At 35.7% G+C, this 72089-nt stretch overlaps 1 protein-coding gene across 1 annotated transcript; it reads right to left on the reverse strand.

Moving 5' to 3' along the window:
* Positions 1 to 47514: 47514 nt before the first annotated feature.
* Positions 47515 to 49788, reverse strand: LOC149240813 (MADS-box protein GGM13-like). The gene is made up of 7 exons (XM_089367369.1): positions 49543 to 49788; positions 49195 to 49264; positions 48995 to 49053; positions 48658 to 48757; positions 48521 to 48562; positions 48379 to 48420; positions 47515 to 47764 (listed from the first exon to the last, which is right to left on the reverse strand). The coding sequence occupies exons 1-7, from the start codon at positions 49722 to 49724 to the stop codon at positions 47615 to 47617; spliced, it is 645 nt and encodes a 214-aa protein (XP_089223495.1). The 5' UTR covers positions 49725 to 49788; the 3' UTR covers positions 47515 to 47614.
* Between the last annotated feature and the right edge of the window lie 22301 nt (positions 49789 to 72089).

The raw sequence follows: 72089 nt of genomic DNA on the forward strand, positions 1-72089 counted from the left end.
GGTCAACCATGGTTAGTTATGGTCAATCATGGTCAACCATGGTTGAACGTCGCATTGTGACAAAGATTGTCTCGATATGAAAATCAACCATGGTACAACATCTCATTGTGACAAAGAATGTCTCGATATGAAAATTAATCATGGTCAAGCATGGTCCAATGTCGCATTGTGACAAGGATTGTCTTAGTATAGAAATCAACCATGATCAACCATGTTTATTTTAGGGTTTATAATATTTATTTTAAGGTTTATATACCTAGGTTTTATAATTTTTATCCCTTGGGTTTATACTATCAATCCCTTCGGTTTATTAATCTAAGGGTTCACATTCCTAGGGTTTAATATTATTCACTTAGCTTTATAGTCCCTTGGGTTTTTAGTATTATTCCATAGAGTTTATTATTCCTATTGGACACCTAATCCTCTATGGGATGGTATGGAATGTGAACAACCATCAGAGTCCAAGAGACCACTTCGGATATGAATCTAAGGGTCACACCAATGTACTATATATATGTATAATTGTGAATAATAGAAGCAACTCAATGTTTATCATTGATATTCTATGTCTATCATGTATGTGTTCGACACGGTATTAGAGCATAAGTCCTTTTTAGACTTGTAACTTCTATATTGTGCCAATTTTCTACTCCCATTTAGAGTCTCCTTCCTGGAGATGTGGAATGCATGAGGGTGCCAGAGGTTTTCTTCCTGGAGGAGATGTGGTATGGTGAGAGTCAAACAGAGCTGCATTAAATCTATCCTACATGAATGGTATGCCAATATTTAATGACTGTGTCTGTGTTATGAATATGTTGGACAGTTGGAGTGTAAGTATATATAAACTGTATTTATATACGATGTTCTGACTCCGATATTACATTGAATGGTGGTGACTGTTATCCACCCTATTGTCTCCTCCCATACTCTGTCCATATGTTGGTTAATACCACAGTTAATAACGCTCCCACTATAAACGTTGTTTGTTTGACTCCTTGCATGAATTATGTTGCCTTATATGAAAGTATCATGATATACTACCATATGAGAGGTGTCATCCGGTTGTATCACATTAATCTTCTCATAAAACAATATATCACTCTGGCTATGTTGACCTGTACTGCCTACACCCACCAATCTTGTCTATTATATAACACAAAGCTATCACAGATAACATCGAACAGTTACGACCAGTCATACCGCCTCCCTTACTGCTATCTGTGCCATTCTCCACTTGTCCATTTCTGCCATTATTAGTCAAGATTCTAACCCGCTTTAGACATTTTATAGCCTGCTTAGACCTATCTCCTATTTTTCTACGTGCACATATAACACCTAGTTGGGAAGTTGATTGTGTTGTTAGGGTCATTCATATTCTTCACTTACTGTGACGATTTGTGCTCCAAAGCCATTGCTGACTGTAACACTGGTACGATGACTCCATACTCCACGCACTAGTATTTAGTTTTTTCTCTTCCCTTATTACTGTTGATTGCAGCGGAACCAAACACTGCCATACCATATCATACAACACTGTGGATCTGCAATACCATACAATGCTCCTCCTCCTCCCCACTGCATTGGCTCCACTATACACCGTCGCTCCATACGCCATCGGTCCTCCACACGGCTTGCACCTCCATACAATAGAGTTGCGTTGCATTTTTTCTTTTAATACTTCATCCCTCCATTAAATATGTATGTTTGAATGTTGTTGCAAGTGTCTCATCAATGATGTAGGCAGCTAGTTACAACACATACTTCATTTTAAAAGTATTTTTAGTTTCCATATGCAACTATACAATGAGTTGCTTTAACAATTTCACTGTTTTAATTTCAGAAAGTGGAGTCCATCACTATAGACCCCACTGAATTTTCATACACATTGGCTCATTGTAGACATCTTAGCACCAACGCTCTCTCCATATCACGATGTCTATGCTCACTACCTCCCCCAAGTACTTCCCCTATACACAATCTGTTCGCTAAATTGTCGATAATATAAACCTCGTAGCCATCCTCAAGGAGTTGCAAGGTGGTGTGACTTCTTATAAAACCACCATCTCCAGTCACCAGAACGCAATTGATATTCATTACTAGCATAGAGCTTTGGCGCACTAACTAATGATAAAGCCTAGAGGTAAGCCTGTTTTGTATGGCGATAGGCCTGAAATTTTCACTTTGTAAAGTTTTTCCTTTTGTGGGAGAAGTGAATAGAGAATGAGTATGAAGAAATTTGTGGTTGAAGTGGTGATTTCCCATAGCCTTATGGCCAAGGTCCTATAAGTGGTGTCAAACCCATGCAAAATAGAAGGACCTCAATCTTGTTTGGAACGAGAGGTTGATTTTTAATATAACAAGTTCTATGACTATCCAAGAAATCTGAGCTTATTCTATTTAATGGATTGAGATATCTTGGGAAAGAAAGCATGAGTTACCTGTCATTTGTGGAGTTAAACATGGCTCTATGTGTGGGATGAACTTCTAAGTATATTACTGAACTTGTGACTAATTTCTGGGTTGAGTTAATTGTTGTACTACTTCTGTTCATGGGTTGTAAAAGAACTTGAGAAGGGGACAAGATACCAAGGCTTAGTTGGGTACTATCTTTCTACAACTGTTTGAGTTCGAGACTATAATCTTAGTGCCCTTCTCTAACTAGCTACTTAGAATTTAAGTGTTGAGATATACAAGTATTATTATACTCCTTTCAAATCTGTTGTAGCATGTTTTTCATTCAAATGTTTCCTTGCATTGAAGACAAATGTATGTCGTTCGAAGAGTCCAAACCATGAATAAAAGGATATTTCATTGAGAACAAGCTTTGGTCATTTGGAATTTTTTATGTCTGTTTGTAGTAGGTATTGAGATTTTGAGTGCACTATGATTTACAAATTTGTGTTAGGATTTTATGTTCCTTGGCCTTGAAAGGAGGAGATATATTTCAAACATTAGTTGATATCTTGAAGCTGACATTCTTTGCTGAGTCTGATTCTTGAGATTGAAAAATGGCCAGACTAGATGAGTTGTTAGAATTATTAAGAACTCTAATGTTGTCTACTATTGAAGACACAATAAGATTCAAAAAAGCTTCTCTTGCTGACATTAGAACATGTTTACAAGATGCACAAGAAAAGATTGATTTTTTGCAGCTTGAGACAAAGCTACAACAAGAAGAATTACAGTAGTGGAGTCATCATTCTGAACCTATTTCTGTTTAGAACATTGAAATAAACTCCCATAAGCAGCAAGTTGATTCAGATCTAGTACCCACTGAAGTGGTAGAATTGCATGCAAAAGCCGAAATTCAACCTGCACTTCTCAAGTCGATCATCAGACCTTGGGAAGTTCTTGTCCATAACAGGCATAGAACAAGTCTTGGATATGATAAGGAGGTTTCCTTTCACATTCCAAATTACTCAAAGCCCATCTAGTTTCAAAGTGTTGGATTCCTTCATGATAGTTCACCTTCACCTGTTCCAAATTTTGCTCCTCCACATTCGCAGCCAAAAGTTGTTAAATACCAACATTATGACCGAGTTGGCCATATGAAAAATCACTGTTTTTATCTTCATCCATGTGAGCATTGACATAAAACCACTCATTATTCAAATAGATGCTTAAAAAACAAGCCTCCTGCAAGAACAAAGATTCATCTTGGATGGATCGCTTCTTGGCAATGGGCTTCAACAACCAAGAAGATATTTCAGTCATATGTCAGAACTTGTTCTAGAGTATTGAACAATCTTGTAGTTGAGTTTTCCCCATCATCTCACCTTGTAGTTGACAGGGGGGAAGTGATGGTCACATACAAGCTTCAAAGCCACATCAAGTGAGCTTGAGCCACAACCTGCCATACCAGATTCAAAGTTGTAACCAGGGACAAAGATGCCCATGAACATGCCTTCGTTTGATCATAAGCCTCAAACCATCTATGCAGGGTTGAGACATCTCTTCAAAGAATTGGGGACACTTACTCTTGCAGAAGGCTTCAACTTCTTTCCAGTTTTGGAAGAGTCCAAGAATTGCATTAAGCATTCCAGAGTTTGTGGTCATCCTTAAACCATCACAGGTTGAGACCTCCCTTTTCAAGTTGAGGTTCTCCCTTTTATGTGGGGTAAGACCTCTCTTTCGAGGTCGAAGGTTTCCCTCTTCAAAACATGAGGAGAAATTCCTTTAGCAGAAGACCTCAGCTTCATGCCAGATTTGGAAGAGTTTCAGGAATTGCACTAAGAATTTCAGTGTTGGTGGTCATCCTTAAACCACCCCCTTATACCAATATTTTAGAGAGCACATTCAGCCTAGTGCTGCCATGCATGTTTTTGCACATTTTGTATTACAAATCTCTTCTTGAACTCATACATAACCCTTTGGATTAAGGGGGGGAATGTTGGACACCTAATCCTTTATGGGTTGGTGTGGAATGTGAAAAATCATTAGAGTCCAAAAGACCACTTGGGATATGAATCCAAGGGTCACACCAATGTACTATATATATGTATCATTGTGAATAATAGAAACAACTCAATGTTTGTCATTCATATTCTGCATCTGCCATGTAGGTGTTTAACAATTCCCTTGGGATTATAATATCAATCATGGTCAATCATGATCAACCATATTTTATAGAATCAATCGTGGTCAACCATGGTCCAACGTCACATTGTGACAAAGATTATCTCAATATGAAAATCAATCATTGTCTCAACCATGGTCCAACATCGCATTATGACAAACATTGTCTCAATATGATAATCATGGTAAACCATGGTCAATCATGGTCAACCTTGGTCAACCATGTTCAACCATGTTTTACAAAATCAAACATGGTCAAACATGGTCAAATTTCGTATTGTGACAAAGATTGTCTTAATATGAAAATCAACCATGGTTAAACATGGTCAACCATAGCCCAACGTCGCATTGTGACAACGATTGTTTCAATATGAAAATAAACCATGGTAAACCATGGTCAACCATGGTAAACCATGGTCATCCATGGTAAACCATGGTCAACCATGGTAAACCATGGTCATCCATGGTAAACCATGGTCAACCATGCTTATTTTAGTGTTTATAATATTTATCATAGGGTTTATATACCTTGGGTTTATAATATTAGTCCCTTGGGTTTAATATTATTCCCTTGGGTTCATAATCCCTTGGGGTTTTAGTATTAATCCTTTGGGTCTATTATTCCCTTGGGTTTATTATTCCCATGGGTTTATAATATCAATAATGGTCAGCCATGGTCAATCATATTCAACCATGGTCAACCACGGTCAAATGTCACATTGTGACAATGATTTAATAATATCAATCATATTCAACCATGGTCAACCACGGTATGAAAATCAATCATGGTCAACCATGGTCCAACATCACATTGTGATAAGGATTGTCTCAATATGGAAATAAAGCATGGTCAACCATGTTTATTTTAGGGTTTATAATATTTATCTTAGGGTTTATATACCTTGGGTTTATAATTTTTATCCCTTAGGTTTATTATTCCCTTGGGTTTATAATATCAATCCCTTGGGTTTATTAATCTAAGGGTTCATATTCATAGGTTTTAATATTATTCCCTTACATTTATAATCCCTTGGGTTTTTAGTATTAACCTCTATGGTTTATTATTCTCTTGGGTTTATAATATCAATCATGGTCATCCATGTTTTATAAATTCAACCATGATCAACCATGGTTCTACGTTGCATTATGATGACTATTGTCTCAATATGAGAATAAACCATGGTCAACCATGGTCTAATGTTCCATTGTGACAAAGATTCTCTCAATTTTAAATTCAATCATGGTAAAGCATGCTTAACTAAGGTCCAACGTCACATTGTGACAAGGATTGTCTCAATATGAAAATCAACCATGGTTAACCATGTTTACTTTACTGTTTATAATATTTACCTTAGGGTTTATATACCTTGGGTTTATAATATTAGTCCCTTGGGTTTAATATTATTCAACCATGGTAAACCATGTTTTATAAAATCAACCATGGTCAACCATTGTTAATCATGGTCAATCATGGTCTAACATGACATTGTGACAAATATTGTTTAAATATGAAAATAAATCATTATTTCAACCACAGTCTAACGTCGCATTATGACAAATATTGTCTCAATATGATAATCATGGTCAACTATGGTCAACCATGGTGAATCATCATCAACCTTGATCAACCTTGTTTTATAAAATCAAACATGGTCTTCCATGGTTAATCATGGTCAACCATGTTCTAACATATCATCGTGACAAAGATTGTCTTGATATGAAAATAAGCCATCGTTAAGCATGGTCAACCATGGTCCAACATCGCATTGTGACAGGATTGTCTCAATATGAAAATCAACCATGGTCAACCATGGTTATTTTAGTGTTTATAATATTTATCTTAAGGACCAAGGTTTATATACCTTGGGTTTATAATATTAGTCCCTTGGGTTTAATATTATTCCCTTGGGTTTATAATATCAATCCCTTGGGTTTATTAATCTAAGGGTTCAACCATGATCGAGCATGGTCCAACATTGCATTGTAACAAAGATTGTCTCATTATGAAAATCAATCATGGTTAATGTAATATCCCTAAAACCTCAATATATCATTTACAATTTATAAAATATTATTGTTCTAACTAGATTTGCATTCATTTAATTTATTGGAAGAATGTTACGGTTAAATCAAGAAGCAATTAGGGTGAATAGTTCTCGGTAATGGCCTTTTTCACCGAGGTCTATGCTCTAAAAATTTACCGAGTGAGGATGGTATGTATATATATATATATATTTGAAGGTTAAGCTATTTCCTAAGTTTGAGATAAAGGCTCTGCTGTAGCCAGGGACATCTTTCTCACTTCACATGCTTCAATATTCCATTTTAAAGTTCCTTCCAAGATATTTCTTTGTTTTAAGGTTAAAATATTTTCTAAGTTTGAGATAAAGGCTATGCTATAGTTAGAGACATCTTGCTCCCTTCATTTTCTTCTAGATTCCACTTCAAAGTTCTGTCCAAGTATAGTTGATTGTGTAAAGATATTCATGTCTTGGTTTGAGAGAGTTCCACGATTGATGTATCCATTGAGTATGAATGTTCTAGAACAAGGATGATGGTGACTACATCTCGTTCAAGCCTTTAAAATATTGACCTGCAATTCACTGATTTCATAGATATTACACTCAAGAGATAAGTACTTTTATCATTATCCTTGAAAGTAGAGTTTGCATATGAATATTTTTATATTTAAAGAAGAGAAAGTAGCCATTGCCTTGAAGAAAGGTGTATATAAATATTATTTACATAGTTTATGCACATTTAAAGATAAGTAAACATGCCTTTCAAGGGTATTTCTTATAGAAGATAAGTAACCATGCCATTCTTGAAAGAAAATTGTATGGTAAAAGATAAAGAAATCATATTAATTTATTAAAAGAAAATTTTATGGTAAAATATAAAGAAATCATATTACTTTATTGAAAGAAAAAAATTGCATGGTAAAAGATAAGTTAGGGATGTTGTTTTCTTGGAAAGAAAACACATGTGAAACCTTAACACAAAAAGATTAAAGAAATCATGTTATTTTTCATGAAAATAATGTATGTAAACTTTTCTTATGAAAAGAGAAATAAAGTAAGTTACTTCATTAAAGAAAAGATTACTCGGAAATTATGAGAGAAAATTAGATTATTAATTTTCTTAGAGATAATAGCATGATTCCTATAAACTCTTAATAGGAATATGTGCACAATAATAATATCGATTATATTGGAATTCTTGAAATAAATTTCTATGTTAATTCTTGAAAATAAAATGTTAATTGCACGCCTCATTGTATTAGATTTCAAAGTGAAATGTCTTTGTATACATTATCAGATTCTTGGAAAAGAGAAAAGTTAATTAGATTAATTTTCTTGGAAGGGTTTTCATGAATATGTATGTATATATTACCCATGTCGATTATTTAAAGACTGCAAGGATTTGACTGTAGAAAGACTTGCATAGGGTTTTTGTGCATGAATTGATGAACAATAAATATTGTTTTCTTAAATGATGCATATGAATCATGTTCATGCAAGAATAAGAAAACATGTTTGTTTCTTGAAAAGATTATGTGCATTGAAGTAAGGGTCATTGTATTAGAAAAAACACATGTTGCATGCACAAAAGGGTATTCATTGTGATATAGAAAATATGTTTTTGTGTGTAGATAGATAATGTTATTATGCTAATTTTTTTGAAAAGAATAACCTCTTGAAAAGATTGCCTGGCTAGGTGAATTGTGTTAATTTCTTGATTTAGGTGCATAAAAGCTTAAGTTAACCTTGTTATTTTGCTTGGGTTTTATGCATAAAACATGGTTATATATGGTAATTTCTTGAAAGGGAAGCTTGAGAAAATTGCATATAGGAAGATAGAGAAATGAGATTATATTAACTTCCTTTTGAAAAATAAGTATGCATTTGTTTCCATGAAAATAATATCTAATGGTGGTAGAATTCTAGAGAAAGGGAATATGCATTGTGTACATTAAGGAAGGGATATTATGATAAGGTCTTGCACGCACAAAGAATAGTCATTCTATTATAGATATGTTCTTTGCATGGATAAAAGAACTATTGAGCTATATTTCTTTAGAAAAATTATATGCAATTACTTTTATGCTATCATAACTATTATCTTAGTTTCTTTTGGAATAAGATGTATATGCATGCAAGATTTATGTTATCTTTTGTTGGAAATAATATACATTCACATGCGGGAAATGACAACATGTTGTGTTAGATTTCTTTACGTATTTGCATGCACCAAAAGTAATAGCTGAAGAACTAGTTATTTTGATAAAGTTTATGCAATTTACATGTAACAAGATTATAACTAATGTGTTAGTTTCCTTTAAAGGAATGTTTGGAGAGTTGTAGTGATTTGTCTTGCAAGAATGTGTACTTATGCGAGGGGAATATTAGTTAATGTGGTATTTGTTTATATACATGTATTGATGGTTATATGCTTATAACTAGAGTGTATATGTAGTGTTGCTAAAGGAAGAATGTCACAACATTTTGCTTGCATTTCATGAATGCACATGAATAGATGGTGAAGCATCACTAGCATAGATTTATGAATTGGTTGATTAATACAGTATGTAATCATGATATCAATGTATGTTGAAGACAACAATCGCAGGAAAGGATGGTGACATGTGAAAATGATAGATTATGTTTAACATGCTGGCAGGTGAATAATTAATGGTCCATGCAGATGAGTGTGAGCTACAAGATGGTCCATTGAAGGAACAATCAGGCCACAAAGATGAGAAGATTGAAGTTTTGTGAGTAAATGATATCATGATGATTATAATATATTTTAGTTAGATATTTTGTATTTAAATGATATTTCCTTATAAATTTTTATGATAATGGTTAAGGGATGGACTCCCTTATAAGCCATTGAGTGAGGGGTGAACACCCTCACGAGAATTTAATACTAAATTAAACGTTTTCTAGTTTTCACCCTATGGGGTTTCCAGGGTATATCAATGTCTAATGATGTGATTGCTCATTGTGTCAGTTTGATGATGTTGATTCCTTACATGTGACATTTATAATATCAAGTATGTGGTTAACTAATCTGGTTAAAGGAATCATGAAATGGATTGCAAGGTTACATCAGAAAGTTAATGTTAATATGCTACAACAGTGGCTGTAATGGTTATGTAATTTGCTATTCCTTTACCAAAGTTACTCTATATAATGATGACAATTATATCTAATGGTTAATGAGGAATCTGGAATGGTAATTTGGATAGTTACTCATGGGTAAATTGTGTAAATTTTTTTCTAACTCCATGCATTTTCATGTGATATTACTAGGGGATGTTACAACCAACCATGGTCAACCATGTTTTTTTAAGGATTTATAAAATTTATCTTAAGATTTAATTAAGTAATAATGAATGAAATACATATAAATTATTTAATTAGTTAGCAATATTTATATTAATATTTAATTAAAAATATTTATATTAATAAAACATTAATAATAATTGGGGTGGCGGGATGGAGGTGTGGGGGGGGGGGGGGGGTTCTAATTAATCTTGAAGGAATAACTGAAGATAGGTATGCCTAGGGTTTGGGTAAAAAGGCAAATAACCAAGCATGAGCCTATGGATTGTATCTTGGTCTTACCTTAGCCCAACAAAAAGGAATCAAGGAAATGAATATCCTGGGGGATTCCCTCTTGGTCATAAAACACTTGAACTACAAATCCACAACCCAGAATGAAAAAACTGAATCAGATTCTCAAGAGAGCCCTTGGCATGCTTCCTCTCTTTGGGAATCTAAAAAATTTTCACGTCCTAAGAGGCTTAAACAAGGATGCTAATTACATCTACTCATGTAAAAACTCAATTAATTAATATAAACAAATATTAAAAGCCATTCTTTTTGGTTGAACGATTGGATTAACTATATAACTTGCTCCCAATTCAGTTGCTCCTTCGATGAAGACCATAACTTATATTATTTATTATTTCTAAGTATTGCCAGTGCAATTACTGATTACAACACATTGATATTTCCACTTTTATTTCTCTTCTCATTAATTTAAATTTTCATTTTCTTTATTTCAAATTTTAATTAATTATTGTTAAAATATTACAATAATTCCATAAAAATAAAAATGGGTACACTTAGAAAATCATTTCTTTTTGAAAGAATAAACATATTTACATAGTTAGATATCGTAACCGTTTCTAAAAGATAAAATATACTAAATTTTCTCCAATTTATAACAAAGTTATTTCTGATGTCTTCAAAGTAGGGGAATAGTCTTTATTGTTTATAAATAAATGTCAGGCCAGGAGGTAACTCCACAATGTGAAATTGTGTTTTTGCATTATGATTTCTCATACATGGAGGGAGATACTTTTTGGATTCACCTCCCAATGTCTCTTCGTATTCCTAATCTCCATATTTTCTATTTACATTATTTACATGAATTTTCTAATCCCAAAGATTAGGTGTCAACATTTCACCCCTTAATCTAAATGGATGTTGGTGAGTCCAAGCATCATTCTGAACCTTTCAAACTTTTCTCTTCCAAGCGCTTTGGTGAAGATGTCTGAAATATTCTCATTTGTGGAACAATGGCGTAGATGGATTGTCTTAGCCTCAACACGATGTCGAATCAGATGGTGTTTTGTATTTATGTGTTTCATTTGATCATGGAACTTTGGGTTCTTGGCCAAATTTATTGCAGAAGTGTTGTCAATCATGAGAGGAGTTGAATGCATTTGTTTCTCCTACAAATCTTCCAAAACCCAAGCCACACAATTTCCTTTGTTGCTTCAGTTGCTGCCACATATTTTGCCTCAGTTGTGGAATCTGCTGGAACTGTTTTTTTGCGTGATCTCCACAAGGCACTCCTGATCCAAGACTCATAGCATAACCTGAAGTAGATACCCCATTTTCTTTTTCTCCATCGAAGTATGAATCATAATATCCAATCAAGTTGAAGTCGCCGACCTATGTATACTTGACTCCAAAGTATTGAGTTCCGTTTAAGTACTTTAGAACTCTTTTTGCAGTAGACCAACATCCCTCACAAGGCTTTTGCATAAACTTGGAGAGGGTTCCAACAAAAAATGAAATGTCTAGTTTGGTAGTAGTTAGGTAGTTGAGACTTCCTACAAGTGGCATATACTTTGTTGCATCCTCAAATTATTTTCCTTCAATGGATGTGAACTTCAAGTTTTGTTCCATTGGAGTAGTCAAAAGACTACACTCAACCATGCCAAACCTTTTCAATAGATCTCCAATATACTTCTTCTGAGAGAGGAATATAAACTTCAGATGTTGTGTTACTTCAATACCAAGACAGTAGTGAACTAGCCCAAGTTAGTCATTTCAAAACCTTTCCTCAATTCCTTATTTATGGATGCAATGTAGCTCTCATTGTTCCATGTCATCAAAAGATAATCTACATACACCACAAGATATACAACTGTTTTACCAACTTTCTTGACAAAAAAAGTTGCATCATCAAGATCATAATGTTTGAAGTTGAGTTTCCAAAGATTCCCCATTAACTTCTCGTCCCAGGATCGCGGTGCATGCTTGAGGCCATACAAGGATTTTACAAGAATGCATAGTTTATGTTGTTAACCCTTCATAACAAATCCTTCTGGATGGGACATAAAAATGTTCTCTTTCAGATATCCATTCAAGAAAGAAGTTCTTACATCCATTTGATGGACTTTCCAACCATTCTGAGATGCCAAGGCAAAGAGTTCTAGGATGGTAGCCCATTTTGTCGTGGAGGAAAAGTCTCCTCATAATCGACACCTTCCTTATGCAAAAAACCTTTTTCCACAAGCTTGGCTTTGTGTTTGTCAAGTGAGCCATAAGCTTTATACTTTTTCTTGTAGACCCACTTGCAACCAATTGGTTTGGTTCCCAATGGAGGATCAACCAACTTCCAAGTGCCATTATTTATCAAGGAATCATACTCTTTCTACATTGCTTCTTTCCATTCATCATGAGAAGAGGTTTCTTTGAAGCAAGTTGGTTCAAAATCTGTAGATAAATTTAGTTCACAATCATAAGAAACATCCATATCAATAGGTGAATCAAAATCATCTACATCACCTCCATTTTGCCTGGTTTAATTTCTTGTTCTTGTCTTTCAAACCTCATAAGGATGAACACTTTCATGTCTCTTTGTCATACATTTTGGAGGACCTTTATGAGATGGCCCAGGTTTCTCAGTTGACTGAGTTGAGAGTGAATCAAGATTGAGTTTCCCAATTTTGTCTATCACATCACTCAAATTTTCATTAGTGGCTAGAGCTTCATGTGGGGGAGAGAGTTCTTTAGAAGAATATTCCACATATTGATCTAGTATAGGAACCCCCCCTACAAGATGTGGAGTCTGGTTATCAAATTCTTGAAACGACTTTTCATGTCTGAATCTATCCAAGCGATCAATATTTCACTCAACAACATTGTTAGCCTTGGAAGATTCAAGAAAGATCACATATCTAGATACAACGAAATTATTATTAACTTCATCATAGAGATGGTATGCTTTGGATGTATTTGAATACCCCAAGAAGATACACTTACGACTCCTTGCACCAAGTTTTTTTCTTTGATCCTTTAGCATCAAGGCATAATAGGTGGAACCAAAGGCCTTGAGATGCTTTACCAAAGGAATGTGGCCATACCACATTCCATAAGGAGTCTTGTTTCTAATAGAGTTAGATGGACACCTATTCTTTACATACACAACACATAGAATTGCATCAGCCCAAAATATCAATTTTACATTCTTGAAAAACATCATGAACGTACCATATTTAAGGTTGTATTGTTCATTATTTCAGATACTCCATTTTGTTGGGGATTATAAGGCACTGTTGCTTGATGTTTGATCCCATGCCGACGAAGATAGTTTTCAAATTCATTTGAAGTGTATTATTTTCCATTATTAGTGTGAATAAAGACAATATAAGATTGTGCATCATTTTCAATCCATGCATGAAAGTTCTTGAATGTTTGAAAAGCAACAAATTTGTTCTTCAATAAATAAACCCAACACATTTTGGTGTAGTCATCAAGAAATGTCATCATATATTTATTTCCATTTGCAGAAGGAATAGGCATTGGGCCACATAAATCCGAATGAATGAGCTCAAGTTTTCTATGTGCTCTAGAATGTGAATCATGAAAATACTATTTGCTATGCTTTCCTAGAATACAAGCATCATGTTGCTTAAGTTTCCTATGAATTGTAGGCAAACCAATAACACCACTTTTCTTCAACATAAGAAGGCTTTCATAATTCAAGTATCCAAATTTAGCATGACGTACAAGACTTGATGGAAATGTACCTCCATCATAATGAGAATTGTATGAGAAGTTTTGTGCATGAGCAGAGGTACCTTGCAACTTCAAAAGTCTTTCTTCTTCTATCCTCGTCATGACAAGTGAGCGATCTGATGCTTTTCTGACCTCAACCTCACCATCAAACATATGAATGGAGTGTCCTTTTTGGTGGATGTGGACCAAGGACAACAAGTTTCTCCTTAACACTAGGAGGTATAGAACATCACGTAGAAGAAAGTCTGGAAGACTAGGAAATTTGAGCCTGATGGTGCCAAGCCTTGATGGCTTAAGTTTTGATTTGTCTGCAAAGTATACTTCTCCATCAACATTTTCAGTAAATTATTCAAAAAAATATCTTCTAAAGGTCATGTGGCAAGTTTCTCCTAAATCAAGAAACTAATCATTTTTCCAAGAAGCAAGTGAAGCATTAAACAAGTCTTTAGTTACTCCAATATTACAATGTACCACAACATAATGAGTGAATTTAGGTGCTTTACTTTTCTCTTTGTCATGGGTTTTACCTTTGGATTCATTTTTTTCCTGCTCAATTCTGTCCCAAGGTGATTTACATGTGGATGCATCATGTCTATCTCTATTGCAATGTATGCAATGAAGATCATACTTTTCTCCTTGGAAATGTTTGCCCCCTACCTCTAAATTTCTTCTTCCTCTTCCTCTTTGGCCACCTCTTCCTATAGAAGAATCTTGTGCATGATTATTCTCTTTATGTGCAAGACACACAACTTCTTCAGAAGATTGAGAAGTTGTCTTCTTCCGAAAAGCCTTCTCTCTATCAAAAACTTCTTCTCAAGGGAGTCAAAATTAATCTCCTTGAGGTTTCCACTTGCTTGCAATGACTCAAGATAATTTGAATAAGTGGTGCTAGAAAATTATATATTACAAAGAAATGGAACACATAAAATATTTAGAAATATAAACATAGAAAACACATAAAACAAGAGAGACACAAATATACGTGGTTCACCCAATTTGGGCTACATCCACAGAGAAATAGCTAGTCCTTCCTTTATATTATCCAACAAAATGAAGAGATACAACCTACAACAAATCCATTGTAATTTCCTCTTCACTCTCACACAATCTCCTCTCTCTTTTGTTGCTCAGAATACACATCTACATAGCCACAATACAATTCCCTCATATATAGTGAGGGGTTGCCTTCTAGGGAAAAAAACCCTAAATTAAACATAACTTATACCATCTGATCATATGCCTAATGAATGACTCAGATTGACTACGAAATTACAATATTTTACAAGGAAAATTTACATCTATTTTTTTCTTCGGGGGCCCTACCCACAAACCCCTACTGGGGGGGCCCATAAAAATCTGTGTTGCCTCCCCCTGGACCCCCTTGGTAGTGAAAAAATGGGTGGCATTTCCTCCCCATTAAGAACTAGGGTCCAATGTGGCGATGCGTCTAGATAAAGAAGATATTCAAGCTCCACACTCAACAAGTGGGATATGGTGCCTTAACATAAGATATAAGAGGAATGTCTATTTTAACACCAGTGTTTTTGATATCATGCATAATAGATATTACTTCTGATGCTAAAGCAAGAGGGTCATCATTTTTGAATTCAAGTATGAACAACTTAATCATCAACTAGACAACTTAAAGTTCAAAGTGTGAGTCATAGAGTTCCTTCAACTTCTATAAGGATTCAAAAGCATTTGAAAATGGTGAAATATGGTGACTCACCTCTTCATTTACATATGGTGCAATCAAGGAATAGGCCTTGTTGTTATTGTTTTCAAAAATGACGATCTCCTTATTTGAGGTGGGCTTTGCAGGTTCATTATCTCCTTCTCATACAAAAACTCCTTTCCATAACTCATTCAAAATGAGAACGTGTTTTGTCTTCCATGACCATTATGGATAATTCTCTTTCCCAGAGAGGACTACTCCAACAATTGATATTAGTGAATGCATCTTAAAAATGTACGTAGCTGCCAATATATAAAAAAAATTACACTTCTAGTGGTAAAAAAATGTAGTTTTGGTGTAAAATTGCAATCTAATATATATGGGACACATATATTATTTGGGGTAGTTGTTATATGGGAGAGAGAGTATGTGGGGGAGGGTGTATATGGGGGAGGGATTATATGAGGGAGGCATATTATGACTTATGGTGTGCGGGCTTATGGTAAAAATACATATAACAAACACATATAACAAATGCAACACTATAACAACATTTGGAGAAGTATGTAATATATGGTATGGGACCGATGGTAATAGTGCACGTAATATAATTAGTGGGAGGCGGATTATGATACCACTAGTGGTATTGTAGTGGCATGAACCATAGTGGTATTGTAGTGAAACTAGAGTGGCTTGAATCATAGTTGTATGGAAACATAATATGGGTGGTATGGCTCCAAGTGATATTACACAGGAAACCGAGGTGTGAGGATTGAGGAGTTGATGCATTTGCAGTGAAGTATGGAACTGCGTAGGATTTGGTGGGATTGGGAGTGTGCAATGTAACTGGGCATGAGTTATATCATATAAAATGTCTGTATCAAAATAGGAATTAATCTAGACTGCAGATCGACGACAGAGTATGGGCAATGTAAATCGCAGCATGAAGTAGCGCAACGTGTAGTGGAACCGTAGAATTATGACTGGGGAGAGGCCGAGGGGCTGAGTAACTGAAAACAATCATGATGACGGTGGTAAGAGGCCCAACGTAAATCAAACACCAAATGGCAATTGTATAACACTGAGTCAGGTTCGAGAGAGTGGCAACGGAGTAGAGCTGAATATGCAGGTGAGAGCGATATATCACTATATGAGGTGTACAGGTTGAGGGAGAGTGCAGTAGCACCAGACTCCAGGCCAAGAATAAAACTGTAGGCGGCCAGGTTCTAGATCTAATATTTTGCGGCTAGATCTAGATCTAATCTTATCTTCTGCTTTATTTCTCTGCAGCTGGGTTCCACAGGAAAGTAAAATATGGCTCCCAGCTTCACGAAAATAGCTGCTGGCTCATCCACTTCTGGAGGGCAAGCTCCTTCCCATATCGTCAGTGAAGCCCCAACTTCCACTGTCCAGGTGGTCCAAGCGTCACTCGATGAGGCTTTGAAGATTTCCGAAAGTGCCCTAATCTATCGGTTCAATGGTTTTTGGCCGCGGATAACAGCTCTCCACAACTGGATCTCGGAGGTATGGAAACCTATCATTTCTGATGAAATTAATATCTACTCCTATGCTAGGGGTTTCTTTATAGTAGATTTTGAAAATCCTAAAAGCAGACAATGTATTCTAGATTTCGGCCCTTAGATTTGGGAAAAAGCAAGCCTATTCATGAAGCCATGGAACCCATCATTCGATCCCTCTACAGCAGTCATAACCTCAGCGCCAATTTGGGTGAGATTGCCAAGCCTACCTTTGCATCTCTGGAATATCTCCTCACTAAAAGCCATTGGAAACGAAATTGGGAAATTTTACTGCAGGTGCCCAGAAACAGAGGAATATGCTAGAACCACCTATGCATGCATCAGTGTGGAAATGGATTTCAGTGCCGGATTCCCAGCTAAAATAAACCTAACAAGTAAAGACTATGTGTGGAACTAGAAACTCAATTACGAAAGTGTCCTCTTCAGATGTCGATCCTGCTTTGAGACAGGGCATCTAGCCAAAAATTGCCCAAAATCCTCCCAGAAAAATTCTGCTAGAAACAACCACCACAGATCTACATGGTGGGAAGGAGCACAAAAAGAACACTACACTGTCATCAAATAAGAATACTCTAGAGAAAACTTTGAATCACAAGAAATCGGGCAGGAAAGAAACAACTCTCAAGACAGGCAGGGAGAAAGCCCCGCCCAACAAATCAACAGTTATGAGGATTCGACTGCACAAAATAAATCTTCATTTAACAGCAAAGCAGATCTCCTAGACCAAACTTCTTCTCTGACTATCTTCAAAAGGATGAATACAATAGATCGCGAAGCTAAGACACTAATGTCCTAAGAACCAGAAGAGATGAAGGGGATGCAAGATAAAGGATGTTGGAAGACCGTAGAGAAAAAAAAGAAAGCTATAGCATCAATCTCGCCAAGAAAGACAAGGAGCCAGATAATTAAAGACTAAGAAAATTATAGGTCCGATAGACCAATTTGGTCTCAGTGGACGTTAACCATCATCATCATCATCATCATCATAAACTATATCAAATAGAAAACCTCATCCTTCACAAAAAAATTCTCACAGTTGATATTCACCACATCCTTGACGAATATGAATGCACAAAATTTTGCGGAGAATATGGCAGGGAATATAGGAACATAATATGGTAGAGAATTGATAGGAGTTACAACACATAAAATAATTTGGGAGCTGGCTCTGATACCATGTCAGGCCATGAGGTAACTCCATAATGCGAAATTGTGTTTTTGCATTAAGATTACTCATGAATATATACATGGAGGGAGAGACTCTTGGGTTTCACCTCCCAGTGTCTCTTTGTATTCCTAATCTCCTTATTTTCTATTTACATTACTTACATGAATTTACCAATCCCAAAGATTAGGTGTCAACAATAAAGTTACTCTTACGCCAATAAAATTATCTCTGGATTTGAAGAATATTGGCATGGGAGGAGTCTTGGACACAGAGGGCCATTGTGATGGTTTGGTTTTGTTTGAAGTTTCCGTGTATAAATGTTTGTAACTAATTTTTGTTGAATTAATGAAAAATTTCTGCAATACTGCGAAACTTTCTGCAATACTACCTGACCTTAAGATTTTTTTTTTTATATCCATTACACATTTACTTTCTCATATATAATGAAAATCGAGGCTTGATTTGTAATGGGAGTTTTGTATTGCCTTTTTAAATTACCAAATCATTGTTTGGGTGTGTGCTTATTATGCTTAATATGTTAGAATATATATATATATATATATATATATATATATATATATATATATATATATACAAAAAATGGTAATTGTATTATTAATTTTGCATTTGGTTGCAGCAAGTACAAGGGGAGTACAACTTCCAAATCCATAGAGACCAATAGACCATCATACTGACTCCAAATTGGACACCATCTATCAACTTATAAATTTATAAAACATAATTGGATAAAGAGAGGATGCCATGCCACACCTATGGAAATAGTGGCCAGACATTACAAGACTATACTATATTGTTTGTTACAAAATATAGACACAAAAATAAAACTTCACAAAATTGAAGCCTGACAGAAAACTTGAAAGTCAATCTGAGTCTGAAGCTGACTTGTTGAGGTCAATATCTAGTTTGACAGAGACGTCCATAGCCTGGTCTGAGAGTTTTTTCCTGTTGAGCTTAAGGTGAGAAAGAATTCCTTAGAGATCATCCACTTCATCTTCCATCCTAACCAACTATTGCTTGAGAGCTAAAGTGCGCTCTTTTTGTTCTAGCTAGGAATGGTGCATCTTCGATAATTTCACTTGTAGATCATATAATTCATGTTGGAGTGCTTTGATTTCAAATATGCAATTAGGAAGCTGGTGGAAACTTATAGTAGCATCAAATTCCATGCTAGTATCCATATGAAAAATGGAGAACTGGAATGGGAAAGAGCAGGCCCTGAAGACCCAAAGGGAAAAAGCTTGGTAGTTAACCGACCAATAAACAACCCTAACCCTTCCCTTGAGCGTAGTTATGGAGAGATATTGAACCAAATACTCTCACAAGGAGACCACAAATGTAGGAAGCAGAGGGAATGATTGGGTGAATATACCAAAGCCCAGACTCACCTTTCCACACAAAGACTAAGAAGTTTCTAAATTTGACTGGGTATACACATAGTTACCTATGAGCTTAATTTCATGAAGAAGCCTCTTGATTAAGGAGCCAGAGTCATTAGAAGATCCCTACGAACTGGAAAGACCTTTTCGCTAGATGATCCACAAATAGAAGTGGCAAACTTTGGTATCCCTTGTTTCCAGATAAAGAGCCAAGATCACTCCCCAAGGTCTAGCACCGAGGAGACCAAAGGAAGCCTTTCTAGACACCACAACTAAATGCGCACAACAAACTTTGTCCTAATTTCTCAACGTAAACTGGAGCACAAAAATTCCAAATTGCTTGATAATTTCTGAACAAGTGTGAGGGCCATTTTATCATCAATCTCCCTGACCTACCACATGATTTCTTTCATGTCAACATTAATTTCGCTCGAATTCTCTTAATCTGAAATCGTTTGAGATTGGGTTTGCTAGAGATTCCAAGGATTTGGACTTGGACTAATAGTAGGGAAAGCATGCAAATAAAGATAAACCTCCCTTGCATGGCAGAAAAAAACCAAAATCAGCCATGTCAAGGACAAGGATTTTAATTGTCTCAATGATGATGAAAAGACAGGAGGTACGAAAGAGAATTCTCAAAAAACCTATGAGTGCAACCATGGGAAGTGTGGAATGGTAGCGAAGGAAAAGGGGGATATGAGAGAAAGAGGAGGGGAGAGTTATGAGAAAATAAATAATGGCGGGGGGTGGGGGGGGGGTGGTTAAAGGAGAGGGATTGGGAGGGAACTTCCCAAAGAGGAGTGGGATGGGATAGGAGTAATACTTTCATTTCCAGAAAGATCAAAGAGTCAAACTTAGCATAAAAAATGAAATTAATAGGAATTTAGGGAATAGGGTTGAGGTTAAGGGTAGCATTTATGTCGAGCATGGCTTCTTTTGAAAAACATGCCTTATTTTCTTGCAAATCTTCTTTTGTGTTATTGCCTCTAAGAATGTGAAAGAAATCCTTAGAGAGAAAGGAGTTAGCTAGAATTTTAATTCGGGATAAGATCTGGGAGAGGGAGTTGACCTTTGGGTTGCTAGGTATAGTGAGATACATGATAGTTATCAATGAGTCCCCCAAGATGATGATGTCATTAATACATTTGTCTTTGGAAATACTGAGGCCTTGATAAAGTCCGTATAATTTATCCTGGTTGTTAGTTTTTCTTCCCAAGCCCCAAGCATATATGACTTCAACTATTCCATTGGGATTGTATAAAATCTCTCCCCCTCCTACCACCCTTGAGTTTTTGTTAGAAGCACCATCAAAGTGAAGAATCCATTTTGGATGACATTTTTTCGGTTATTTCAATTTCTCCAAAGGCATGCGTAGTTTCCATCTTGAGTGAGGATCTTTCGGGGGTAGTTCAAAGTGAGGATGAAGTGAGAATTCCCCCATCCACTACTTTTATTTTTCATCTAGACCCTAGTCTAGAGAAATATGATTCAACACATAAAAGAAAGTGAGGGAATTTAGAGCAAAGGACTTTTCTTAAAAGGGGGTCGAGTTGAATATAGTAGAGTTTAGGGAGAGCCAAAATTTCCATTTTCGAAGAGTGATCCAAAGGGATTTGAAATGGAATTTGGATTGAAGGGAGCCAAAATAATGCTTGTGCTTGGTAGAGAAAAAAATATAATGATCGTTCGACTAGAAAAGTCTAGGGAAGAGGGCCTAGGGTTATTGACCAAAATGACTTGATGTAAGGATAATCCAGAAAAAGGTGATGGATGGATTCTTCATGATTTTCACAAAGAGGGAATCTTGAAGGGACAAAGGCCTTTTTTCTTGAGTTTTTCTAAGGTCAAGATATTTTTGTTTGAGAAGCAACCAACATTGTATATTGACTTCGGGGAGAGAATTCAGAGACCATACCTTGTTCCAGATAGAGGATTTAGGAGGCACTTGTCAGCGGAAAAGTAAATCTGCATAACCTTGGGTAACAGTGTAGGAAGAGTTCTTTTATCCCAACTTGTCCAACTGGTGTTAATTGGTGGGGGATTTACTAGCTAGGTTTTGAACTAGATCCTCTTTCAAATTGATCAATTAGTTAGGGAGTTTACAAAAGTTCCATCCTTTCCATAGACCATCCTCCTGCCAAGATGAAATTTGCACTAGCGAAGTGATCCCCCAATTACTTTGAAAGTCAATTAAAGGGAGGAGAGTCAGAACTCATGCTAGTGGGGGAGAGTGAAGGATATAGTCTTCCCATACTTTATTTTTTTCTCCATTCCAACAAATCCATCAAAGGTGAGAGTTGATCAAGGAAGATGCAACATAAATAAGCTTCCATATGGGAGAACAATGTCGAGGATGACAAACAACATCTAAATCTTGGAGGTATTTTCATTTTAAGATTTGAACCCACCAAGAATTTGGATGGGTATTTATTTTCCAATCCAATTTATCACCAAAAACCATATTCATTAACTTCGTATCTCTAATACCTAGTCCACCATGAATTTTCAGAGCTCTCATGGTTTCCCATTTGATAAGGTGGATTTTTAGAGGATTTTTCTCCTTCCCATAGGATTTCCTCAGAAGAGTTCCAAACTTGAATATTATACCCTTTGGAGACAATAGAGAGGAGAATTGAAATAAGGGTATGGCAGTCAAAACCGCTTTGGAGAGGATTGTTCTTCCCGCTAGGTTGAGCCAATGGGTTCCCCAGTTTTCCAGCCTTTTTTTGATCTTATCCAAGATTCCATGTCATGACCTTGATGTGGGTTTATTTAAAAAATATGTAATATCATATATTTAAATCCCTCCCATTCCATTACTGTTTTGAAGTTTATAACCTCTTTGATTTTCTTTATCTGGGCAATGGAGATATTCCAAGAGAAAATTTAGGATTCTGCTTCATTGATTGCACCTCCTGAGGCAACAAGAAAATTGTCCAAGACTTTTTTACATCTTTTAGCAATTATCAAAGAGGCTCCTTTGAGAAGGATTGTATCATCATCAAACTTCCTGTGGTTTATGATTTTAACATCTTCAGAAAAATGAATACAAGGAAGACACTCCGATCACCTTTCAAATTTTAGTTTTATACTCAAGGAATCAACCATTATGATATACAGGAAATGGGAGAGAGAAAACCATTGTCGAAGCCCTCTGGATGATTCGAAGAAATGAGAGGCTTTTCCATTGACTAAGGCGGTGATCCATGGGGAGCTAATGCAGTGAGCTATCCACTAAATTAATTTCTCATGAAAAATCATTTTCTTCATGACTAGAAACATAAATATGTGCCTTACCCTGTCAAATGCATTCACTATGTATAGATTTATGATCATGCCTTGATCTTCCCTTTTCAAACTTGAGTCAATTTCTTCCTGAATCATAATCACATTGTCAAATGTTTCTCTAATTGGGATGAATCCACCTTGATTTTCACTGATAATATTGGGAAGGAACTTATTACGTCTAAGGGTCAGAATTTTCGCAATAATCTTATAGATGTTGCATAGAGATATAGGTCAGAATCTGGAAAAGGAAGAAGGGTTGTTTTATTTTGGGATGAGAGAAAGAAAAGAGGAGTTGATCCCTCCCCCCATACAAATATTCTTGAGCGAATAACCTATCATTCTTATCACGTCTTTATGAATGATGTCCCAAAAATGTTGGAAAAGAGAGAAAGGAATCCATTAGGCCTAGGAGCCTTGTTTGGCTGGAAAGAGAAGACGACCTAATTAATTTTTTCACTTGAGGGGGGCTCAATTAGTCTATCATTCATTTCCTTAGATATTAGTTCAGGGACATGCTCTGACATATACCAATCATCCTCATCTGACTGATGATCTGTAGCATGATATAGATCACTTAAATGAGTTGATTCTACCTCTTGCATGAGTAGTCCTCAATTTTTTTCCTCTGATAGTGAATTTTTTCTATATTTTTCTTTTTTTCTCCATTCTTAGCTTGATTGTAGAATAAATTCGTATTTATGTTCCCCACTTTAAGCCATAAAATATGAGATTTCAATCTCCATTTTGTTCGTCCTTACGAAGGAGCGAGTGGTATGATTGGAGGGTACTAAATTCTTGGTGCAAAAGTTCCTTAGTTACCTTACCTGGTTTCAATTGAGTTTAAATTTTCTCAATTCTTCCCTCTAGAGAGCTAAGAGAAGATCGACTCATTATTTTCTCCTTCTTCAACCACTGCTTTATATCTTGTTTCAGACTTTTGATTTTCTCTTCCCATATATTAATGGGACTTTTATCTACCCATTGATTCCAAGAGGAAGAAATAACCTCATGGAAACCCACATTATGGAGCTAAAGGGAAGAGAACCTAAAGGGGATAGGGCCATAATTTTGCGAGGTGCTCATTTTAGCATGATAGGTCTGTGATCCAATCCATTCCAAGGAAGACTCGATGATTAAAATCCAATATTTAGAGATAAGATGCTATCAGTAATCAAGAATCTATCCAAATGAGCTGCTACGTGTCCAGGGTATATCCTTCTATTGTTCCATGTGTATTTTAGCTTCAGGTCTTGTTTTCAACCAGGTTTAGAGCACTAATCAAGTCTTCCATAGCTTCTTGATGTGAGCCTCTTACCACAGATCCACCCATTTTTTCATTTTGATGGAGCACTACATTAAAGTCCCCCTAATGATGCAATTTATTCCAAAAGCTGTGTCTTTGAGATCCATTAAAGATCTCTAATAGTCCTACTTTTCTCTAAAGAGCATAGGCATATATAATTTAATGATGGTGCATACCTGATTAAAGGCCAAAATGTTAAACATGGTTTCTATCCAATGCTGCAAATTCTTACTGTCTAGAAGATGTAGTTGGTCCGGATCCCATAATGTACTCATATCTCCTCATGCACCTCAAGAGCTGATATCAAGGTGATGACTTTGGATCCATATCTTGCTATGTTTTGAGAAAAATTCCTTTTCATCCACTTTAGTTTCTTGGAAAAGGGCTATTGCAGTTTCTTCCTTCAGAAGGAAGGACCTTGCTTCCATTATTCTTTTATTTGATCCCAATCCCTTGTAATTCAAGGAGAGAATATTCATGATTTACTTTTGGATTGGGGTGCCCCCTTCATGGGACTCGCTGTTGCACCCTTCTTTCCTTCTTTTTTCACTAGATTAACTGACTGCCGATGGATAATGCTTTTGAAACCCATCTCCTTGTCCTTTTCTACTTGGCTTGTGCATATTTCCTTGTTGGTTTTTTTGCTTCTATGTCATGTCCTTCACTCCATATCTTTGACTTTTTGAGCCTCAAATTTTTCATCCACAAAGATAGGAGCTCTAGAAGGACCCGTGGCTTATTTTGGAGAGAGATAGTTTTCCTCATCTTCCTTTAAAAGGCCTATTGAGTTGTTCTAGGAAGAGTGAAGGGCCCAATTTTCTTTCACTACGTGGATGGGTGGGGGAGTTTTCACTATAATTGGCTTAATTTTACTTGATGTGCCTTCCTCAACATTTAAATCTACCAGTGCTTTGAACTTGTTCTAATTTCCTGTGCTTCCACACGACTAACTGGTACCTTCCTTGTCTTGGATGGGTTTGTTGTTGTTTGAGATGGATTTCTGGGAGGGTTTCCCCTATAGAGGAGGTTATCTCTTATTGGGGCCTTTTATTCTTTTGGATTGTTGCCATTGGTCTCCCTATTCACCTTGATTTTATTGAGTGGGTGTAGATTTGGAGCAGTTTATGGTGAAATGGCCATATTCACGGCAAGCACGAGATTTGAAAGACATTTGATCATAATCTACTTCTTGAATGCGAGTCCAGTTATCTATGCACAAGTTTATTCCTGTTGGGAGACCTTTTCCTAGGTGTACTTCAACACATATTCTAGCACAAGAAAATAATCCTTCTTTTAGCTTAGCGTAGTTAATATATTTCCTAAGAGAAATCCCAATGAGTTTGAAGGCAACATCGTTCCAGTGGTGCAATGGCAGTCAAGGAAGCTTAACCCTAAATAGAACTGTCATTGGGATATCATAGTTTGGGTTAAAGTTAGGGTTCCATCTATCCAAATATATCCCTTGAAGCCCCATAAAGTAATACCCACTCCTGAAGATTAGATCCATGTCTTCTTTGTGTTCAAAGAAAAAGGTGACGAAATTATTTCTGACAAAGGAGGAAACCAATTCCCCTTTCATTTTTGGTTTCCATTTGTTCTCGACCCATGTTCTAACTGATATTAGAGAGCCAAAGACCAAAGAATTGGCTAATCAACCTTCGATTGGCAAGCTGAAGGGCCCTTGACTAAGCTTGAGGAGAAGAAATGAACACTTTAGGGATATCATCAAATGTTTTAGCAAATTTAGAGCTTGGCACCTTCTGAAATTTGGGGCCATTGGAAACCAAGATATTGAAGTAACTGACCTCCTGTGCGAGATGGTCCTGGGCCGGACTAGCCATAATAAGCTGCCTGGCCAAGAGAAAAAACTAAAGGATTGATCACATGAGACTTACCAATGGAGTTTCGCGAGAGAGCAAAGTTGGTAATTTTGAGAGACCCCACATTACACCATCATGGATCATTGGACAAGATGAGGGTTTTTGCAAGAGTCAATCCATAAGATCCAAGCGAAGAGACCCGAGCTTACTGAAATGTAGAAGAAAACCCTGAACCCTAAATCCATACTTGATTCAATGAATTAAAGGAAATAATGTAAAATCAAAGTCTTTTAAAATAAGGATAATTTAAAAAAAAATTAAAGTGGCATAATTTTTTTGTTATGCTCTTAACCTGCAAATCAATACCCAAGCGAAGAAAAGATACCGAGAACACAAAATATGCGAAGAAAGTATACCCAGAACACAGAATAGCAATGATTTTATTATTCAGAGAGAAATGTTCACAGGCCTCTTCGAGGGGGCAACCTCCAATAGAGCAGAGCTCGATTACAAAACAAGACACAATGCTCCTCGCAGGGAGTCTCTATCCTTTATATATGACTCATACATGCAATACCACGAGCCAATATCGTGGGTTTTATTAATACCATCTATCTAATACTACCGCCTATTTACCATCTATCTAATACTTCCACCCATTTGCAACTAACTGTGGTCCCGTTATTAATTGCGGGTTAACCACTTACAAATATTAATATGGGCTTTATTGACTCTTGACTATGACGTGATCCCAAGACATAAATAAGGGGGTTAGGGTGGGACCCTAACATGCCCTCCCCTTAAGACTAGCCTTGTCCTCAAGGCTGAAGCTGCGGAAACTGCTGAAGAATAGTGGCTGGTTCCCAAGTTGCATCTTCCGGAGAGGTGTCTTTCCATTTGACGAGGACCTCCTTAATCATGCGGCCGCGCAGGTGCTTGTCTCTTGTGTCTAGAACCTGTTCAGGTTGAAGCCAGATTGACCCTTCTTCGTCCAATTTAGGTAGACTGGTTTGAACTCGGCAATTGTTCCCAATCACTTTCTTGAGGCACGATACATGGAAAACTGGGTGGATTTTTGCTGTAGGTGGCAAAGCCAACTTGTAAGCCACTTCTCCAATGCGCTGAAGTACTTGGTATGGTCCATAGAATTTTGGGGAGAGCTTTTGACAACCCTTGTCTTTGAGTGATGTTTGCTTATATGGTTGCAGCCTCAAAAAGACCTGATCCCCTTCTTGAAATTGGCGCTCCGAGCGATGTTGGTCAGCCTGTTGCTTCATACGGTTCTGAGCTTGATGAAGATTCTCGCGCAGATGGGCAAGCATGGTTGCGCGGTGTTGTAGGAGTTGATCCATGGCTTGTACTTTGGAGCACCCCGAGAGATAAGAAGTAGGGGAAGGCGGAAGTTGTCCATAGACTGCTTCATAGGGAGTCATTTTGGTGGTGGCATGATAGTTGGTGTTATACCACCACTCCGCCAGAGGTAACCACTGTACCCAAAGGTGTTGCTTTTCTGAAGTGAAACACCTAAGGTAGGTTTCTAGACATTTGTTGACAGCTTCGGTTTGACCATCTGTTTGCGGATGATATGAAGTACTGAGTTTGAGTTGAGTGCCTTGTATTCTGAAGAGCTCCTGCCAAAAATTACTGGTGAAGATTGGGTCACGGTCGGATACAATAGAAGTGGGCATGCCATGCAATTTGAAGATCTGATCCATGAAAGTTTGAGCAACCAAGGTTGGTGTAAATGGGTGGGGTAGGGCACATAAATGAGCATACTTCAATAGTTGGTCCACAACCACCATGATGACTGACTTGTTCCCAGACTTTGGAAAACCTGTAATGAAATCCATGGAAACCTCTGTCCAAATTGACGCCGGAATGGGCAATGGTTGTAATGTGCCTGGTGTGTTGACAGTTTCCCCTTTGTGGCGTTGACAGACGTCACATTCTGCTACGAAAGTAAGGATGTCCTGTTTCATGCCGGTCCAAAAAAATGATCTTCTGGTGCGAGCATACGTCTTCTGAAAGCCCGAATGTCCTGCAATGGGAGATGAGTGCAATTCTGCCAAAATGCGACTTTTGAGGGTGGATGTTGGTGATATTACGACTCTGTCCTTGTAGCGAAGAATATCATTCTGACACAAGTAGCCCTTGCTGGAATTAGGATTTGCCTGCAATTGAGAAATGAGTTGGGAGAGCCCTGGATGTGAAAACCATTCCCTGCGAGCCTCTTCAATCCAGTCTGGAATGGGGAGGGAAATTGCGAGCAGAGTACTTTCCTCCTCAAATTGGCGCGACAATGCATCTGCTACCCTGTTGTCTTTCCCTTTCTTGTAAATGATCTCATAATCATATCCCAGCATTTTGTCTAACCATTTATTTTGTTGAGGAGAAGAGAGGCGTTGCTCCAAAAAATATTTAAGACTGTGATGATCTGTGCGGATTTGGAAACGTCGCCCCAACAAGTAAGGTCTCCAGGTCTCGACTGCATGTAAGATGGCCATCATTTCCTTCTCGTAGGTAGATTGGCCCAGATTCTTCCCACTTAGTTGTTGGCTGGTGAAGGCCAATGGTCGCCCTTCCTGCATTAAGACCGCTCCAATACCTGTTCCCGAAGCATCACATTCAATGACAAATGATTTGGTGAAGTCCGGTAGTGCTAAGACAGGAGTGGAACACATGGCAGTTTTTAGAGCGGTAAATGCCTGTTGTGCTTCCTCATTCCAGAAGAAGGAATTTTTCTTTAGGAGTTGCGTTAGGGGCTTCGCTATGCGGCCATAGTTGCGGACAAATTTACGATAATAGCCCGTGAGACCCAAAAATCCTCTCAAGCTTTTCAAGGTCTTAGGTTGAGGCCATTCTTGCATTGCCTGGATCTTTTTTGGGTCCACCTTGACACCCTCACGCCCCATAATGTGGCCCAAATACTCAACTTCTTCCATGCCAAACGCACACTTAGACATCTTGACAAATAATTTATGCGTGCGGAGCAGTTGCAAGAGTAGATCTACATGCTGAAGATGTGCCGCCCAAGTGCCACTATAGATGAGGATGTCATCGAAGAAGACAAGGACAAATTTTCTGAGATATGGTTTGAGGAGGTGATTCATAAGGCTCTGAAAAGTAGAGGGGGCATTACAGAGACCAAATGGCATGACCAGGAACTCATAATGGCCTTCGTGAGTTCTGAAAGCTGTCTTGGGAATGTCGACTTCCTTCATGCGAATTTGGTGGTAGCCTGAGCGAAGATCCAACTTAATGAAGAATTGAGCCCCATTGAGTTCGTCCAGCAAATCGTCAACCACTAGGATGGAAAATTTATCTTTGACTGTTAACTTATTGAGGGCCCTAAAGTCTGGACACATCCGCCACTCCCCATCTTTCTTGAGGACCATGACCACTGGAGATGAATAAGGACTAATGCTGGGACGAATGACACCTGCTTCCAACAATTCCTTGATGATTTTTTCTATTTCATTCTTTTGGGTGAACGGATATCTGTATGGCCTCACATTTGGGGGTTGGGCCCCTGGAACCAATGTGATGCTATGATCATGTTCCCCTCGCGAGGGTGGAAGCTCATGAGGCTTGTCAAAGACAGTCCGATGTTTATTTAAAATCTGTTGCATCTCAGGATGAATTGGCGGGGGCATGGTGTCGACTACCTGGATGGCATTAAATTGAGATACCACTCCATGATGGCCGTTTTTTAACAATTTTTCCATCCTATGCGAGCTGATGATAGAGGGGGCTCCCGCCTGTAGTCCACAGAGGGTATGTGTGGAGTTGTTCTGCTTAAAACTCATATATAACTCCTGGAAATCCATTGTGATTGGCCCAAGAGTGCGGAGCCATTCCGCGCCGAGGACAATGTCGCAACCCCCCATGTGTATTGCAAACATGTGGGTTTTCAATTGATAATCCCCCATTTGAATTTTGACATTTTCACAACGACCTTCACATTTCATTGTGCCCCCATCTGCAATCTGGACTTGGAAGTTAGAAACTGCCCGGACGAAACAATGTGCTGCTTCAGTGATCTTTTGGTGGATGAAATTATGGGTACTTCCACTATCAATCAAGACTATTACTGGGCGATGTTTAAGAAAACCCCTGATTTTGAGAGTTTGAGGGGAGGAAATTCCTGCCAATGCATTCAGCGAAATAATTGGTTCATCAGATACAATCTCTTGTTGGTTATCTTCTTCTATCGCCTCCGGTTCCTCAAGTGGTGGATCTTCCTCTGTGGAGCTGTAGTCAGTGGCATCTATTTGAAAAAACTTGTGCTCTTTGCATTTATGACCAGGGGAATATTTTTCATCACAGTAGTAACATAGTCCTTGCTTCCTTCTTTCGGCCATTTCCGCAGGTGACACCTTTTGAATTTTAAGTGTCTGAGTCATATTGGGAGCCTGTGAGGGACGACCTTTAGCGGGGAAGTTGGGGCGGCTGGATTGGGCTGTTAATGCACGCTCCACCTTACGGGCTACCTGGCAAGCCTCTGTCCATGTGGGAGGGTGGTGGAGTAGAACCTGAGCTTTGATGGCTTCTTTAAGACCGCTGATAAAGCATTCCATGTAGAACTCATCTGTGAGACCCTGAGTGCGGAAGGCTAAGGCTTCAAAAGCAGTAATATATTCCTCCACTGTACCCGTCTGTCGGAGCTTAGTGAAGCGCCCCAAAAAAGAGTCTTCGTGTTCAAAGCGACTGCGAAGAGTTTTGGCAAATTGGGCCCAATTCTGAAAATGTCCATTGCAACGCTGATGCCATTCCTTCCATTGCCATCGTTCATTGTCCAAGTACATGGTGCCAACCATAAGCTTAGTACCCTCATCTGTGATATGATTCAATTGGAAGTACTGCTCCATTTGTGCTAGCCATGCGGACGTGTGAGAACCGTCAAATTTCTGCATATCCAACTTGGGAGGTCGCTGACTGGGTGGTGGATGGGAGTGCCAAACGTGAGGAGAGTGGCTAGACTCACCCTCATGGTATTCATGGCCATTATACGCCTCCTCGTGGGCTGGCTTCTTGCCCTTTGAGAATGCCTCCTGTATTTGGTTACTCATTCCTTTAAGCTCAAGTTCTATGTGGTCACTCATTCCTTGAAGGTTAAGTGCTATCTTGTCCACCGCAGTTTGGAGGGAGTTGACATAGTTTTCAATTTTGTCGATCCTTTCATTGGCCATCGCTTGAGCGCGAGTTTCTACCATACACCAACCTGATGAAAAATTGGGACCGCCTAAAAATTTTTACTAAGAAATTGAATGGTACCACCTTGCTCAGCTCGTCGTCCTGATACTGATGGGCTAGGTCACCAATAAGCGCCCCGGAAGATCTCAGACTTTTTTTTTTTTTTTTTGGAAAACTCCTAACGGAGTTTTACTCCTTCCTGATCAATACTGCAGTCGCCAAATCCTCAAACTGTCAATGCCGCCAAAAGTCCTGCGAAAATCATATCCAGGTACAGGAACCCTTCGCAACTACTCCGATCTGGTGGATCTGAGATATCTGAATGGTGGAACAACTGCTGCTGCTGATCTGGAATATCCGATCTGGTGGATCTGAGAGATCTGAATGGTGGAACAACTGCTGCTGCTGATTTGGAATATCCGATCTGGTGGATCTGAGAGATCTGAATGGTGGAACAACTGCTGCTGCTGATCTGGAATATCCGATCGGGTGGATCTGAGAGATCTGAATGGTGGAACAACTGCTGCTGCTGATCTGGAATAGATGATGTGTGATCCCCCGATAGAAAGGGAACTATGGTCTTGGGGAGTGTCAGGTGCTACAGATCGCAATATACATAAGGGTCTGACAGTAGTACTCGGCCCAATGTTTCAGGGCTCTAACTAAGGAGGATCGACCGTACCCTTAGCCGTACAACCCGACTACCCTATCGTACGGGTGAGTAATCTCTCTGAGTGCTGTTCTCGGTGTACTGTAGCAACAAGACGGCCGAAGGTTTATCTATGGCGAGGTTTCAAGGGAGCTAGGGGGCTTCCTATATACCTAGAGGGTACGTGGAAGACAGTCCGTGCGCGGTTCTGTCTAATGCGCTACTACTCGAAGGGGTACCCACAGGGGTTACAAGGGAGTCCAACAGACGTGACCACCTCTTGTATTTCTTGCGTGCATGCCTCCCCAAATCCGCAGGTTTATGCGCTTAGCGACAAATCCCGTGGTTTAAAGACGCCGGAACACGTCTCTAGCCTAAAAAAAATTTTGCTAAAATTTGGAGATCCCACCGAGCCCTGGAAAGTGCTCTGATACCACTTGTTATGCTCTTAACCTGCAAATCAATACCCAAGTGAAGAAAAGATACCGAGAACACAAAATATGCGAAGAAAGTATACCCAGAACACAGAATAGCAATGATTTTATTATTCAGAGAGAAATGTTCACAGGCCTCTTCGAGGGGGCAACCTCTAATAGAGCAGAGCTCGATTACAAAACAAGACACAATGCTCCTCGCAGGGAGTCTCTATCCTTTATATATGACTCATACATGCAATACCACGAACCAATATCGTGGGTTTTATTAATACCATCTATCTAATACTACCGCCTATTTACCATCTATCTAATACTTCCGCCCATTTGCAACTAACTGTGGTCCCGTTATTAATTGCGGGTTAACCACTTACAAATATTAATATGGGCTTTATTGACTCTTGACTATGACGTGATCCCAAGACATAAATAAGGGGGTTAGGGTGGGACCCTAACATTTTTTGAAGAAAAAATAAAATTAACATATTATAATCAATCATAATTTAAAAGATCAAAGCTATCTTTTTAGTACTTTTATTTTTCACTCGTATAAAGAAGAAATTAACATGACCATAATGGAAGTGGACATTGGATAGTTCTAAAACCCCATGGAATGGAAAAATTTGTAATATTTTCGACATTAAGAGGGCAGAGGAGGAAAATCACTTTCTCTTAGATTATCTAGCATATATCTAGATTATATCTCATTTTCAAAAGATTTGCAATAATACTAGCTTCTCTGACCTTCTAAGTTAGCTAAATTATGGTGATCTTAAAATTATTCTCCAAATGAATTTCAATCATATAGATAAAATTCTAAAGAGATTTAAATAATCTCTTATCTTCTTGATGTCCTATAAGCCAAATTCAATCTCATTGAACATTAATGGTGTCATCGTCATCAAGATTATATATATATATGAGAAATATTCACATCACAACAAATATATAATGTATTTTAATATAGAAACTTCTCCTTGTAATAATTATTATATTCTTTACAACATATTTAAATAAAAAACTTGGTGGTGGTGGTGGTTACTTGAATCTCTTTAAGGTTGTATCTTTGTACATTACAATATCAATATAAATTTTCTAAATTAGAAGGTTAGGAAGGTTGGTAAAGTGACAAATCTTTTGAAAATTAGATCTAATATGGATATATGCCAAAAATTATAAGAAAATGTACTTTTCATCTTCAACCCTCATAGTGTTACAAATATGACAAATTATTTCATCCCATGACATTTGAGAATAGTGCAATTTTCAATTTTGCTTTGTAGATCATGAGGATTTGTTTTCTTTTTAGCAATGTTCATTTTTATTTTATATTAATAGAAAAAAGAGATACTTTGGATCTTTTAGATTAGTAATGATTACTTATAATAAATTTGTTTTATTTTGCCATCTATACTTTTGTCACACCATTGCCTTTCCTTAAATTTAAATGTAATAATATTTCTAATATTATCTTTATTATACAATACAATATATTCTTTTAGCACATTTCTCCTCTGATTCTACAATCTACATACTATTCTTTCCCAATTAATAATTTTGTTGGTTCTTATTGAAACTTGAAATTTGTGGATTATTATCAATATTTCTTCATTTTCATTTAAAAAGTGAGATATCATGAGTTCTATTTTGAGTTATCCTTAACCAATTCATCACTGTATCTTCTAATTTTAGTTGACCACTAACTATTTTCACTTCAATTATGATTTCAGTTTACCATAAACTGTTTTCACTCATTAATGTACCTCTCCCCTAAACCAACCCCACCAAGATGTAAAGGAGTATCATTTGAGAGACTTAGTTGACTCAGTTTTTCTTTATCCACATTCACCTTAAAGTATAAGCATGCTAAATGACTATATACTACAAGACGTGTCTTTATTCAACATAAAATTATAAAAAAATATTGATTTAACTAATTGATTAATAATTAACACATAAAATATCCACAAATAACCAATATTTTTAATATTGTAAGTTTCTTTGATATGTAGCATCTATTTCATGAATAATTATGCTCGTCGTAATACTAAAAATAATAGAGATAAATAACTAATTCTCCACGTGAATAGTTTTATAACATTTTCACTCAAGTTTTAATATTGTAGGTTCATCATCAACTATATCATTAAATTGTAATTCATTTTTATTAAGAAATACTCTACTCACACACTTAATGAATTTGAAATAATTTGGGATATTAAAGTTGTAGTTTTTGTTATATCTTAAACCATGTTAAGTTTTGTTGAAGTGTAACTCTTCATAAGCTAGAAAATAAAATGTTATTATATATATATATATATATATATATATATATATATATATATAATTATTGTTTTGTGAAAAAAATCACGACCATTATAATTTAAAATTTGTGTTTTGAGATTTTGTGATTTATCATTTGACTTTCACAAACTCCTTATTGAATAATAAGGTTGATACCATTATTTTTTGGTTTTTAAATTTTTTAACTCATCATTTAAGAGTTGAGATTGCAATTATAGTAAATAGATGTTTTTATAACTCACAAACATGTAAACACAATTTTCAAGGTTCTCTTTGTTATTATGATTCAATTTTTTTAATTGTTTCCAACATAATTTTTAATAAAGAAACTATTGTCTTAATTTTACTCCTCGATGTTGTCATGCTCATTGATATAGTCAATGTGCACGAAGAATCTTAAAACCTTAGTCTCAATGAGAATGCATCATAACTTGTAAATTTTACAATAATTTGATGATATTAGATTTCTTATTCCATCTTAAACCAGTGATCCATTTTACAAATGATTAATTAATTAAAATTAAAAAAATAAATTACAAAATAAATTAATCTTTATTTAGATTTTCAAACCACTCAACCTTATAATTTAAATTCAAATCACTCGATCTTGTAATTTTAACTTTAAAACTTGGTAAACAGATATACTTTTATTTTTATTTAAATTTTCTACTTAATGTAAATGTCGCTAAATTATTTTTAAACATAGGAAACCTGTTAATCTGAAAAACTGAGATATTTTTGGATCTTCATGCATTGTATATTCATGTCATAGGAGCATTATCTTTTTAATAATGTAGCATGATCATTTTAATATATGTACTCGTTTTGTTTGAAACATGAAAAGAGATATCAAATACTATACACAATGCACCATTAATCATAAAAACTCATCGACCATCAAATAAGTACAATATATCTTAGACTCCTTTCTTGAAATTTCACAATCAGTTTAGGAAAAACGGTAAGAAAATAATTTTATTACGGATTTCCTTTTTTATCGTAAGGTATTTCCTCAATTATAATTGTTATATTACTTCATCAAAAGTTTTTAACTATATTTATTAATCATAAAAATAAAAAAATATTCAACCACTCAGTTTTAGATTTAAAAAAAAAATCTCAATATTCCAACAAAAAGATTTGCTATCAAAATAAAAAAATTGCTATCACCTACTTAAGTCTTTTGTCAATAGCTTTAATTTATTTTAAAAATTTTGAAATTTAATATATATAAAAGTTTTAAAATAATTTTTCAATTTCAAAAACATAACTATGTATTTCCCATTTCTATCTTGACCATATTACAAATTCACCTAAATTACGAATTCACCTGCCATGAATCTGTGCCTGCAAGATTCAGACAAACACAGGTGATATTGATTTCCCAATTCGAGAAGTCATCTCTATAATTATTTTTAATTGCGCTCAATGCCAGTTGAATTTGTTTCTTTCTTTATTGAATGTTCTATTGGTGGGTAACATTTTTTTCATTTTCTTTGGTTTGGAAAATTCATTTTGGCAATCTTATTTTTTAAAGTTTTATTTAAATATGTTATGTTTTGGAATTTTGATTGGACTCGTGCAGATTATTTTGGGTTATTTTTTTGGATTCAGCATTTTGAAATTTCTTTTTAAAAATTGAAATTTAAAAAATTTATCAATCAAATTTGTAATTCCAAAAAATTATTATTTAATTTTAAACAATTTAAACCATAAAATTTACTGAAAAACTTTCCAAAACATAACCCCAATAAACTACAACATTTTTTTAAATCAAATTATTTCAATAAACTGCAAATTTTTATTGCCCAAGATGCTAGGGTTTTGAGCCTTGGACGTTGATCCATATCAATATTGAAACCTAAAATTTAATTCTAACCTGAAAGAGGAAATGTGAATGTTTAGACCACGTACAGTTTAAAACCCTAACACGATTGCCGAAGATTTTGACCTTGATCCCCTTATCAATATTGAAACCTAAAATTTAATTCTAACATGAAAGAGGCAATCTGAATGTTTAAACAACGTAGTTTTTAAAACCCTAAGACGATTGCCCAAGATGCTAGGGTTTCGAACCTTTGACATTGGTCCCCTATCAATATTGAAACCTAAAATTTAATTCTATGATGAAAGAGGCAATGTGAATGTTTAGACAACGTGGAGTTTAAAACCCTAACAAGATTGCCCAAGATGCGAGGGTTTCGAGCTTTTGACATTGATCCCCTATCAATATTGAAACCTAAAATTTAATTCTAACATGAAAGAGGCAGTGTGAATCTTTAGACAAAGCAGAGTTTAAAACCCTAACACGATTGCCCAAGATGCTAGGGTTTCGAGCCTTTGACATTGATCCCCTATCAATATTGAAACCTAAAATTTAATTCTAACATGAAAGAGGCAATCTGAATGTTTAGAGATCGTAGAGCTACTGGAAACATATAATCCACCTGCTTGAGGGTTTGTCATGATTTTTAAAATATTTGTAATTAATAATAAAATTAAATTAATATTTAATTGGTATTTATCCATTATTTAATTTATAAAATTGATTGGTTTCAGCCCATTTAGGTAAATAATTATTTGAATTCATGTATTTTGAACGGCCGTATTCATGGCAATTTCTATTGACTTTTAGATAAATCGTTGCCGTTCTCATCCTGGCTCGGTTCTGTAAAGCTTAACTGATCAGCAATGGCGATTTTCTGTTGAATTCTAGCTAAATCGTGGCCTTCTCATTTTTTTCATGGCTCGGCTCTGTAAGTTTAACTGAGCCTTGTTATCTTTTTGTGCTTATTGGGTGCTCAATAAGAACTAGCGGCAATGACTGTGGTGCATATCCGTTGATCTCTCAATACGCTGGTAGATTATACCCTTTTCTATCTACCATATTTGCTTCAACAGAGAATATACCAACGCGTCTTCTTCATCCACAGCAATCTTTATAATTCCGCTTTCAGCATTTCGACGAGTGTGCACAATACAAATAGAAAAAGATAGATGTATTATTCCTCTTGGAGTCACAGATGCGTAGCTTTTCGGTTATGGATTTTATTGTATATAGGAATAACGCACTAGAGGAGAACTTCATGGATCAATCAAATGATTATAGAGACATATCTATAGCCAACAATAGGGATTCCATTGCTACATACAACAAACCTATTAGGTAGGTCAAGTACACGGATATTGTTACAAATTCACAAGAATATCACCATTGTATGAATAACAAAGATTGTATTAGACTTCATGATTTCAATCCATTCAACCATTAAAAATTTAACTTGCATTAAAAAATGATACCATCGATTTATTGGATTCACTATTTTTGTTTCCTTTGGGTGAATTGGGCTGCATGTGATGGGAATAGACACCACTGATTGACTGAGACTTTTAAATTTCTTATAAATCATTATTACGAGCATGTTTAGTGTTATTTAACCTTATATTAATAATAGTTTTGGATACAATATTATTATGAAATTATTAAGCCTTTATTTTTTAGTAGTTTATCATGAAATATTGCTATGAAATTATCAATCTTTAGAATTTAAATTATAATATTATGTTAATAAATAAATCGTAAGACATGACATTTAAGCTATATTTTGATTAAGGTCGTATAATATTTTTTTAATAAATGCAATTTTATAATATATAAATGAAATCATTTTATTAATTAGATTTATTTAAACTAACATCTAATTAAAAAAAATACTTCAAAAGAAAGAAATATAAAATCTAATACACACTCAAAATAAAAACCATATAAAAAAATAGAATAACAAAATGCTCTATAACTTCCTTACTGTACGATGAATCACAAGCTAATAAGCTCCACTAAAAAAAACCTTTCAATTAAGTACTAACATCTAATTAAAAAAGATATATATATATATATATAAAATCTAATACCCACTCAAAATAAAAATCATATAAAAAAAACAGAATAACAAAATGCTCTATAACTTCATTACTGTACGATGAATCACAAGCTAATAAGCTCCACGAAAAAACCTTTCAATTAAGCATGCAATATGTTATAATGTAAAAAATACAAAATGCTCTATAACTTCATTATTGTACACGGAATCACAAGCTAATAAGCTCCTCATTCCTTAACCATAATTGCACTTCAAACGATTATGAAAGAACCTTCAATTAAGTATGTTTGTCGAATGAATCATATTAGAGACTTGATGCTTTCATAGGCTTGAATTCTATCTTGTGCCTCATGGGAAAATATGTTTGTCGAATGAATCGTATTAGAGACACGATGCTTTCATAGGTTTGAATTCTACCTTGTGCCTCATGGGAAAATAGTCTGACGGTTGAAAAAAGAAAGAAGGAAACAAGATTAGTTGAGGAATTCTTGATTTAAATGGGAGGTTATCAATTTAACACTTCCCTGATTTGTTTTTGTTTTAACAATGCACATTCTAACTTAAGTGATAAGCCTAGAAGTTTTGATATGATGAATATTATGGCAGCCATTTCACTTCCATACAACCATATTTATGGAAGGGTAGTTAGAAACTATTAATGATATAATGGAAATGAACATTGTTTTTGTCTTAACAATACACATTCTAACTTAAGTGATAAGCACATAAATTTTGATATGATGAATATTATGGTAAGCCATTTCACTTCCATACAACCATATTTATGGAAGCGTAGTTAGCAATTATTAATGATATGATGGAAATGAATATGAATGTGGGGTTAAATCAACTTTTTCTTGAGACCTATAGGAATTTATTTTCCATTACTCTTTGAAATGGTATTTATAGGAATTGGAAAAGGTGGTTTTTTTCTTGAGACCTATAGGAATTTATTTTCCATTACTCTTTGAAATGGTATTTATAGGAATTGGAAAAGTTGGTTGGTTTTCTTTTATATGATATCAGATATTAATATAGATTCCATCTCATTGCTATGTGTTTTCCTATAAGTGCTTTAGATTATCTTGTGAATTTGGGGTGTATGGAGAGATTCAAAATTTGAGATTGAGCTTTTGTATTTTCATTTTAGTTATAAGATATGTGCATTAATCAAATTATTGGGAGCACCTCTCTTGTAACATGTGATTTAGTAGCACACTACCATTGTAGCAAAGGGTGTTGTACTTTATGTGATTTAAATGAGGATAAGCACAATTTTTTATACATTGTGAAGGAAATTATAAAATCACATTGTAAGTGATAAATTAGACTATTCATTGGGATAGGTTGAAGGACGAATTTGCGAGATTATTACAAAAGAAAAGTTATAACAAAAAAAACTATTCAATTCATTTAACCAAAATCATATTAGAACTTTGAAAATGGAAAAAATAAGTTGAAACCATGATGGAAATTAAAAATCATCAAACACTCGAAACTTTGTAGATATGGTTAGTGTTGTGAATCATCTTAAATTGCCCCTATAAGTAGTTCCATCACCTCCTCATACTATGGGTTTTAAATTTGCAATGAATTGTGACTACTCTATCATGGTATGGTGAAATCTTATTGTGCACTTGTGACCAATACATGATGGATGGTACAAGTGAGGTATTCGCTACAACCACACTTGGACACAGGAGAAACATGATGAAATAGGCATAGATCCTTAGGAGCACATGCATGTTGAACCTTCTCTTAGACATGATAATTAGTAATCTCTATCTTATTTTACTATGTTTTATTGAGTTGTTTCATTGGCTATGTCGATGTGTAAGGAAACATACATCCTAGGTCAAAATAAGAGGTATAAGGTATATTGAATTAGAGCAATAAACATACATGCTAGGTATTTGGAGGTTAAAACAAGAGGTATTGTGACTTAAAGTAATGATAATAAAAGATTTGTTTTAGAAATTTGGAATTTTATCATTATTCTAATGTTATATTATATAGTTATCTAGTTTTGTTACAATATGTTATGATATAATCATTATTAAAAAAGATAAAATAAAAGATATTTTCCATAATTATATATACTAAAATCAATAAAAGATAAGACCATGTAACAATAAAAATACTTACAAAATACAAAAAAATAGAAATAGAACTATATATATATATATATATATATATATATATATATATATATATATATATATATATAAAACTTAAATAATTATATATATATATATATATATATATATATATATATATATATATAACATGAGGTAGAGTGAAATAAATTTGATATTTTGACTATTTTATTATATTTATATATATATATATATATATATATATATATATATATATATATATATATATATATATATACTTTTTAAATTTTCAAATATTATTTAAAAAAAATTGAACTTCTATCTTTCATATAAATATATATCATTTTGGTGTATATATAATCATGCATCAAATTCTAAATATTACAATTTTATTAAAGATATTTCTTAATTCAAAATAAATATTAAAATTAAAATTTAAAAAAATAAATAATTTCCACCTTTAATTATTGGGCATTTTTCAAATTTTATATGCTAATAGACAATATGATTGAGATAATTTCTATAAGTGAAATAATAATATAAAACTCCAAAAAGTTGTGAGTTGGTTTTGTGATTCATTAAATTGAGAGCATTGAAAGGAGTATGCATATTTGTGTAAATAACCGTTTGAATGCAGTTTGAGCCGTGATCTTCATGGATTTTATTTTATTTTTATTTTTTTCCTCCTTGAATTTTCGTTGCCCAAGGACTTACCAGGTCACAAGGTCACAATGGTTGCAACTTACAAGTGCATCTCAGATATGTCACCGTTCAGGTTCACCAGTTATTTTGAATGCACTTACATTCCTAGTTTCAATAAGCTTATCACATCATCGTGACATATAGATGGTTTTGATTATGTTCTAGAGGGTTTTTATTATGCATCCACGAGGCATATAGATAGGGATATATTGGATGAGGTAACATCTATCTCAGATCTAGGTTTCGTTTACATAAGTGGAGTGGATACTGGAAGCCCATGTTGGCATTGGAATCGAGGTGAGGTTTTCCATCATATGCTAGAGGCACATGATGGTTATGGAATTGATGGGATGATTGACCTAGTAGTCGAGAGCACATGTTCCTTCACGTTTCCATAATATATGTGCAAACTTTGCGAGTTTCCCTAACACATCATTCATGCACGATATTGCAAGGTGGCCAACATGCTTTGGTAGGAGTTTTTCAATGGAGGTGGCATTAATAGGCCACCAGATAGTGCCTTGTATGGGTTCAAGGGTTCTCCCCAATTATGTGGAGCATAGTGGTCATAGAGGAGTAGCGCAGTGGTGGCATCACCACTGGTTCATAAGGGGATTCACTTATTGCGTCTCTTAGGGAGGATTTGGAGGTGAGGTAGATGTGTTGGAGGGTATGGTGATGCAATAGTGGGGGTGGCGACACCGCTAGGGTGAAAATGAACGCATATTGTCTCAGCCTTAGACTAGGGAATCCGGTGGTGTGTAGGAGTATACAAAAATGAGCAGTGGTTTGCAGTTGAGCACGAAGGTGCATGGTGGAGTGTCATGATGTGTGGGATTGCATTGTGGAGTAGGAGTGATTCAAACCACCTTTAGTTTCTACATGGAGTGGAAACTACTTCATCACAAGAGGGATGCCAGCTGATTCAAGATGATATGACATCTAGTAGTGGTGTCCAACAATACATAAAGGTGTGAAACTTGGAACAATAATGAGCCAAGGGGAACAAAGGTGTATGTTTGTATGCTAAGGAGCGCATGGATACTTGGTTGTATGCAATGAATTTTTACGCTAGCCCGTGGTATTTTGGAGTGTTACCTCCAAGGAGACTGCCTGATAAGGACGACAGACATGCCATTGGGTGTAGCTCACCCAGGATCATTGGGGGTGCACATGAGCATATTTTGATGATATCCATAGGGATTCATGCTTATCTTTCCTCCCCATTACTTGCAAGCATGGAGGAGTTGGGTGTTGCCCCTTGATGCCTTTGTTGCGAGCAATAGGATGCAGGAGGCTCATCTTAGACAGTTGACTGGTGGGACACTTTGATTTTGGGTGGGTACGACCATGATAGTAGGAGATCCAGTTCATATTCTAGTTGTAACATGGGGGATCATGAGGCTTTTATCATATGGAAAGGTAATTTGTTTCTCATGATCACGGCTAGCCATGGAGTGGTAGGCTCTGGAATTGTTGAGTGGCCTTGGGAGGTTGAGGACAGATTCAACCATTACTTGTATGGTGGTCGAGAGTTACAGGAGATGAGGGCCCAGTATGAGCATGATGGATAGTTGGTTATGACTGGAGAGTTGTAGCATCGACATGGAAATTTCCTTTTGTGATTAACATGGGATCTCAACATATCAAAGCTTGGAAGTTCAACTACCCTAAGGGATGAGTTGGTTTCTATAGGGGAAGATCGTACAGGTCTTCCATTGGGTTTCAGTTGCACAGAGAGTAGTTCACCCTGTAGATATTCACTAATGACTTGGGGCACTGTGCTCATATGGTAGGACAATGGGCATGTGTGGTTCTTGGAATCCATTGGCACTACTTAGTGGCAGGTGACAAGAATTGGGAGTAATGGGCTTCCAATATGGCTGTGGGATCCAGGAATCCATTGGGTCATGACTACTTTATTATGGGAGGATCATGGGGATGACAAAAGCAACACTACATGTTTGTGTGGATGATATGTCATGGATTGTTAGGGTGATCACTAGAGGTAGAGGAAGGCCTTTCTTGCTATTGTTTCTACACGATATTGGATGTGGATTGGTAGATGATGAATTTGGTGGGGTGCCTTGACAGGATAGACCTATGTGCAGTAGAGTTTCTCCTTATTGGATATGTGGCATAGGATTATTGGAGTGGATGACTTTGTAGGAGCATGAGGAGGTCGTGGTTATGACTAGACTAATGCAACATCTACCTGGTGGACTCACTTGGAGACTAGTTTGGGACCGAGAGCTATAGGGCTAAGCAGTTGGGTTATAAATTGGGGAGAGTGGGTTCTTAGAAGGGAAGGTGACACATATTTTCCATTGGGACTCCATTTGGTAGCAGGAACTTTACTTCCCAGGGTCTAGTTGAGATTGGATAACAACACACTTGGGTGGCTATATGACTTATAGGAGGTCGTCGTGACTAACATGTCAGGGCGAGGGATATATACTATGGGACTTGGTTTGTAACCTCAGAAGTTCCCTCTTGAGGTACCCAAGATTGAATATCCGACGAGACAACTTCTCAAGGAGTTGATAGGGGCTTAACAAGATCGAGGTGCTCTACATATTGTAAGGAGATAGGAGGACTCTTGCACCCTTACACCTTGGGTATGAACATGGAGTGAGAGGTGCTTCACCTTGAGCAAGATGTTTTGGGTCCTTAGTATTTGGAGACACCTTTATGATAGGATAATGCATGGATTAGGAGTGGCTTAGTGGCATGATTGGGACCCCATTGTTGCTTGGAGTGATAGTTTGGGTCAACAAATGGGAGAACACTTGTTCGAGCATTGATTGAGGACAAGAATTTTTTTCTAGGAACACTGTAGTATCTCCAATTTATATTTTTCATTAGAGGAGGTCATTAGAGATCCTTGAGGTGGTGCTAATCATAGCACAATTTTTCAATTTGGCCATTGGAGGAAATTTTGATATGGGAGACATGAGGACTTAGGAGAATAGGAGAAATTACAACCTTAGTGGTAAGTGGGGACCACAAAAATAAGGCAATTCGACCTCTAGAGATAATTTTCACTTGTTGAGCAAGAGAGAGAGAGAGATAAAGGGGTGCAAGTCAGTGAAAAATTTGGGTCCACCAAGGGAGAGAGGATCAAATTCTATAAATAAGGCTAGGAGGCATCCATTTGACACCTTTTGACAATTTTACAACTGAACATTCTATTTGCTTGAGCTACCAAGCCAGGTTAACATGATGTTATTTAGCACAAGGAGATTTCCAGTTGGAGATCTCAACTGCTTATGTGGACCATGAGTGCCACCCTAGGGGCGATTTTTGGAAATTTGGGAGCCATTATGGAGTTGTAATAGGAGCTAATTCCTAGGTCCACATGTGGCTAGGATGCTGGGGAAATTTTCACTAGTGGGAGAGTGCAATGGAGGTGCATGATAAATTCTGGAAAATTCATGAATTGTTGGGATAAATATTGCTGGAATTTAAGTGTGATTCGTAGGTGATAAATTAAGGGAGTAAGATAGGTAAAAATTGTATCTTCTAGGGCCTGCGTAGGTCCTCACTAGTGAAAGCATGCAGAGAATAATGAGTAGTAGAAGTTGGGGCTTAAGGTTTGAAGGAACAGGGAAATTGGTGGAGGAATTTACAAGATATTTTGAGGGAGGATTGTGGCTCAATTTCTTGGCATTTCTACGAAAAATATGGGTAATGCTAATTGGTGGAGGTATTGGGTTGCACACCCTATTTTGTGGGTTTTCTGGGGTGTGAGATTGAGGCTAATTCCCTTCTTGGTTTTGTGGAGTTTCTTGAGAAGAAACACTAGCTGCATTTTCAAGAATTTCTTAGCATTATAGAGGGAGATTACTTAGTTCCTTCCTAATTGCTGCAACGATAAAGTTTTGGGTCAACACAAAGATTTAGTGAGAAGAGTTTCCAACACTTGGGTAATGATTTCATAACCTGGGTTGGCTTCACTTGTTGTAGAAATCCAAGGTTCCTCTTTCCTAGATTATTTTGTACTTATTCTACTTAGAAATTTTAATAAAAGATCCAATTCTGGTGCCATTTTATGTGTATATGATATTTATGTGTGGGTGCAATTTTTGGTTGTTGTTCATAAGCATGCTTTTCTATTCCTATTTATTTCCTATTATGAACATTATAGGTTAAAATTGATCACTTCATGGTAAAGAGGGGGTGAATTTTCATAATTAAAAAAATGTTACATGTATTTTAAAGTGTAAACATGTTTAAGTCATATATTAATTCTTTTTTATAATAATAATAATAATAATAATAATAATAATAATAATAATAATCTAAAATAAAATTATAAATTAGTTAATTTTTATGATTATTTTTAATGTGAGAAACGTGAGATGTATCATAGGGTAAGTGTTTTGATGCTTATCATGAATTGATATCTATCAATATAGATTCATGGTAAGAATGGATGATCTAACATGAGCCCAGAGGGATCAAATTTATTCAGGTTCAAACCTATTTTAAAATACAATCAAATGTGTATTTTTCCATTGTTTAAATTATATTTCTCAATTCTATATAAAATATATAACTTAAACTTGTAAGTCCTTTTAACTATAACTATAACTTAAAATATATAACTATAACTTAAACTTGTAAGTCTATATTTTTTAGGTATATGTTTTCTTTGTCTAAATCCAACATCTATGTCAAATAATTTATGTCTGATATCATCTTCATATATATCTATATATAGAAAAAAATATTAAAAGGACATATTTTAATGTTGTATATAATAAAATATTCAATGTAGATTATCAATAAAATATATACTAATTAATAATGAGGTATACTTAAAATTATATTAATAATGAAAAATTATTTTAATGTGGACTTACAAGTTTAAGTTATATATAACTATAACTTAAAATATATTTCTCCATCATAATACCCATGAATTTCTTTACTTTTTCAAATAGTATTTTTTTTTTTTTATAAATTAAATTAAAAGTATTAACCATAAAAATGACTTTTTTAACCACCAAATATTTTTATGGCATAATCATCGACTATCTACAATATTAATAAATATAAATATTTTATAAAAAATTTATATATATATATATATATATATATATATATATATATTATATATATATATATATATATATATATATATATATATATATATATACATATATCTATATATATATATATATATATATATATATATCAATTATCAACTTTAATCTGTTATTTATTATAATATTTAAATAATTTAATATAAATTAATATAATAAAAAATCCATTAAAAATAATTAACATAGACAGAAATATGTAATTATAAAATTCCTTAAATATTTATCATCATAAAATTCTTATATATAATACAAATATAATATAAAATCATATTCATAAAGCTCTTTCAAAATAAAGGTGATTCATAATATATATGATCACATAGGTCCCACAAAGAAAACAGGCATTCACATTCATTCACATTCGCTACCCTTCTAAGGACACACACAAACCATAAAGGTTATTCAAAATATACATGTTCACATAGGTCCTAGAAAGAAAACAAACATTCACATTCCTTACCCTAGCATACAAACCATAAAAATCCTTCAGGCCAGGTCTTAAAAAAGAGACATACCCACATATATTCATAATCCTAAGGAAAGACATAAATGTTCTACTAGTAAAAACACACCACCATAGATGTATCATAAAGGATAAGAAAAACATACTGATACATATTTTTAATAATTAGTTATAGATGCCGCATATTAACATAAAGAACAGTGAAAGGAAAAGACACAAGGGTCCTCGTAGAAAAAACATTTCACCATACGTTAATCATCATAGAGATCAAGGGAGACATACAAACATATGTTTATAATAATTCGCTTAATGGAGGTTGTTCACAAGAATCCTTACGAACTTGCATTTATAATTAGACTTGCGCTTCTAAGACCATTAGATAAATCAGTATCACTCAAACTATTTGTTCACCGTGCAGCTTTGACAATTTATCTGTGCAATTTCAGACAGCATAATTTATATGTTTATTGTAACATGGTGTTCATAGATCTAAATAATTATTTCCCACTAGTTTAATATACTTGACCATGTTATATGACCATTTATATAGGTAAACTGAAATGTGGTACTCACAACTCGAAATAATTTCTCACAAACTTCGAATTTTCATAATTGACTGTTACTGAGAAGTCCATGAACCTTCTCATTATGATGCACACAGACTGTCGTTCAGTAATTAATATCCAATATCCTGCAAGTTCGGCTGATTTGGTTGCAGGCGGAGTAGTGGTGCAGGAAAAGCAGTACCCGATCTATGTAATGGTTGACAAAATAGGAAATTAATCTGACTGTTATCGTCCTCCATTTGTCCATGGTGCTGGTCAACCTACAAACACAATCCCATTACAGTTAGAAACCACATATATTTACTGATTATTAATAACATTTAAAAATTAAAGATTTCTGGGATAGCACTGTGTACTGTATGTGATCTTTTCAAAGTTTCTGATGAGAATTCCATCCATTATCATTATAAATCTTTCTTTGGTTCCTGATGATAGATGGAGATATCTCATATCATCATGGAGAAAAAAGACTTGTCATGATGATAGATAGATATCTGATCCGAAACATAACATTAGACGAATTACACTTATTATATAATCTTATTCCAAAAGATTATAATCTTATTCCAATCTTATTCCAGAAAGATTTTAATCTTATTCCAAAAATATTTAAATTCTGATGAGAACTCCATCCATTATCATTATAAATTTTTCTTTGGTCCCTGATGATAGATGAAGATATCCCATATATCATAGAGAAAAAAAAACTTGCCATGATGATAAATAGATATCTGATCCAAAACATAACATTAGACGGATTACACCTATTATATAATCTTATTCAGAAAATCTTTAACAGAAATCTTCAATCATTCAACACGTAAAAGTTCTGTAAATCTGGTCGAAACTTTTGTAATAACTATGTCAAACTTACCATTTCGTGCAGAATGCTGTTCTCTTCTTCCATACGGCGCATCTAAAAGAAAAAAAAGGCAAAGAAAATCTAAAAGAAAACCTCAGAAAATGTGACACGGAGTAGAAAATGGAATTACAGGGAGAAAAAATGTTCACGCTACCTTGTTCCTTCGCTTGATTTTTTCATTGTCTAAAACTTGATCCTGTTTAACACACAGTAATAGCTTAACATGCCATGCTTTTTTTAATACCTAGATATATAAACAACCGAAAACTGTTAATAGTAACCAAAATTTGCCTTTCTTCTTCGAACTTGGGTTGCGGCCGCTTCAAGCTGCTGTTCAAGATGGAAGAGTTCGGGAAGCTTCAACGAATTGATGTCATCGCCATTCATATGCCTGCAGAGAATTTTTTTGAAATATTGTGGGGTTTAATTAGAATGTAAATTTATCATATTTTGAGTTTTTAAAATTTAAAATATCTGGATATAGACAATCTAAATAATCTCATGTCTTGCTTTTCAAATATTCTAAAAATTCCAGGATCTAAATGAAAATAACCTTCCAATATTATAAAAAATACTATTAAAAACTTAGTATAACATTATTACATAAACAAATTTCGAAATACATTACCTTAAACGAGCTCGAAGGCTTTCATTTTCTTTGGTGATTCGTTTCATTTCACACAATAGCTGCTATTTTGTTGCGCAAGTTACAGCCCCGAAAAAGCAAGAAAATCTTCTTAAGCCCAATGTAAAGCATGGTAGGTCTAATCGATTAGATAAGATCTAGAAAAGTCTCTATCTGCGAGCTAGGTGAAACACAATGCTTACTTCTTGTTGATAGTCCATAAGTCCTAGTCCTTGATCCGATTTCTGGTACTTTTCCAGAACTTTTTTCATGCTTTTTGAAACATAAAAAAATTAGCTTGAACTTGAAGATCACTTGTGAGGATGGCCAAAGACTAATGCTAGAGTGTGATTACTAAAATAAAACACTATTGATTGACTGACAATATATAAAAAAAACTTTTAATCCTTATATGTGGATATAATGATATGATAAAGTTAGATGGAAAAATGTATGCAATATTATTATTAAGAATTTAAAATAAACTATCAAACTATAAAACACATAATTGCTAATAGAGTTGCGAGAAAAGAAATTGTTTATAAGCGAACCTGGAGCTTGACCAATCATGGAGTTTGCCGGTGTTGGAAAAAACGATGAGAGCAATTTCTGCATTGCATAAAACGGAGAGCTCGTGAGCTTTCTTAAGAAGTCCTCCTTTTCTCTTAGAGAATGTGACTTGCCTGTTTGCTGTATTTTCAATCATTTTTATTTCAATCTTCCCCCTCCCCATTGATATTGATCTTCTCTTTCTCTAGGAATATCTTCGCTTCCCTTCCCTTCCCTTGAATCACAGAAACAACACCAGCAGCTTGCAATCCAAGTTAAACCCCCCTAACCCTCGCCCAATGCCAGAATGCAGACTCTACAATGACTATATATAAGAAAAGAGATCATAAACGAACACTAGCATTTAAATTTCATTTATCATGTATCTTAATGCAATGGTACGACTGGTGAAAGATTTCTATTTTGGAAACGCCCCATGAAAAGTTGAAATTTCTGAAAGGTAGCTTCAATTTGGGACAGAATAGCTGTAAGTAGGTACGCCACACTGTAAACACTGAAGGTCCAGTTGTAGATCTCCACTTGTTGAACAGATGATGTATGGACCACCAGCATTTAATGGAGGTCTTATTTTAGTGCGTTGTAACCCGAGGTTTTGCTGTTAACCATGATTAGCATATACCAAATGTGTCAACGGAGATCGTTACGTCATTGTCATCAGTTTCCTGTCATGATCAACAAAACTTGGGAAGACTTAATAATGGGTACAACCATCCAAAGAGGGAATCGGCCTTAACACCACACAATGGGGATATATGAGGATTTGGCCTCTGGACCAGTGGAAAGTTACAAAGACCAGACTGAAGATGGTAATAATAACCACCAAGGGTCCCATGGACGATTTTATTGAAATATCAGAGTAAGCATTAGCGAACTGAAAATGCCAGTTCTGACATAAATAACAACAAAGGCGGGATTGTATTCATGCTGAAGTGAGGTGTAGCATCTCAACTAATGCGTGAGCCCGTTAATTATCTGTTGAAATTAAATGAACCAAAAAATCTTTTGAATGACTACACCATCAACTTAGACCTTGACACTGCTAAACGAACAAATTTACAAGAGTCTTTGGAATGTGCTTCGATAGAGTGCTTGTTGCAATGTTGCAGTCTGCTTGGAGTTGAGTCTTCCCCAATTTATTCTTGCAGTTGAGTTATTACCTATGTTCCGGCTTACTCTTGGTTTTAAAATCGGATATTGGGCTCCAACTGGACATATCTCCCAAATATCCTGGATTCATGCTTGTGTTAAGTCCCATCCTTTTCTTGGGTTTAGGAAATAGCTTTTTTCCTTGCTTTCCTTATTGTTTTGTCTCAATGATCCTACTAATGGTTTTTCTCATTGCTATTTGTTTTTTTGTTTTTTCCATCCATGATCGAGGTAGACTACTCAATGGAAGTACTCTCCTCTTCATTGGCCTTTTCCCAAAACTCCTCATGCCTCTCATTTGGCCTCCATGTCTCCTCACACCAACCTTTTATCCGAACCTTCTATAGCCATTTTAATCACCTCCTATCATCCAAATCTTTGCCATCTCTTATCAATGTCTCGTTCAGCATGGCTACAAAAATGCCTAGGTGTAACAATCGTCAATATAGTCATTCTAGGGTTGGTTGTTTGTAGAGGCCATCCCGACACATGGGTTGGGTTCAGATCAACTTTGAAAACATCGTTTCCATTCGTTGGGAGTAGATAAATTAGGAGGCCCAAAAATGAGATAAATCTTGTAGAAAAGATGCAAGAGTTGAAAGGTGTTTTTTATAAAATGAATAGAAAAAGTTGGATGGTGGAGACTTGACATGTATATAATTTATAAAAGATTTGATAGATACGTATATAATTTATAAAAGATTTGATAGATATATATAAAGGGGATATTTATTAACAAGTGAAAACAATAATGGGAAATTCCTTGTAAAGAAAAGTAAGGCCAACATGAAATGCTAAATGTGTTGATGCTTTCAAATTAGAGGTCTAAAAGTTGGACCATAAGGTATCTTAGCTTGCTATGAAAATAGATGTCTAAAAGTTGGACAATAAGGTATCTTAGCTTGCTATGAAAATAGTAAATTTTTTAATGTACTCCAACTACAAGTCTAAAAGTTGGACCATAAGGTATCTCACTTGGCTAAGGAAATAGCAAAATTGGAGTTTTTGGAATCTAATGAAAATGAGGACAAGAGAGAAGCAAGTCAACAAAACTTACACTCTAGGTACCTATGTTTAGGTTATCTTTTTTTACTAATATCCTATGCAATACTATTATGTGCACATGATAGATAGTATAAACTAAGACATTTTCAAACTTATGAAGCTTTATTATAAATATTATTTTCGAAATTGTATTTACATGGGAAAAACATTGCCACTATGTTTCCCTAGTGAAAAACCAATAATAAAATATATGTATTTTTTTGGCACTAATCTATATGAAATATCATAATAAGATGGAAATTAGATAAAAAGGAAAATTAAAAATTAAAAAATGAATTAAATTTTATTTTAGTTAAAAACGTTAAGGAGATAGTGAATGTATAAGATTTTCTTAATTATGACACTATTATGCTATAGGAAACTATGAGACGGTTCTATCTAAACCAAAACTAACATAAAATATCTTAAGCTTTCCCTTATCTATTTATTTAAATAAATATTTTATCCCCCTAAATTGCTATGAATTAGAGTTTATTATTGTTTGTTTCCCTCCCTCTCTAATATTTTTTTAATTATTTTTCATTAATTATTTAAGTGTAGCTAACCATTTTCAATTATTAACAAAATATTTATTTTTGATTTGATCGATAATAATTTAATTTTCTATGTTGGAAACTTGGTTGACCATTGACCATTAAACTTTGAAATCTAACATTCTTGTTGACTTTAAACACATTTATATAAATCTAATTGCACTCTTTTCTATTCACTCTGCATCACTGATGATGGGTGGAGTGTCCACCTTAAAAGTTGGACAAATCATGGCACCCATATATAGTGAAGAACTACAAAAAATTGTTTACTATTATTATGGACTGTGGAAGCCTACATGCTCTTATTTCTTATAATTTTTTTTATCTAGTGCACACCATTGACATAAATGTGTTCATACTTCCAATTTGGAAGACCCTTTAACATATATTTCTTTTGAAACAAAATTTGATCATTATGATTCAAATGTCCATACCTTTGATGTCACAACTCTTTATTTTGACATTAGTGTACATGCCAATGCTTGATGACATCTCCTTGTTACATCAAGATTATATAGTCCTCCAAATCTTACTCTTATTTCTACAAATTTATAGTGATCTTGCATATCCTTTACTACAAATTGAAATATCATAAATTCAACCTTTAAACCTAGACCTGCTATAGTGGAGGCTAGAATCAAATTCTTCTTTATACCTAGTATATAACATTTTGGATTTATTTCTCCCATCCATCAAGAAAATTCATAGATATGTTTCAAATACCTTTGATTTCATGACATCTATTATCACCCAGATATATATGATAACAAATAATATTTTCATAATATGTACCAAACCAGTCTCTATTATATTATATATGAATTGACACACTAGAGTCTATGAACTAGGCATCAATATCATCTGTTTCAATGGATACATTAACGTAAAAAAAAATCAAATTTATATTTTTAAAGTCATTACTTATGGAGGCATCATTGTCAGCAAAGTGTCATGTATGTCTTCTATGCTTGAATTGATCATACCTCCTTTTCTAACAATCTTTAGCAAAACAACTAGTCTTACCACAATAGTAATAGGTATCATTTTATTCATATTTTCATTTATTCTTGGAGGTGTTAGTTCTTGAAATGGCTTCACATGTGGCTTTCCTCCTTTATTCTTCTCCCATGAATTTCCTTTGAAAGGTTGTTTTCATTTTGCTACTAATGAAAAATCATAAATTTGAGACCTCTTATTAAGGTTCTTTCTTCTTTCTTCCTCCTGCATGAGAATACTTATTAATTTATCAAACGTAAGTTCCTTCTCATTGGCTTCATGACCTATGATGAGCATTTGGCATTCATCCAAAATACAACAAAATATAGTGACTATATTAGTGCTAGATACCTTTTCACATATGTAACAAAGTTTGTCTTTAATTCCTTCGATTCTTGAAATGAAATTACTAATACTTTCATTTTCCTCCATCATCATTGAAAGAAGCTTATGCTTTAAAAATAGGACTTGATCTATGTTCTTGATCTCATACAAATATTTTAGTGTCATCCATATCTCATTAATTTTCTTGCAATCTCCAATATGGGGCATGATGTTGTCCTTTATGAACATTCTTAGCAACACTATTTCTTTGACTTCCTATCACCCAAGTATTCAGCTGACACTACTATAACTATTGGCTAGGGCTTCCGGCACAACTTCATCACCACACGCAATCAACCAAACATTATATCTTTCCATTAATATTTGCATCTTAAATTTTTAGCTTGCACAATTTTCACCATCTAATTTTTTTTAGTCATTTAAATAAGACTCTGTGAAAGGACTAGGAATTTTAATCACACTTAAAGAAATTCTGATCACATCATTCCGCCATCAGTTCACGTAGCTTTAAATTGAGCTCTTGTAGCTCAATACTTCACATCTCTTAAAACACATGGTATTTAACATACAACACTCACTTCAACACTTGAGATCAACAATTTTTAGAGGGATATAGATATCACGGCCTTCAACACTTCATTATTTGCTATCCAATTCAAAATGAAGAAACCTTGCAATGAACCCACACCTTCACACTTTCAGACAACTATTCAATGCTTCATTATCTTCAAGGCAACATTCAACGTTGACAACTTAACATTACTTTGGTTTGCAAACCTCTCAGCATACTAACAACTACAACTTTGGGATTGATTCAATATTTACAAACTTAGTCCAACACGTAAAATGATTTCTCCATCACGCAACTCAAAAAACCTTAACATTGTATCATACCCAACAATCCACACAACTTTCAATGCAACATGACTACATGAACAATCCTTATGCAACATTCTCACAAACAACTCTTAAATCGTGTGTAGTGTGTTCCAACATGACATTCAAGCTCTTACTTTGGCTTACATGGCTCCATAAGTTTGAATTAGCACTCGCTTGGCTCTAGACGCTCAGACCCATACTTCCTGAAACGTACAAAACCACAACAATTCTCAATTCTCTTTCACTTCACACAACAACTTACATAGTTCCAATACTTCACAAGTTCACAAAACCTCCACACTCCTCCCCGTGAATCTTTACACACACTCCTCCCCGTGAATCTTTACACCAAATATTCACTTGATTGCTTCATTACTCAAATAAATTCAAGAGAAATATAGACCTAACCATTTCCTAAAATAAAAACAAGATAAAACATTTATTTTAATGTTAGACACTCTGATTTAAGAACAAATAGATTTAATTTCTAATTATTTCATTTTTAAAATTATTTCTTATATTAGGGTGGAGAATATACCTGATTATATGTGCCACTTTTCTTTATACCAATTCCTATCTAAACGTAATAAGATGGGACATTAGTTAACAAGCTCATTAAATATGCCATTCATCCTTGGTGGTCACCTTTATATGGGCATGCTTTATTAAATATGTCATTCATCCCTGGTGGTCAGCTTTATATGGGCATTAATTTTAAATGGATATTCGTAGACTTTTCCTTATTAATTTTAACCATATATAATTTAAAATTTAAAATATAAATTTTAATTTTTTGAGATTTTCTGTATTAATATTTTATAACTATATATATATATATATAAATCATTTTAATTTTAAATTAAAATATATTATAAATTTTTTAGATTATAAAAAATCGAAATCTATTAATACAATTATTGTGTAATTACAACTCATTTTAATTAAATGTAAAATCTTTTAATATAAATATTGTGTAGACCTTAGTTCAACTATGATACATTACAATATCACATAAATTAAGTTATTTTGTAAAACATAGTTCAGCCTTGACATCACCATTCTTATAATATTTTATCAAAGATCAAATACCTTTTTTCTTTCTTTTAGTGCTCATTTTCAAAGAGATCCTCAGCAAGGTGATTAAGCAATCTCAGTAAAATGTTATGTCCGAGTTCCCATCGTTCTCTAAGATTAAAATTAGCTACAAAGTTATTTCAATCCATCCATGAAGATAGTTTATTTAGTCGTTCTCGCAAAGGTGGGAGCTAGGTGCCCAAAATGTTGGATATATTATTAATCCATAGATTATAGTTTTTAAGTTGTCATTTATATGGTAATTTTAAGTCGACTAAAGATTAAGTCATTCTCATAAATAACTATATCCATTATTTGAAATTAATTAATTTAATATAAAAAAATGGAATGAAGTATAACCTACGAAACTTATCTTTAAGAGGATATGTGTTATCACTTTAGGGCCTTTTATGGTTACAAGGTTTCTTTAGAACCACGATCTCTCGAATGTGTTGCATCGATGCATACCTCATGGAGAATAGAGTTACATCGAATTAGACCTCCTAACAAGTTTATTTATATAATCTATATACTATTGATTATATAGCGGATTATCACAACTCTTTGATATAGTTCATGTGATTTGACCATCTTTACTACTTTCATTAAATTTCCATTCATAATAACATGATCATTATATGAAAAATATCAATTCATCATTAAAATCATCATGTAAAATCTATATACTATTGATTATATAGCGGATTATCACAACTCTTTGATATAGTTCATGTGATTTGACCATCTCTACTACTTTCATTAAATTTCCATTCATAATAACATGATCATTATATGAAAAATATCAATTCATCATTAATATCATCATACAAATACATAAGATTTCATAAAGGAACGACCCTTTGGCCTTCTTCTTGTATTAACATAACACAATTAAAACATGTCTCTGAGACAATGGTTCAATCAACAAGAATATATAACTAGAATCATAAAATAATTACCATAAAACCTTCCTCTGGGCCTATTGGTATCCTATCGGGTCATTTTAGCACCCTGTTGGGTCCTTTAGCACCATAATTGGTCACTTCGACACCCTACTATGTCTCTACCACCCTACATGGCCCATCATTGTTCGGTTTTGCTGTTTTCTCAGGTTTGTATGACTATAGGCCTCGATATCCCTTCTCATCTTCCTCATATTCTTGCATCTTCCTTCAGACATGTTTTGAATTCCTTCATCTTATAAAAATTTGATTATGTGCTTGAGTGTGTTTAGTTGTGTCCCTTCAATCTGATGATCCTTCTCCCATCATGTGACTCTCCTTATACACATGAGTTGTACCACTCCTATGTGGTTTCCCGCCCATAAACTTAAGTCAACTCACTTATACAGGTTATGCACCTTTTGGTCAGGATGACCTCATCATGCTACCCAAGCACTTGCACGATTTTCTTGAGGTGCCACTCATTCTACCTATGTTGTTCTATCTTGACTTGGTCGATGTGCACTTAGTTGCTCATTTGGTTACTTGGTCCATCACTCACTCCACCACAATGTTTATTCTCTATCCAACATTCCCTAGGCTAAATTTCCTCCTTTTCTTGGCTGCTCATATAGGGTGTCTTAGCTCATGCCCAAAGGCACCCATGTCACCTCCATGGTCAGTATTGGGCCTTTTTCTAATTGTTTGACTAATTTTGGTGTTCATTCATCCATACCTATCATGCTACCAAGCCACTCACATGCAACTGATGGAAATTCCAAGTGTTAGCTTTTCCGCATGCTGTGTTGGAACACCCTCACCCAATAACAACTTTCATCACATATCCCCTGATATCTTCAACACAAATGTGAAATGGATATATTTCCCATGGAGGATGCCTCAGTTAAAGGCATTCCAAACTTTAGTGCCTGGTATCCCACCCCACACATAGTTCTTGTCGTCCCAGTAGTTGTCAAGTCACAACCCTTTGGTCGTCTCCCATTGGATATTGTAATCATGATGTAGCCTCTCTAGATGATATCTTTGATTGCCCTTACATATTGGCATGTGTTGGATCCCCTCACGAGGCTTGACTAATTAGATAGCTAATTCAATTGTTGCACCAAGCTCCACAAAAGCACATGTCTCAAAGTGAAATAACCTCAACCTCAAATCATCACAACTCCATCAATCTACTACTGTAGAGGCACCACCCTAGGTAGCTACGTGATATTGGATCACCATATAATTGGAATAGAGAGCCATTTCCTCATGGCTCAATTAGATGAAAAGGAGTGTTGGTCACATTGATCTCCACCCTCCTCTCCCATCTGATTTGCTAGAAGCATTCCCCCATACTTCCTCATCATGTAATTTAGCAAAGGATGAGATGGCCATAAATTTCCCTCTTCTTCCCTATCAAGTCTCTTAATATTGGAATCCCATGGCCAACATCTAGGGCTCAAAGTCGATGTATCAACTCTCTCCATGGCCTCAACATACCAAGGCACACCTCCTTGGTCACATCTCTGAACCATTTCTATTGTCTCTTCAACCTACTTTAACATGCTTATACTCATCTCCAACTTCTCTAACAGGTATGTAAAAGAAAACATAATATCCACATGTCATGAGAGAATAAACTCTGCACACTGCTGCTCAACTCTCCACATGTATCTCCACAGAATTGTTGTTTAGTTTTGACAATGGTGGCCATTATGACTATTGAGTTTGGGTCTCTTCTTTGATCTAGTGAGGTCCCTACTGTTTATACCATTCCAAAATTACCTTCCTTTTGTTGTTCCAATGTTCCCACTTTTTACTTAATAGGGAAATTACTTACCAAGTAATCATCTCCATAGATCCAAGAAGATATGGGATTCTTCTCTTTGGTTGTACCTATTGATTTTCCTTCTTTAGAAGTATTCGCCTTCTCCTAGTCCTTCTTCTTCTTCTTCCTCCTATCACTATGCACTTCCTCCTTATTCTTCCCATTTGTTCGGTGATCTAGGAGTTTCTCTACTACAATAATGGCTGCTACAAGAGTTTTGACTCCTTGCTTTATGACCTCCCTATATTACCATGGTTGGATATTGTTGATAAAGGCATACATCTTGTGCTTATCACGCATATCCATAAGTTCCAACATGAGACTTGAGAACTCCTTAATACAGGTTTGGATCTTGCAAGTATGTTTTATCTCCCTCAAACAATCCTTTGCGACCCATTCTTAACTCCTTGGTCCAAACCACACAAAAAAATCCTCTTTCAACTATTTCCAACTCTCAATCTTATCCATGATGTGACTAGTTACTAAGTCCTCAACTTGGGCTCTCCACTAAAGTTTTGTTGTTCCTATGAGATACATTGTTGTTGCATTGAATTTCATCTCTTCACAACAAACCTTCATTTGTTGCAATATTTCTTCCACATCCCAACAAAAATTTCCAAGCACCTTAACAATTTTAGCTCCATCATACATCTCCAGTTTGTTCAACTTCACCTTCATAGATGAATTGGAAAAAATATTCCCTGTGGCTTGCTTCAATACTACTATGGTATTAGCTTGGTCTCTTGTGAGTGGGATAAGTGACTACAATTGATCACCCAAGTCCTTCATTTGATCCTCATGATCTTGGGATTGTCTCATTGCATAACCAATGGAATAGTAACTTGCTTCAAGGAATCCCTTATTTTCCTAAATGTCTACTTTGAGTTATTCAAACTCATTTCCATGGCCTTTCATGCCATCTACCATCCATGCTAAAGTTCTCTCAGTTGAAAATAATTAATATTATTTTGTATTAATGGAGAAATGGTTACACAAGTTGTAATGTATCTCCTTAGTTTAGGATTTGCTCCTAGAGTTTAGGAGTTTGGTTGCAACTTCCTGATCTCTAGTAATGTACTTATTGATGTAATTGCTCATTTGATGAATGTAGAGTGTACAAAGAGAGTTCTCTTTGTTTGAGTGCAATCTCTAGGTGCAGTACTCACCTGTGAGCTGTAACTCCTTCTTTTTCAATTCAAGTCTGATTTTTATCTTGGTATCAGAGCGCAGAGTAGGGATAGCCTTAATTTTTTTTTTTAGGATGCATCATTGATTACAGAACTGTAGTGGTGGTGGAGTGTACAGAAGCATTTGTAGAATCAGGTGGACTACAGTAATACCTGAAGACAGGTCTGAGATGACTGATCATCTCTGAGCGGAAAATAGGGTTGGCGCGGTTTCGTTGCGAATAGTCGCGCCATTTTTGAGCGGAAGGAAGGGTTGGCGCTGTTTATTAAGGAATAGTCGCGCCATTTGGCACGGTTTTGAGAGAGATAGTCGCGCCAGTGCGCCAGAAAGTGCTATTGGCATGGAAAATCAAGCCTTAATCATGCCAATTTTGTAAGACACATCGATTTTGTTTTCGGCGTGGGTGTTTCACTGTCGAGAAGTGCCAGCCTCTTTCTCTTTGGAAAATCTGCAATTTTTTGTAGATCTGAGTTGCCCGGTGGTGGCACTTTGAAATTTCAGATCTGTTCGGTGGTAGCAGATCAGAGTTGCCCGGTGGTGGCGCATTGGAGTTGTTGATCTATTCGATGGTAGCAGATCGGATTTTCCCGATGGTGGCTCATTGGAGTTTCGGATCTATTTGGTGGCAGTAGATCGGAGTTGCCCAGTGGTGGCGCATTGGAGTTCCTGATCTATTCACTGGCAGCAGATCGGATTTTCCCGGTGGTGGCGCATTAGAGTTTCGGATCTGTTTGGTGGTAGCAGATCGGACTTGCCCGGTGGTGGCTCATTGAAGATACAATTTTTTTTTCTTAGCAAAACAGAGGTTCGGATCTGGTATGTGGTGATTTTCCTTTTAGTGTGCCCTGAAAGTGTACAGTTGGATAGGCTTATTCATTAAAGGATCAGAAATTTTATCAATCTAATATGAATAACAGTACAGAATCGTATCTCCACGAGTTTGGCAAACTCGACGGATTGAATTTATCCAACTGGAGATTCAAGATGCATACTTTACTTGAAAGTGCAAATGCGTGGTCAATCATTATAGGAAATGAGCTGAGATCAGGATCAACCACACAAGAACAAGATTGGGATAAAAGGGAGACAAAAGCAAAGGTCATATTGAAGATGTCCGTCAAGGACAATGTTATCCCACATATTAGAGACTGTGCATCGGCCACTGACACTTGGACGACGATCAAAAACCTATACTAGATGCAGAATACAAACCATGTCTTGTCACTCAAAGGCAAGCTGTTTGCATTGAAGATGAAGGAGAATGAGTCCGCTGCTGGATTCGTTGCTAGAGTCAAAGACTTGAAGGACAGATTGGGAGATATCGGAGAGAAAGTTTCCGATTCAGACCTGGTCACGATCATGTTGAATAGAATGACTGCTGAATACTAGATGTTTATCACAGGACTGTCAGCAAGGGAGAAAGCCCCTGCATTTGAAGAGCTGATAGGGATTCTGATACAGAAAGAAGAGCGACGACAAAATTTGAAATCACAGAGAAATGACCTTGCTCTGATGGCAAAAAGGAGACAGTATAGAGGGAAGTAGGATCAACAACCGTAGTAGTAGCAACAGAAAGGAGCCAACACATTTCAGAAGAGACCGTTTAAAGGTATGTCTGCTAATAATTTTCCCAGCAAAAAATGTTTTTACTGTGGAAAACCTGGACATCAGATTAAAGATTGTTATAAGAGGTAGGTAGACAAAGGAAGAAACAAACAAAGAAAACATAAGGGTTACTTTGTTAAGGAAGAAGAGGATCATAGCCACGAACTTCGACTGTTTATAGTCGATTATGCCCTTTCAGCTTCAAAGGGAGATGAGGACGACATATGGTATGTTGACTCGGGCGCATCCTCACATATGGCTGGTAAGAAGGACTAGTTTGAATTTATTGAAGAAACTTCATGTGGGTCGAAAATGTATTTAGGAGATGATAGTGGACATGAAATCAAATGATATCGTGACATTCCTGTAAAATTACCTAGCGGTGACATTAGACACCTCAAAAATGTATTGTATGTTCCAGGAATTAAGAAAAAATTGGTCTCTGTCTCAATGGTTACTGATTAGGACATGCAAGTTCAATTCTTTAAGACTAACTGTGTCATTAAGGATAGCCAGATGGAAACAGTTGCAACAAGAGTGCGCGTGGGGAGCCTGTACAGATTATATGTGAAGAGTATGCCACAGCAAGAAATGGTTGCAGCTGGATCGACAGCCGAAAATATCTGGCATCAGAGATTCGGCCATCTTAATCTGCAAGACCTCATCCTACTTCAGAGGAAAGGTATGGTTGATGGACTCCCTGTTTTCCATAATGTTAAGCTGGATTGTGATGGATGTGCATTAGGGAAAATGCATAGAGAAGAGTTCCCTTTGCATGTTAATAGAAAGGAAAGAGACATTTTAGAACTGGTGCATATAGACATCTGTGGACCTATGCAAACCAGGTCATTAGAAGGAGCATATTACTTTCTCTTATTTACAGATGATTGCACTAGATTTTCATGGATATACTTTGTGAGTAAAAAAAGTCAAGCCTTTCAGTATTTTAAAGAGTTTAAATCCATGGTAGAAAACTAGATAGGAAAAATGATAAAAATTCTCTGCTCAGATCAAGGGGGAGAATACAGGTTGGGAGAGTTCATGGATTTCTGCAAGCATCATGGGATTGTGCAATAGTTTACAGTGCCCCACACTCCACAGCAGAATGGAGTGGTAGAACGGAAGAACAGAACTCTTGTGGAGTGCGCAAGGAGCATGCTTCAAGGTAAGGGTCTATCAAATGGTCTTTGGGTAGAAGCTATTAACACTGCTGTGTATTTAAAGAATAGGAGTCCTACTAGATGTCTAGGATTAAAACCCCCTTTTGAAGCATTGTTTGGATTCAAACCAGCAGTGAGTCACTTAAGAATATTTGGGTCAAAAGCTTATGCTCATATACCTAAGGCAGATAGGAAGAAGTTAGATCCTAAAGCCCTGAAATGTATATTTGTTGGATATGGCACTGAGTTCAAGGCATATAAGTTATTTAATCCTGTGACTCACAAGGTTTTTGCAAGCAGAGATGTCATATTTCATGAACAGGTTGAAGAAGGAAAGAATGACTGTAACAGTGATTGGCACATTCCATTGCTAATGGAAGAAAACAGTGAGGAAGATGAAGAGTAGGAGGAGAAACAAGAAGAAGAAGTAATAGACAATGTAATCAATGATGATGCAAGCTCAGAAAAGGCTGAAATAGACAGAATTGAGGTAAGTCCCCTACCAAGGAGATCAGGTAGGAAGACTCTATTACCTTCTAAATTTGAAAGACTATGCATTAATGTCAAAGATTTTAAACATTGTAGAACCTGCAAATTATGAGGAAGCAAGTAAATTTGATGCATGGAGGGCTGTAATGGATGAGGAAATAGAATCAATAAATAGAAACCATACTTGGGATTTTGTTGAATTGCCTGAAGGTAAAACCCCCATAGGATGCAAATGGTTGTATAAACCAAAAATAAATGCAGATGGGGGTATAGAGAAACTTAAAGCTAGACTGGTAGCAAAGGGTTACTCACAGAAAGAAGGAATAGATTTCGGTGACACCTTTGCTCCTGTAGCCAAATTAAACACCATTAGAATGCTAATTTCCTTAGCAACAAAACACAAATGGTAGCTACACCAGCTAGATGTCAAGTTTTCATTTCTGAATGGTGACTTGAAGGAAGAAATTTGTTTAGTACAGCCTGAAGGTTTTGTGAAAAAGGGGCAGGAACATCTTGTGTGTAAATTGAAAAAGGCACTTTATGGTTTAAAACAGGTACCCAGGTCATGGTATGAGAAAATTGACTCATTTTTTGTACAGCATGGCTTTCATAGGAGCTTGAATAATCCAAATCTGTATACCAAGTTTAAAAAACAGAGGCAAACTATTTTGATTTCTTTGTATGTAGATGATATGATCATAACAGGGAATGCTAACAATCTGATCAAAGAAATCAAACAACAGATGTCACAAGTGTCTGAGATGAAAGATATCGGAAACCTTCATTATTGCTTGGGATTGGAGGTATGGAAAGAATCTAGACAAACTTTTCTTACTCAAGGGAAGTATGCTAGAAGCTTGCTGGAAAGGTTCAGAATGGAGCAGTGCAGATCAACAGCAACACCATTACAGCAGAACTTAAAGTTGAGTAGTGACGACGGTACTAAAGAGGTGGATGCTACCATGTATAGACAGCTAGTTGGCAGTTTGATATATCTGACTACAACTAGACCAGATTTGGCATATTCTGTTAGTGTGTTGAGCCAGTTCATGTCAAAACCACTCGAAAGTCACTGGGTCACAACAAAAAGTGTGTTGAGGTATCTTAGTGGTACTAGTAATTATGACATTTTGTACACTGACACTTCTGATGTTATTCTAGCAAGTTTTTCAGATTTCGATTGGGCAGGTAACTTGGATGATCGAAGATCTATCACAGGTTACACATTCAGCATTGGATCTGGGGTCATAGCATGGAGCAGCAAAAAGAAGCACACTGTAGCTCTATCTTCATGTGAAGCTGAGTACCAAGCATTGTGTGCAGCCACATGTGAAGCTATCTGGTTGAGAAGACTTCTCAATGATGCAAGAGAAGAGCAGAAAGAATCAACTATTATCAAAACCGACAACCAGAGTACCATCAAGCTTGCATACAATCCAATATTTCGTAAAAATACCAAGCATATTGATACTCAGGTTCATTTTGTTCGAGAGAAACAACAGTCAAAAGAGATATGTGTTGAAAATTGTAAAACTTGTGATAACATGGCTGATATTTTTACTAAGCCTCTTGGGCGTGTAAAGTTTGAATTGTTTAGAGGGATGCTAGGAGTTCAGGATAATCTTTTATCCATTAAGGGGGGGAGTTGAAAATAATTAATATTATTTTGTATTAATGGAGAAATGGTTACGCAAGTTGTAACGTATCTCCTTAGTTTAGGATTTGTTCCTAGAGTTTAGGAGTTTGGTTGCAACTTCCTGATCTCTAGTAATGTACTTAATGATGTAATTGCTCATTTGATGAATGTAGAGTGTACAGAGAGAGTTCTCCTTGTTTGAGTGCAGTCTCCAGGTGTGGTACTCACCTGTGAGCTGCAACTCCTTCTTTTTCAATTCAAGTCTGATTTTTATCTCTCTTAATATCTTGGTCTCCCTTAGATAATGCCTCTAGATCCTAGTCCACTAGATTAGAACTAGCGTTCACCATTATGACTTGATTCTTTTGGATATGACCTTGTCATGATCACTTCAACTTCCCATATACAACATGTACCAAGGATCAATAGCTAAAAATCCCTTGAAAACCTAGTACTTGATTACAGAAACCCATTCCCTAATAGCTTATGATAAAAAGGAAACTATCTCTACCATCTTGCTTCATATCTTACTTGTTCCTTGAGTACCACTATTGTGTAGTATGATTCTTCCCAAGCTACACTGGTATCTCCTCTACATGTATGTAGAGTGGAATGCTCTAATACCACCTTCGTGTGGTAGAAGATAAAATTTTATTAAATCCTCTACTTCCACCTATATATCATATGGGTTTTAACTCTGATATCACGTGTCATGATCCTGGGGAATCCTATGGTTACATGGCCACTTTTTGACACACCACAATTCCTCAAGCATGTGAAACCAACATGTTTCACCTTTTCCTTATGGAGCATAGAGTTACTTCACTCGAAATATGCCTTACACCAAGTTTACTTGAATAATCTATATACAATTAGTTACTTAGTGGAATATCATAACTCTTCGATATGGTGTTAGTAATCTTACTGTATCTTCTAATTTAATTAAGTTTCTATTCATATTAACATGAGAATTACATGCATGATATCAAATTATGATTAACATCATCATACACATGCACAATATTTCATAAAAAAATGACACTCCAAACTTCCGCTTTCATTAATGTAACACAATCATAACATGTCCCTAAGATAATGACTCATTCATAAAGAATACATAGCAAAAATGAATTAGCACAAAACCTTCCCCCACTCATCGACACCATATTGGGTCACTTAAACACCCTATTGGGTGCTTCAACACCCTATCGAGTCACTTCAACACCCTATTAGTTCTCTGATTGTCTCTTCTACCTTCATTAAATTTCGATTCATAATAACATGATCATTATACATAAAATATCAATTTTCATCATTAATATCATCATACACATACACAAGATTTCATAAATGAATGACCCTACAACCTTCTTCTTTTGTTAATATAACACAATTAAAACATGTCCCTAAGACAATGGGTTAATCAAGAAGAATACATAGCTAGAATCATAAAATAATAACCACAAAACCTTCCTCCATCAATACTTCAACACCCATTGGGTCCTTTAGCACCATAATGGGTCACTTCAACACCCTACTATGTCTCTGCCACCCCTGCATGGCCCATCCTTGTTCATTTTTTATATTTTCTTAGGTCCGTATGACTATAGGCCCTGAGATCATTTCTCAGCTCCCTCATATCCTTGCACCTTCCTTAAGACATGTTTTGAATTCCTTCATCTTACGCAACTTCAATTATGTGCTTTTGTGTGTTTAGTTGTGTCCCTTCGATCTGATGATCCTTCTACCATCATGCAACTCTCCTTATACATATGAGATGTGCCACTCCTATGTGGTTTTCTAAACATAAACTTAGGTCATCTTTCTCATACGGGTTGTGCACCTTTGGGTCAAGACAACCTCATCATGCTACCCAAGAACTTGCGTGACTTGCTTGAGGTGCTACTCATTCTATCCATGTTGTTCTATATCGAATTGGTCAATGTTCTCTTGGTTTCTCATTTCTTCACTTGGTCCATCACTCACTCCACCATGATGCCCTCTTCTCTATCCAACATGCCCTATGATGAATTTTCTTCTTTTCTTAGCTGCTCATATAAGGTGTCTTAGCTCATGCCTAGGGGTTCCCATGTCACCTCCATGGTCTCAAATTAGTCCTTTTTCCCATTTATTGACTAATTTTGGTGCTCATTCATCCATACCTATCATGCTACCAAGCCACCCACAAGCAACCAATGGAAATCCCAAGTGCTAGTTTTTTGACATGTTGTGTTAGAGCACCCTCACCCAACATCCATTTTCATCACCTTTCCTATGGTATATTCATCACAAATGTGCAATAGATATATCGCCCATGGAGCCCACCTCAGTTAAAGGCATTCCAAACTTTAGGGCCTGACATCCCACCCCACACAAGTTCTTGTCATCCTAGTAATAGTCTAGTCAAAATCATCTGGTCGTCTCCTATTGGATATCATCATCATGATGTAGCCTCTCTAGTTGATACCTTTGACTGAATCTATGGAAATAACCCTTTCATACTGGCACATGTTGGATACCCTCATGAGGCTTCACTAATTAGATAGCTAATTCAATGATCGCACCAAGCTCCACAAAAAAACATGTCTCACAGTGAAATAACCTCAACCTAAAATCATCACAACTTTGTCAATCTACTATTGTAGAGGAACTACTCTATGTAACTATGTGATCTTGTTTCACCATCTAACTGGAATAGAGAGCCATTTCCTCATGGCTCAATTAGATGAAAAGGAGTGTTGGTCACTGTGACCTCCACCCTCATCTCCCATCTGATTTACTAAAAGCATTCCTCCATACTTCCTCATCATGTACTTTAGCAAAGGAGTATATGGCCATATATTTCCCTCTTCTTCCTCATCAAGTCTCTCGAGCTTGGAATCACATGGCCAACCTCTTGGGCTCAAATTCGATGTATCAACTCTCTCCATGGTTTCAACATACCAATGCACACCTCCTTCATCACATCTCTGAACCATTGCTACCATCTTTGTCTCTCCTAACTTGTTTAACATACTCATGCTCTTCTCCAACATCTCTAATATTTCTATCAAAGAAAACATGATATCCACATGTAATGAGAGAATGAAGTATGCATCACTATTGCTCAACTCTCCACATGTAGCTCCACAAAATTATTGTTCACTTTTGATAATGGTGATCATTCTCATTGCTAAGTTTGGGTCTCCTCTTTGATCTAGCGAGGACCCTACTACTTATACCATTCCAACTTTAGCTTCCTATTGTTGTTCCAACTTTTCCACTTTTTACTTAGTAGGTAAATTATTTACCAAGTGCTCCTCTCCATAGATCCAAGAAGATATGGGATTCTTCTCTTTGGTTGTACCTATTGGTTTTCCTTCTTTATAAGTCTTCACCTTCTCATAGTTCTTCTTCTTCTTCTTTCTCTTATCATGCTGCACTTCCTCCTTATCCCTCCCATTTGTATGGTAATCTAGGAATTTCTCTACTACAATAATGGTTTATACAAGAGTTTCAACTCCTTCCTTTATGACCTCCCTATTTTCCCATGGATGGATATTGTTGACAAAGGCATACATCTTGTCCTTATCATGTATATCCCTAAGTTCCAAATGAGACTTGAGAACTCGATATAGGTTTGGGTCTTGCCAGTATGCTTTAGCTCCCTCAAATAATCCTTTTCAACCCATTCTTAACTCCCTGGTCCAAACCACACATACGAATCCTCTTTCAACTTTGTCCAACTCTCAATCTTATCCATGATGCAACTAGTTGCCAAGTCCTCAACTCAGGATCTCCACCAAAATTATGTTGTTCCTGTGAGATACATTGATGCTGCATTGATTTTCATATTTTCATAACAAACCTTCATTTGTTCCACATCCCAACAAAAATTTCCAAGCACCTTAGTGATTTTATCCCTATCATACATCTCTAGTTCTTTCACCTTCACCTTCATAGATTAATTGGCCAAAATATGCCCTATGACTTGCTTTAATACTACAATGGTATTAGCTTGGTATCTTGTGAGTGGGACAAGTGACTTCAATTGATCATCCAAGTCCTTCATTTGATCCTCATGATCTTGGGCTTGTCTCGTTGCATAATCAATGGAATAGTAACCATTTTCATGGGATCCCTTAATTTCCTAAATGTCTACTTAGAGTTATTCAAAATCCTTTCCATGGACTTTCATACCATCTACCATCCATGCTAAGTTTCTCTCAATATCATGGACTCTCTCAGATAATGCCACATCATCCTAGTCCACTAGATTAGACCTGGTCTTCACCATTGTGACTTGCTTCATTTGTATGTGACCTTGTCAGAATCAATTCAATTTCCCATCCGCAACTTGTACTAAGGACCAATAGCTAAAGACCCCTTGACAACCTGGTAATTTATTATAGAAATCCATTCCACAATAACCTACAATAGAGATGAAACTATCTCTATAATCTTCCTTCATCTCTTGCTTCTTCCTTGAGTACAACTATTGTGCAGTACAATTCTTCACCAATTGCATTGGTATCTCCTCTACATTTATGTAGAGTGGAATGCTCCAGTATGAGCTTCGTGTGGTTGAAGAGAAAAATTCGTTAACTTCTGTACTTACACTTTTTTATTATATGTGTTTCAACACTGATACCACATGTCACGACCCCATGGCATGCTATGGTTACATGGATACTTTGGGACACACCAGGATCCCTTGAGCATGTGAAACAAACATGTTTCAGCTTTTCCTTATGGAGCATAGATTTACTTCACTCGAAATACACCTTACAAAAATTTTACTTGTATAATCTCCATACCATTAGTTACTTAGTGGAATATCAAAAATCTTCGATATAGTGTTAGTAATATTACTGTATCTTCCAATTTAATGAAGTTTCTATTCATATAAACATGACAATTATATGCATGATATCAATTTGTGATTTGTTATGAAACCAGCTCACAAAAAGATAGAAAATATAGATGAACACCTTATAAATAAGCCTCTTCGAGGGGAAAACCTCCTTTACATTACACAAATGAACAATTCTTGGATGATACAAATGACAAGACCTCCTTTATATATAGGAGTTTAAGGGGTCATAATATAATCAGATCCGACATAACAATAATAATGTAAGGGCACAATAATAACAATAGTGGGCTTCTATGAGGCACAATAATAACAATATGGGGACTGCATGGGCACAACAATATTATAAGGGGGTTGTACTAATAACATTAAGGGGTTACACTAGCAGTATAGGGACCGAACATGCCCCTCTCCTTCGAAAAGTGTTGTCCTCAACGCTTGAGTAGTTCTTGATGCTTCTGTATAAATTCATGTCCTCCCATGTGGAATATTTAGTGGGTAAGTTCTTCCACTTGATAAGATACTCTGAAATTGATCTATTTCATAACTATTGATTTCTCGGTTCTGTGACCGCTTCAGGTTCCAATATGATTTTTCCTTCCTTGTCAAGTTCTTGCAATACTGTTTGAACTAGGATCTTCTGCAACTTTGAATGAGTTCCCACTCCTTTGGGCATATGGATATCTGTAAGGCCTGATGTTTGGAGGAACACTTCTTGGAATCAAATGAATAGCATGATCATGATCACGAATAGGTGGGAGGCCTTTCGGAGTCTCAAATACCTTGGAATGATTGTCCAAAACATTTTGGAGATCTAGAGAAATACATGATTTTGATGCGGGATCCTCTAGTGAACATAATTGTGCAATTATACCCTATTGTTATTTATTTAGAAGCTTTTTCATGCTGTTAGAGTTGATTATCTTTCCTGGTTTCCCTTTGATACCTCTCAATTCAACTTCCTTTCCTTCCTAAAAAAATTTCAAGAAAAGATCTTGAAAATTAAAAGCTATCGTACCCAAAGATTGTAGCCATTGGAGTCCTAGTAAAACGTCAGCACCACCCATTGGAATGGAAAGCATTGGGCTATTAAATACATATTCTCCCATGGATAGCTTGATATTATGGCACTTTCCAGATAAATTTATGGTTCCTCCACTTGCAACCATCACTTGACACTCTGGTGCTGGATAAAGGAAGCAATTCAATTCCTTGGCTATCTTACAATGAATAAAATTATGGGTACTGCTCGAATCAATCAACACTATTACCTTTTTCTTCTTGATCTATCCTTATATCTTGATAGTTTGAGGAGTGGTAATTTCTTCCAATGCATTACAAGATATGGTCGGATTCATTTCTTGATGCTCGATTTGATCTTTCACTTGTTGAACATTATTCTTCTTGATATGTCCTTCTATATCGATAGTTTGAGGAGTGGTAATTCTGGCCAATGCATTACAAGATATGGTCGGATTCATTTCTTCTTTCTCGATGTGATATTTCACTTCTTGAACCTTTTTCTTCTTGATATGCCCTTCTATCTTGAGAGTTTGAGGAGTGGTAATTCTTTCCAATGCTTTACAAGATATGGTTAGATTCATTTCTTCTTTCTCTGGGGTAGGTTCCTAGTGTATATCCTGTTCTTTTAATTTTTCTTGATCCTTTTCTTCCTCCTCTTCATAATCTATGTAAAGTAATTTCTTCTTAGCACACTTATGACCTTTAGTGTATTTGCTATCATAATTTTAACAAAGCCCTTTTTCTCTTTTTTTTCCAATTGTTGCAGTGTAAACCTTGTAGGTTGTGGAAGGCTAGGAGGAAAACTCTTCCATAATTATAGTTGTGAGTGGTGGGATTCCTTATTTCCATAATTTCGCTTTCAATTTTTCTTGCCAACCTGAATGCCTTCTCCAATGAATTAGGTTCCCAAAGACGAACCTCATGTTGAATGTTATCCTTTAAAGTCCCTATGAAGACATCAATCCTTTGCTTCTCTGGAATATCATTTACCCTTGTATTCAATTTTTGAGAGTCCTCAATGTGCTTTGCCATTGAATGCTTTTGTTTGAGATTTATCAATTGGCTAAAGAAGGTATTTCTCTTTGTATCTGCATAATGTGCTATCATTTCCTCCATGAAAATTGACCACGTAACAAGTGGTTTACGAGAAAAAAGCCCTTTATACAATAAGAATTGATCCGATTCTAAATATGAAGATGCAATACATACCTTTTGTAATAGTTGCACCTCATGTAGATCGAAATATTGCTCCATATGTAGTATCCAATTTATGGGATCCTTGCCATCAAACTTCCTCATCTCGCCTTTTCTTGATTTTAGGAGCTCGATCTTTAAATGACTATAACTCTATAATTTCAGATCTCCCAGTTCTGAAATCACAACCTGTAGTAGCCCTCCGAGTCCTCTTTCTAACCCCGCAAGTCTAATCAAGATTGGATTCTATAAGGAAGAGTTATGTCAAATTTCCCACAATGACCTTATTATAGACTGGTTCAGTAGAGCGAGTTGTACGAAGTGACACATGTCACTGTTTTAACCTTAGGACCTGCAACCATTACACAAAAAACTACAATCTGTCCTCTTTCTATAACTTCATACGAAATTTCAATCTGATGCTCAAGGAGAACGTTATGACAATTTTCCCAAGGTCACCTATTTAGGATGTAATTCGGGAGTATGAAAAACCCTAACTTCCTCAGATCATATATCCGAAAATATAGCGAGCCAAGATCTGAAATTTAGACCCAAGGTTCAAACCAATTTC

Source organism: Pinus tabuliformis, chromosome 8, assembly GCF_031772625.1.
Source record: "Pinus tabuliformis cultivar Carrire ecotype Pingquan chromosome 8, CPIR1, whole genome shotgun sequence".
In the NCBI taxonomy this organism is placed as follows: Eukaryota; Viridiplantae; Streptophyta; class Pinopsida; order Pinales; family Pinaceae; genus Pinus; species Pinus tabuliformis.

Bases quoted from the DNA above. Each gene is read 5' to 3' on its own strand.
- LOC149240813 (XM_089367369.1), bottom strand. From the start codon at position 49,724: ATGGGGAGGGGGAAGATTGAAATAAAAATGATTGAAAATACAGCAAAC. The intron at 49,265-49,542 runs GTTCGCTTATAA...TGTTTCAAAAAG, and splicing joins CATGATTGGTCAAGCTCCAG to CATGAAAAAAGTTCTGGAAA. The intron at 49,054-49,194 runs GTAAGCATTGTG...ACAAAATAGCAG, and splicing joins TTATGGACTATCAACAAGAA to CTATTGTGTGAAATGAAACG.